Source organism: Panicum virgatum, chromosome 8K, assembly GCF_016808335.1.
Source record: "Panicum virgatum strain AP13 chromosome 8K, P.virgatum_v5, whole genome shotgun sequence".
NCBI classification, from domain to species: Eukaryota; Viridiplantae; Streptophyta; class Magnoliopsida; order Poales; family Poaceae; genus Panicum; species Panicum virgatum.
Genome location: NC_053143.1, coordinates 13,236,407 through 13,307,054, shown reverse-complemented (window position 1 = coordinate 13,307,054; position 70,648 = coordinate 13,236,407). Strand labels below are relative to the sequence as shown.

Below are 70,648 nucleotides of genomic sequence, written 5' to 3'. Positions count from 1 at the left end.
TTGGGTGTCCTACATACTAATAAAGCCACAAATATTCTTAACTGTAGCGGTTGAGTTGTCTTCTCCCTGTTGTATTGCCCAATCTATAGGCTCATATTCTTTTTAATATAATGGGTAATTCTTGCGCGTGCTTCGTTTCAAAATAGTTTGTTCTATAATTTCACAAGCTGAAATCTTACTGATAAGTTTCTTTTTTAAAAAAGAAGTGAGCAAGAACTTTGCGGGGCTTGTCTTAATAAAGATGAAACTAATAACAACAATTATGGCGATACATAAAACATAAAAAAAAACTAACAACAACAAATTACCAACACATGAACAAACCACATGATAACTGCCACACCAACATACTGTCAGCAAAACTACCACTACATATACATTGGCAACTAAGTGCTACTCTACACCCCGCATCAACAAGTGCGGGGTGCGGGAGGAAGGGTGTTCTTCATAGGGATGCTACCAAGGAGCACGTGTTCTTCATAGGTCGTCGCGTGGCCGTTACGGTTGGGGACGGACGGCATACGTGTCAAGGGATTTGCCGTGTGCCTGTATGAGGCACACGGCAAAGCCTAGTTTCACCATGTGCCACTGATTCACCGTGCGTTTTCTTCCGGGCACACGGTAATTCCGTTTTTCGCCGTGTGCCCACGGTTTTGCACACGGCGAAGTTCTTGGCACACGGTGAATTATGGGATTCCGGTAGTGGAGGGGTCACTACGGGACTGTGCGTGTTTGCCGTGTGCCAGGGGCACATGGCAAAGGCCGGTTTACACTCGGCAAAGTGTTTGCCGAGTGTAACACACGTCAAACAGCTCACGGCATACAACGGCCGGCAAAGAGCTTGTTTGCCGTGTGCTATATTTCGGGCACACGGCAAATATTTTGCCGAGTGCTTTTCTGGGCCCACGGCAAAATAAAGTACGAAGAAGGGAAATGACATCCCCACATGCCGCCAACCCCAAGCAAAGACCTGATCTAATACAAAGTTTTTCAACCAAAACACTAGGAAGGATGATGGTTCTCTATCCTCTATGGCAGTGTTGTATACAACGACCTTTTGCAGAGAGGGAAGAAAAGAAGCAAATGGGCAACCTAGGCTGGCTTCTGCATGTAGAGCATGCAGATGAACCCATGCTTATTAAATGCATCCCTTAGCTTGTTGCGTGTGACATGGCCGTGTGGCCTTGGTCACTGCCCATGCAAATAAATTTTGTTGGGTTCAAGCTTGATCTGCAAACCGCTAGTAATTTATTGGGAGAAGCCGATATATATGTTGTTTTTGTCCAGCGCATTATTCATCCACCACCGATGAAGATCAATCTGCCAAAACTGCGGTTTCCACGGACTTAGAGCATGGTTAATAATAAAGCCAAGTGCTTTGGCTATATATAGCCAAGATACAAGAACCAAATTATATAACAATATATTCTATTTGTCTACAAGATATTATTTAATTTATAACTTACATTTTCTTTTCTATTCACCATCACATCTACTCCTACTTGGACCCTCCTGGCTCTGCCTAGGAGCTCATGCTCTTGTAGCTTGCATGAGAGCCAAGCTATCCTCTATCTCCTTCCTTCTCTCCTCCATGCAGCAAAAATGATGACTGGCTTGGCTATAACCCATATTATTATATCTGCTCTTATAGCGAGGACACCAAACAACATGAACATAATTTCATAAATTTACAAAATATCAAAGAAATCCGCTAAAAGGGGTAGAGTAACAACAATAAAAGAATGAGAGAGAGAGAGAGAGTGCTGTGTGTTCAGATGTTTTAACTATATATGTCTGAAAAGAATGAGAGAGAGAGAGAGAGAGAGAGAGAGTGCTGTGTGTTCAGATGTTTTAACTATATATGTCTGAAATCTATGTAAGGATAGTGAAATATAATGTATGCATTTGAATATTTTGATAATACGTAAAGAACGTGAACTATTATTGATATGTGTGTAATTTTTGTGTTAACTATGTCGGGTATGCTTTGTGTGAGCAACTGATCATCTATGTTTCTGTATTTTTTGTATGATCAAAACACATGAATAAAGTATAACACTACTACATATAAATGTTTTGCCGGCGGCCATTTTTGATTTACCGAGGCGGTCATAACAAACGCCTCGAATTGAAGGTCACAAAAAATAAGACCTTTTTCGAGACGTTGTATGCCCGCCTCGGTTAATCATCTAAAAAAATAAAAAATCAGAACCCGTGGACAAGCCTATTGAGCCCATCCACATGCCGCCACCGCAGCTCACCGCTAACTTGCCGGACCGCCAGACTGGAGGTGGTGGAGGACGCTGCCGGCGGATCTGCCGCTCCGCGCAGCTGCCGCGCCACCGCCTCTTTGCGCCGCTGCGCCTAGCCGCCACACTGCTGCTCTGTGCAGACCCGCACCACCACCGCTCCGCTCCGCCACGCCTCGATGAGAGAGGAGTGAGGGAGGGAGAGGAGTGAGAGAGGGAGGGAGGCTGACAGGGGTTTAGAAAAGAAAGGAGATGAGTCCCAAACCCTAACTTGTTGTATATATATGGAACCTTGGTAATGGGCCTTTCTAGCCTCTTTGGGCCTCGGTATTTTTTGAGATGGATCATATACGGTGCCCGCCTCGGTTAATCGATTAACAGAGGCATTTGGTTTAGAACAATCACCTCGGTTAATCGAGGTAATCATTTTAATGGTTCCCACCTCGGTTAATCGATTTTTAGATACGATTTTTAACCGTCTCGGTTAATAAAATAATAACCACCTTAGTTAATTGATACTATTAACCGAGATGGTTGAAGCTCCTGCCCGTCTTGGTGGCATTTTAAAAAAGCCGCGGTAAATTATTTTTTTAGTAATGTAAGAACCCAAAATGATCATTAGGTGGTTTTATGGATCTATGTGAAAACCATGGAAAATTTTAATAAAGCACCATGAAGACAAAAATAAATAGCAAAAACTGACAGTTGATTACTGGCTGTATATGTTGGAGGGTAGGATTAATTGTTCGGAGGATTTCATCATGGGAAAAAAATGGGGAGAAGGTTCCTATTCAGGGTTGCCTTGAGTACCGCTAGCAGAAACATGCTGACTGCTGGTACGTAGGAACTCATTTTTGCTGGTGGCTCCTTAATACAACCACTAGTATAATCACATTTCTATTGGCGATTCCTTAAGAGAACCACAGGTAGAAATCATTTTCACTGCAGCTTTTTTCCCCATAAGAGCTAGCTATACCGTGACAGTTAGGTATAGGTACGCACCACTAGAAATAGCTTATTAACCGTCGCTAAAAATATTTTCTGCACCCATGAATCAGAACATGAAGTGCTACTGTCCAAGTGTCGATGGCATTATTAGCGCAAAAACTAACATCAAATCTGACAAGGTTTCTTCCCTAGAGGCACAGCAAGAACGATGAAATATTATAGCCATCGGCATGCATGATTACTGTCAAATAGCAGAACATGGTCGAATAATAATTAAGCCAGCTTCAGTCCCCCATGAGTCCAACAGTAATGACCAGATAATGCAGGCATTATGATTAAGAGCTTTGCTCCAGTAGCAGTACAATAATGCTCAGGGCCAGGAGACACGGCAATCTCCGTGCCTGATTCCGTGAGCTGAACCTGGACGCGTGTGTCTTGACCAGGTCGTCCTCTTCTCTTCACGTCACGGCGCAGGTGCGTGTACGAAGCAGCCGAATGGACCGTACGGGCGACGGGTCCCAGGATATCTGACACTGTCGTTAGAGAGATCAGCATCAGGGAAACTTCAGGCTCATGTTCCTCTGGCACCATTGGAAGTCCTTTATATGCAGTGATTCCTCGTTTGGTATGCACACAAGAGAATCCATTTGCTTTGTTTTATCATGCACACGCACGTCCACACAAGACGCGTCCAGCATTCTTTAGGTTTATGTTTGTTTGTTTGTTTGTTTGATTCTACCAATTGAATTTCTGATACTGTAGCTTGTTACACTGAGTTAAAATTTAGGTGTCGTCGCGAAAAAGAAATGCTTCGCTGCAGTAGTAGTTAAAACCATTGTCATCAACAAAATTCTTTATGAATGAGAGGCTTGGTACAATGGTAGGGAGGTACCGTGTGGTACCTTACGGTACTTGTTGTGCAGAACTTTTTTGGATATTGATCTGATTGTGAAAATTAAATTAATATCGGTGTCAGTCCCGCCATTATTGCAAGTACCGGTCCCACAAATTTGTTACCTTTTTAGGTACCTCTTAAATCTTGACCATTGATTTTAGCACGTTGAACAACCCTTATTTATTCAAATCAGAGTAAAATTTCTCTATGAGTAAAAAATATAGATTAATCCGGTGAGTGAAAATATGTCTGAAGATTGTTGCGTCGATGCTCACTGGAGCAACACTCATTCAGGCATGACTGATGGATTGAACTTGTATAGGTCCTGCATCTTGCTAGTGCAAAAGACAGACTTCTGCAGAGCCTCAGCTGGGCATGCAAGCGAGTTTGTTGTAAATGGAATCACATATAGAAGAGGCGAGTTTGTTGGGATGAAACGTAAAAAAGGAGTACTTGGCCTCCTCATATACTTTTGCAGTACAACAAGTTCATCTCAGTGCAAAACTAATTGCTTTTGCAATCATATGTATTATTCTGCATTGCATTGCATTGCATTTGAACTCCTCATCCATGAGAGAGAACAGAAAGAATTACACATCATAAATATTGTTTTTTTTTACCGACGTGAATCGCACGTGCCGGCTAGCTAGACCCTCGCTAACTACCAAGAAATTTCACACTGACAGGACCAGAGATGTTCACAAACAAATTCAGAAAAGGATCATCAGAACATTAATTCTTAACCATGATTATGCTCTCTAGAATACCTCATTAATCTATTTATGGTTTTGGCAAGATTAATAAGTATTTCCATCACACCTCTAAAAACCAAAGGATGTGAAGATGCATCAGCTGGGTGGGCCCGGAATCAGCAGTGCCAGACAGGTAGGTCCCAGAGATTGCCCTGGGCCCACTCGTCATTGTCCGCCGTATTGCCCTCCCATACAGGTGGGGCCATGAGCATGGCCTCGGCCAGCTCAGTCCACATCTTGGGCGACTCGGGCGCGAGCTCGTCGGTTCCGAGCAGGACGTCCCAGGCGACGTCGTCGCCGAGCAGCAGGTCCGGGCTGCCGGTGCTGCCGCAGGAGCTGTCGCTGTCGCCGGCGGCGGGCTGCATGATGAGGAGGTCGGGCCGGAACCGGACCTGCGCCGCGGCCTCGAGCGCGGCGGCGCGGACGTCGTCGGGCTCGGCGGTGGCCGGGCGGCGGAAGTGGTGGACGAGGCCCGGGAAGTTGAGCCGGGCCTCGCGGCCGCGCAGGCGCAGCGCGGCGACGTCGTGCGCCACCGCGGCCATCTCCGGGGACTCGAAGCTGCCCAGCCAGATGCGCGTCTTCTTGCCGGGCTCCCTGATCTCCGACACCCACTTGCCCCACTTCCTCTTCCTCACGCCCCGGTACTGCCCGGCCATGTCGCCGGCCGCCATGCCAGCAGCATTATCAACCACCACCTCCATTGTTCTTGCAGTGACCAACAAGCTTCTTCTTCCTTCTGTAGTTTCCTGTGAGAAGCTGATTTGAACTTGCAGTGACAAAGCTAGCAGCAACCGTGCCCAAGCAAGCTTGAGCTGTTGCAATAGGGAGCAATCTTTGCTTGCACACTATTGATGCAATGTGCTTCAGTGAGATGAGAGAGAGTTGGTGTTGGGATTGGGAGGTGCATGTGTGGATGTATATATAGGGAGAGGAAGTGAGTGTGTGTGTGTGTGTGTGTGAGAGAGAGAGAGAGAGAGAGAGAGAGAGTTGAAAGCGCAGCGCATGGGTTCATGCATGGGGGAGGAGGAGGACAAGCGAGGTGATGTTTGAGCTGGGTGGAGACAGCTGGAGCCTGCTACGTGTCCTGTCCCGAATTTCTTTAGAGATGTTGGGATATTAAAAACATTTTAGAGAGAGAAGGCGAGAGGAGAGAGAAAGATTGTGCTGATGCATTATCCACCGGCAGAAGGATATCAGTCATCAGAGATGTTGGTTTGCTTTGGTTGGGGAGGGAGCTTCCTGGATAGTGCAGACGTCTTTGGAGGCTAGGCTAGCTTGGATGTAGTGTGCTTGTCATTCTTAAGATTTGTTGCACCTTAATTTTATATATTTGGAGCTGCAGAAGTTGGGTTCTGCAATGTGGCTCTCTAAATAGTACTATCACAGAAATTTTGATTTTGAAATTTGAACTCGATCAATATTTCTGTCTGGCATCTTATATTAGTAATAACAGTCCAATAACATTATGCATGCATGTGTCTAAATATGAAATATCCATCATAATTATATCTGCCATGGATTTAAAAGATAGGGGAGAATGCTAATTGCCGAGCCCCAGTAATAACCCTTTCGCCATGTATAGGGCCTCCCTCCTCAAAGTTCAAATAAATTAAAATTAGAATAGGAAAGAGTTTAAATAATGGCAGCACCCAACAACAGTGGCAAGTGGTATCGATTTTTTTTTTTGAAGAACCTAGTGGTATCAATTTTGTAATGGTGAAAAAATTGTCAAATTTGACATACACAGTCTTCACCTGGTTGAATTGAGTGCCGACTCTCCATCAAACGAGGAGGGCAATAATACAAAATAATTGGACATTTTGACCACACGCGCACCGAACACACGCCTTTTTGTCTGTCCAAAAGAAACCCTTTGTGGCACTCTCAACACAGCTGTAAATACAGTAGTATCGGCAATTAAAAAACTCCGCCATGGCCGGTCCTAAGCCCGGGTAAAGGAGGAGAGTTGTGTTAAGGCTTAGTGAGCCAACGTAAAAACCTTGCCACTCTTATGGAGATGAAACCCAAGAATTCACGTGGCAGAACCATGAATAATGGTTTTTGTTGGGTTTCAACTCTAGCCTACCCCAACTTGTTTGGGATTAAAAGGCTTTGTTGATATTGATGTTGATGTTGGAAGATACCAACACACAAGATGTGGTTTCACTTGCCAAGCAACACTTGTCAGGCCAATGCGCCTCCACATCACCCAGCGTCATCCCCAATTCTCATCACTACCTACGATTCGCGGCCAATACCGCAAGCAAGGAAGCAGGCCACGTCGCTAGCTTTTCTCGGCCGTCGGATCGGCCGAGCGGACGGCCCAGATCGTGCTTTCCCAGTCATTTTGCAAAAAAACCCTCAAATTTAAGAGAAATCAACCCGCGGTCCAAGTTCCTCTCTTAGAAAATTTTGCAAAAAAGCCCTCAGCTTTTCTCAAAATCAACCCGCAGTCCAACAGTGCTGGTTGAAGGAAATTTACAAATAAAACCTTGAGTTTTAATAAAATCAACCCGCCGTCCTTATCCTCTCTCAGGTTTTTTTTTCAAAAAAACCCTCAGATTTTAATTGAATCAAACCACAACTTGTTTCATCCATTACTTCCACACAAGCAACATTATACGTACAATTTAAACACCAAAACGTGTTGGAATCAAAAGTTGCTCAACATAAAATTTAATCAAGAATTCAAAAACTACATTGCAATATAGTACCTCCATAATAAAATTCTATAGCTTCTCATGCTACCTCCATAATAACATGTCAACTTTAGTACAACCACCGCTCCCTTATAAAAAAAATGCGATACTAATTGCAATATAATTTCGCAAATACATTAAGTACATGACTAATTATGCTCCAACCTCCTTAATAAATTATCTAACCCTTCTTTGACCACAATTATTTCCATAATCCATTCAACATAGCATATTATATTGTTAAAAAAATATTGTACTACCGTTTTTGACGGTTCCTCATGCGATCTCCATAATAACATGATATATTTTAATATATCTACAACTTTCTTAAAAACATCACATCTATTAATTATCACATGATTTCACAAACTACATTAAGTATCCGACTAATTGTGCTCCGCGCCACCACCCTCCGTAATAAATTATTTTCCCTTTCTTTCACCATAATAAATACAGCAACAAATGTCATACCTCCATTTCGATACCCAAAATATTATATTACTTAAATATTAACGTCATGACAATTGAATGCTCAAATCATACCAATTGCAACAACGGGCTGCAAACCATGACATCTATGCGAAAATAATGGAACAGTGGATTCAACTTAACTATGTTGCTTTAAAAAAATTATACATTTGCCTGTACACAACTACATGCATGAACTAAAATCGGCATCAACTACCATACTACAACGAGGGATACAGGTCCATGCGGCAAGGTCGTGTCATTACTACAATAATAGCAATACTATACGTACAATTCGATTACCATTCTTCTATGCCTTCTCATGCTACCTCCACAATAACGCATCATATTTAAATGTAACCACTACTTCCTAAAAAAATGACACCTCTACTAATCGCAACATGTTTTCGCAAATACATTAAGTATCGGACTAATTGTGCTCCGTCGTCCCTAATAAACTATCTTATCCCTTCTTTCACCACAAAAAAAATATATTTCCATACCCAAAATAATATTCAAGGTTTCATACAATACAAATAAAAATTAAAAATCAGGTCGTTCCCAGATAGTTCCCAATAATTACATAGCCTTTTAAATTTACAAAACATAGCTTGCGCTAATACTAACACACGGCATCCACTGGACAGCTCAAACTGGCGCACCAACGGTGCGCCCCAGTTTCTAGTATGTTTGTATTTTTCACGTGTTCTTGTTTGACACACACATAGCAGAGTCAATCTCTTCATCGCATTCTAAGTTACACTACGTGATGACTAGCTAGGACAAATTACACGTATTGTCACATGGCTAAAAAAATCTTTTAAATTAATTATATATATTATTTTGCCTAACACTTGGCAAACCTAGGATCTAAGAGCAATCAGATCCTTCAGGGTCATCCCCAACATCCGTTTTTCAATCTGAGAGAAGGAGATGGCGCGGCGACTTTTATCCTGTACTTTATTACACGTTGAGCTCATATAGCGCGATCTCAGGTAGAATTATTCAATCGGGAAGAATTATTCCTCATCTTCACACGAATGGCAACCTTATAAACTTAACTGTATATAGATTTGATTTTTCAAATTGTAAGTGGTATCAATTTTGTATTGGTGATATATCGCTGATTCTCAGTGATCACTAGTCTTATCAGCGAGCTACAATAAGAAAATCATTCCTGATGTATCCCCTGTAGTTTCAGAAAAAAAATATTGTCAAATTGGATATTTTTTATTTTTACCCAATTTCAACCAAATTAAATTTATGTGGAATGTTTTCCAACTGTTGGTGAAATATCATCCTTTTTGCATTGTTGTCCAGCAGAAATAATTTTTCACAACTAATAGAGTCAATCCAGGTTTGTGACTTAGTTTCCCTTTGTTTATATACATGACATACAACAAAACGTAACCACAAATGAAAAAAAATGTTATGTCAAGGTATTTGGAGGCAACACGTGTCCACCTGCATTTGGAGCACACACAGTCTTCACCTGGTTGAATTGAGTGCCGTCTCCATCAAACGAGGAGGGCGATACTACTGTACTTATTAATTTTAATATACAGGCAACCTGGCAACGTGACATTTTGACCACGCGCACCGAAAACACATCACCTTTGTGGCACTCTCAAAAACAGCTGTAAATACAGTAGTATCAGCAAATAAAAAACTTTGGAAGATACCAACACAAGATGTGGTTTCACTTGCCAATCAACACTTGTCAGGCCAATGGCCCTCCACGTCACCCAGCATCATCCCCAATTCTCGTATGTTTGTACTTTCACGCCTTCTTGTTTGACACACACATAGCAGAGTCAATCTTCACCGGATTGATCAGTTGTTACACTGGTACTACGTGATGACTTGTTAGGACAGATCGCACGTTGTCACATGTCTAAAAAAACTTGTAAATTATATATATTTTTTTTTGCATAACACTTGGCAAATCTAGGATCTTAGAGCAACCAGATCCTTCAGGGTCATCCCCAAGATCCGTTTTTCAAACTGAGAGAGGAGATGGGGTGGCAACTTTTATCCTGTACTCTCTCCGTTCCAAACTATAGGTTGTTTGATTTTTTTAACCTAAAATTTGACCACTCATCTTATTAAAAAACTGAGCAAACATAGTCAAATTTAAGTCATTTTTGAAGAACTTATATTGATAAAGTAAACCACAACAAAACAAGTGGTAAGTGATAGTTTGCACAAATTTTTGAATAAGTGGAGTGGTCAAACTTAGGATAAAAAAGTCAAACAACCTATAATTTAGAACGGAGGGAGTACTTTGTTACTTTGATGGGAGTACCTTGAGCTCGATGTGATCTCAGGTAGAATTACTCAACCGGGAATAAGTTTTTCTCATCTTCACACGAATGGCAACCTTATAAACAGAACTGAATATAAATTTGATTTTTGAAATTAACAGACAAGAAAGGTAGCTTTCATCTTATAATTAACTTCGATCCTTGTAAGTTTATTATATCTATAAGATTACAAGCTTTTTGTATTTGCATCAGATCCTGATGATCTAGCTGGTAGAGGCCCCTTGATTTATTTTCTAGTTAGAGAGATGAACAGTGTTCATCAGAGAAAAAGGGGTGTCGCCGTCACGTCGCAGCCACACGCGTGGGAGTTGGTACTGGACCTTGGAGAGGCTGGCTTGCATTATGCAGAGGAAGGAGCAGTGGCGAGAAAATTAAATTAAGCATGGGGAGAAAGAAAGCAAGTGAAACGACAAAGGAGGAGGCTGCTGAAGGCGACACGTGGCACCACGGTTTGACCTGCCGGAGCATGGCTTTGTCCGTACGCCGACCACCGCCGGAGTGGGCCACCGGCAGCGGCCGCGGCGAATATCGCAAGCAGCAGATTCACCTCGTGTTGCTGTATCGCAAGCAGCAGATTCACGTCGTGTTGCTGTGTGTTCGTCTTGACTGTTTATCATAGATTCACATTGGGCCGGGCACCGGTAGCTTGACTGGTTTCAACTCTCAATTTTAGTTCGAAGTCTTTTTTTTTGTGTTGGGATTTTTTTTTGGTATTTTTGTGATTGTTGTCAACCATTCCATTTTCATTTCTAAATACATTTAAATTTAGCTCGAGCTAATTAATTAGTTTGTTCACGTGGTGTGGCCACGTGAACCACCGTACCAAAGACTATATCGACATACTCAGTATTTAGCCTGTCCTTATAACAATTTCTCGAGGGTAGCTACATCCGGACTTTCAAGACGACAATGATCTATCGAATAAATTGTTGGTACATTGTACTTACAGAGGACCGCAGAGTAAAAAAAAAAGAACTTTGTGTGTGGGTGGGTGGGCGGGGGGGGGGGGGGGGGGGGGGGGGGTAAATAAATGATTGCAGTAAATTCATAAGTATTTTTTAACAACATGTAATTAAAATATTTTGTGAATGTAATTAAAATATTTTGAACAACATGTAATTAAAATATTTTGAACAACATGTAATTAAAATATTTTGGCCCAATTAATTCTGCTTTTGGTTGAAATTGAGAGAAAACATGGAAATTAATGATCAGCTAATTTGGCTAATAAGAAACTTTAACAAGGTAACTATAGCAACAGTACTAAAGATGTAAGGATGTATCTAAAATTTTACTCTCGGGACATCTTGGTAAACTTTACAGGCATCTTATACCTAATTTAGAATGAACATTTCTTTAGTACCGGCTAGTGTGTTCCCGACCAGTACTAAACTGCACCATTTAGTACCGATTTTAGCGACCGACCAGGTGGTACCGGGCATGGAAGTGATACTAACCGGGTTCCAGCCCTATACTAATGCAAAGTTTTCTTGCTGTGGATCCCGTAGTCATGGTTTTATGGTTTTTATCATATGAAAAATGTATCTGTCTTTCCTTGCCTTTGTCAATAATGATGATGATTGTGATCTTCCAGCTAGTGTTGGTCTAGCGCGATATTTTGTGGGTCCAGGACCTGCAAATCTATAAGGACAGCAAGGAGTCGATCCTGCGGGCACACATAAATTGCAGGCAGGGGTCCGATCATGTCAAACAGAATAGCCTGTATGCTGCAGTTTTGCATACCCAATAATTGATATTAATAAATTCACTTATTCATGAATTAATGGGTACTCCGTAAGTAGTAGCTAGGATGGAATCATGGAAACCTCCGGACGCTGCAGAACTGTCGAAGTGATAAAAATATCGAAACGATTAAATGAGACCGCAGTACTTCTGGAACATTTCCTGTAGCATATATATCCTTTATTAGAAGTGATCTGTATTTATGGACGGCAGTCATTTTTTCCAAGCACCTTAAAAATCGTCATGTATTATTTTTTTTCTCGATAGGATAACTTCATAATTGTCCCAGAGACAACCTGGATTTTGGATCCAAAAGACTTGTGCGATTTAGTAGAAATGTATGTATAGAATTTCTTGAATTCCTTTCCAAATTGTGGAGCAAAGAAGCACATTGGCACGTATTCTAACATAGTAAACATCATGAAGCTTTCCATAGGAAACACCTCGAATCTCCAAGAAACCATGAGAAACCATGCGTATTATTAAGGATGGGAAATGGATAGCAGACATCCGTATCCGCTTTAACATCAATATAGATATACGTATTCATATTCAAATTTAATGTGTGGTAGTAAAGTGGATACATCTAAATTCGATTTTCATTGATTTTCTCTATCCGATTCCATATCTGTATTCGACAATATCTGACACTATCCGTATCGATTTTCATTAAAAAATTATTTAAAAGTTATATTCATTTCTCATAACCCATATTATTAATTTTTATAATAAAGATATAAAAAAAGTAAATTTACTTTCAATATTCTTGTTTTATATTGAGATTACTTTTATATTTTTCATTCATATATAATAAAAATTATTTATACACTTATTGCGATATATTTTAATTTTTATGCATTTATTTATTAACATATTTATTGATAAATAAACTATTTTTAACTAGCTATCTTTATTATATTGCTATACTTTTGTTTGTACATGTATAACGATTTTGTAATCTAAAACTATCAATAAAGAAAATAGCTCAACATTATCTTATATATCAAGTAAATATCTGAACTAAAATTCGAATTCGAGATATCCGTTTTGCATTTGTATCCGAGAATATCTGAATTCATATTCGTATTCAATTTAAAATGTGGTAAAAAGTGCTATTTGAATCCGATTCTATGCGAATCCGATCCGTTTCCATCCTTATTATATATCAACTCGTCATCAAAATATAAAAACCAAGTGCAGCAGCCACCAGCCAGCCAGCATTACTTTTCTCTCAAGCAAATCAGCACCACCAGCCACAGCCAGTACAACAGAGCGAGTACCGTCGGTGAGATGGACGTGTGATTCCAATGTAACAGTGGACTCTTTAATGGCCTGGCCTATGCGCGGCGGGGATGGTGGACAGGGGCGTACGGAGGAATCAGGGCATCGGCATGGCGAAGCCTGCAGGCCACACATGCGCACTGCACTGCCGGCCGCTGCCAGGGCGCGGCGCCGGCCGGCGGGCCGGCCTCAGGCGCCGCGTGGGTCCCATTGCACAGACCGGCCGGCGGGCGGCAGCAGCAGCAGCAGTGAATGCTTCGATCGAGCGAGCTACCAGCTCGTCAGCCATCAGCGACCGATCGAGGCGTCGTTATGGCTGGCCAATGAAGGGAGGAAGAGGGATCGGAGCTGTGACGCGCAGAAGCTAGCGTTAATGGCGCTGGGGGCCTAGCTCGATCAGGGCCAGCTTGGATTGGCTGCGTTCTTCATGCTCCGATGCATCGGCCATGCGCCCGTGCATGCATCTGCCGAGGTCGCTCGACCGATCGGGCTGCGGCGCGGCCTGCAGCCCTGCAGGGGGGTAGTTGAGCTCTGCATGAATCATCGGGGCTCGATCATTCGTCGGCGTCTGCCCGGCTGTGTCTGCGTATACACCGTACAGTTGGATTGGCAGCTTATTTTTGTCGTCATCGTCTTTCAGAAAGTCAGAACTGCAGGTGACATGGCGATACGACGGAGGCGTGCCGGCCCGGCCATTCCCTTTTAATTTCTTTCTAGTGTTTCTTGGCCATGGTAGGTCATCGAGGGAGATTATGAATATTACGATTTTATCGCATATATAATCTGGCAATTTTGTTGACAAAGTCTAAATTAATCTAAATAAATTTATACATAACTCTGAACAAACCTTTGTTGATTTCACTCCTTTCCCCCTTTGTACATACTGATTTCATTGTTGAATACAAATGCCATCACTGTTTGATCTTCCTACGCACCGTCACAAGATAGCAACTCAGTGGACAATCTCTTCTCTAGAAGATACTGTCGGAAGGTAACTTTGCTGGAGAAAAAAAAACTAAGTTGGAATGTAACCTTAATGTTTTTATTGAACGGAGGATATGCACAAGCGTGTACAAGATCTCGCATGATTTTGGCACCTGCTCCTCCTTTGTGTGACGAAATCAGATGGTGATAGAATGCTTTACTGCCACAAAAGCGTATCGTTCAGAGGACTGATAGCAGCTAGAGATTCGGTGTACGTCAGCATGCATCAGCAAATTTATTCTTTCATAGCAATTACTGAAGTGTTGCAGAACTAAGAAATGTTGCTGAAATCTTTGCCTTGGTTTCATAGATTGTTTCTTAAAAAAGAAAACAAAATGCGCTTGAAGCTGGATAGCAACTAAGCGTAACTTAAAAAAAAACTCTAAGCATGGAATGAGACTGGCATGCCGGACCCAGTAGTTTGCTGACTCAAGCATTACAAGACATGAAGTCAGAACTGCATCACGTTGGCATCTTTTTTTTTCTTTGTTTAATTCCATCTGGGAAGCTTCCCAGCTCGTGCACGAAATAAACTAACTAAAAGGGGCACTGATCAGAGACAAATTAATTCACCCATCGCGTTCTTGATTCACTGGACTAATGGCGACTTAGGAGGGGACAGGAGGATGCGCACTGGTTTAAGGATGCCTAGAGGCAGCAGGCTAATGTACAATTAGGGCAGAGCTTTCTGTCTAGCTGTCTGATTTAGTCAGAGATTTGGGCTGACCTTGGGCATGTGGTGCCTAACATTATATGTTTTCTTATTAATAGGTGATCATGACAGGCGCTGTCTCTGTATTCCTTCTATGGATGTAAGCGCGTAGGACAATGCCACGTGTCATCGCTCCAGACGTCAGAGACATTACCTAGTTTTCAGTGGCGGATCTAGAATCTCAATCTAGAGAGGGCTAATTTTCCCTTCTTCTTCTTCCCTTCTCACTTTTTCTTCTTCCTCACTTTTTCTTCTTCCTCCTCTTCATTCATGATTGAAAATTCTTGGGGGGCTCCACTGGATCCATGGGGGCAGGGGGGGCTCACGTTGGATCCGCCCCTGCTAGTTTTGTGTAAGCACGATGATTACACTGAAATGGTAAAATAAGTTCTCATTTGTCGCCCAACAACGCTTAAACATTTAGCCCTCAATGTAAGGAACCTGAAATTAAACATGAATTGTTGGTTATCATTGAAGTAAGCAATTTTACAGTGAAACACAACTAAGTTTGAGCACAAATGAAGTTTACACTAAAATTTCTGTAGCTGAATGGCAGCCATATGGTTTTTCCACACGAACAGCGAACACTTAACAGTAAGTTTGGCACCCTTGGACCTAAAATCAGCCAATCATGTCGGTGCCGTGGACCAGTGTACACTTCAACCAATGATTGGGTTTTTGTACATGTGTAGGATAACGCCGCGTCTCTACGAAAATTACAATGAAATGAAATTATATGATTTATTCCAAGCCTTCCTCCAAACCTTTCTTTTTTTAAAAAAAAAATAACATCCTTGTCCTCCCACCGTTGTACACTGAAATTTACAGCCAAACATAGCTAATACGCTCATGGCTGTTCTCCATGGCACAACAATAGTTAATATGGTTGGCATTTACTTAGGAACCTGAAACTACTACTAATGTCGACGCCGAGGATCAGTTTCCACTTCGGCAGATACTAGAAGCTAGAGTGGATGCATAGCCTATCGTCAGAACTGCTATGAGATGCACATCTCTGAAGTAGTAACTGGCTCAGCTGATTCAAGAACAGACTACAGGAACGAACAATCATATGGCTTTTATGATATCTATGAACAATTGGACCATACCCCTCCAAATGATTCGAGGCCTTTTCTATTTTTACTCTATCTGATCAGTCTTCAGTATGCACTAGCCCATACAGGTTAGCACTGAAGTGTTCAGTTTCACAGATCCCCAATGAGCATAATCAATTGTAAAAGACAGAATCTTGAATCAGTTACAAGGATGAATTGTAAGATGCATCTTTTCTTCAGCCTGACCAGCGCAGGCTTAGCTTTGATAGTATTAAAAAAGGGTGCTGAGGATGGACAGGCAAGTGCATTTTTTTGATCACAGAGACTAGCCCCTACGAAGTAAACGTGGTTCACAACTCAGAGCAGTCAAGTATCGGTTCCATGAAGTTTTAACTAGGAACTCTGTTCAGAGAGCACGACACAGAGGTCTGTTGATTCTCCTATTTAGCATCTGATTTCTGCACTGCCATTTAGTTTCTTTGGGTTACCAGTTACAACTATTTTATGATTCTTCATCTCAGAGGTACAAGAGAAGCAACCGTATTACAGCCCAATCCTAGGCTGTCTGCTAGATAACATAAAGAAGCTGGGAACTCTCAGAATGAGCTGTGTTTACATGAAAATGATGGTGGGGGTGAGGTGATTAGCATACATGAAACCTGCAGTTATAATCTTTTCCCCTTATATGTGAACCGCGAAGTACCTTTAATTCCTAAAGATCCAGAAATGTAGGAAAGGGGTTAACAAAAATATGAGGAGAAGCAACAAGAGAAGTGGGAGGAGGTGAGGCTCCATCTGCCACCAACGAGAACAGCATACTAGTGCTACGGATAGCAGCAGAAAAATAAGCATCATAATTTGCACCATGATGGTAATAATCAACATCATTGACGTGGCATATAACAACCTCACCATCCAACACTATTGAGAAATGTGCGATCTCCTAAACAGGTTGAAGCTTGTTTGAGAAGTTGCCATGACACTCAGCACCATTACAGCATGACCCAGAGACACAAGGAAAATTCACCAATCAACCTGTTCAACACTAGCCCTTTTTTCTTTCCTGTGACCCATTGTTATATATAACCATCCATGTTCCTGTATTGCGCAACATCCACTTTTACTTTTCCCACGATCTGTCTGTCATACGAACAACAATCAGGCTCTGGACAGTTTAGTTTATCACAATGGGTTGTGATCTGTGAGTTCGTCTTTTCATTGATTAGATTGTCTCAACATAAATAATCTAGAGTAAAATGCACCGGGGGTCCTTAAACTAGTCGACCTGTTCTGTTTAGGTCCATGAACTTCGAAAATGCATTTTTAGGTCCACGATCTATTCAAGTATGTCACTTGAGGTCTAAAACACCTCTGACCAGCGTTGACTACCTACGTGGACCACCACGTCGGATCCAACGTGGCCACAAGTCGCGGCGGTAGGTCCTGCTCCTCCCCCTTCTATTGCAGGGGCGCGGCGGCCGGGGTCCTCAAATTCTCGGTCGCGGCATTGACAGCGATGTGAAGACGGCGTGCAGGCTGGACGGCGGCCGTGCGCAGGTGAGTCGGGGGTGGCAGCGCGGGCGAGCCCGCGGCCGAGCAGCCGGCGACCGCGCGGGCGGTCACGAGAGCGCGCACAGGGGCACCAGGAGCGGCGGCGGCGGCCCAGTGGCGTGCGCACAGGGCCCGCGCAGGCAAGGCAGGGGCGACGCGAGCTGCCTCGGCCGGGTGGGTGAGGAACGGCGGCCTGACGGTGGTTGCGCCGGCGGGCAACGACGTGCGGCCGGGCGGCCAGCGGCGGCCGGCCGGCGGCGCGCACGGGGTGGCCTCGCGCGTGGTGTGCAGGGGCCGGCGGCGCTGCAGGCATGGGGGAGCTGGCGGCTGCTGCAGAGAAGGAGGCGCAGGGGGTGGAGGCATGCGTGGCGACTTGTGGCCACGTTGGATCCGAAGTGGCGGTCCATGTAGGCAGTCAATGCTGGTCAGAGGTGTTTTGGACCTCAAGTGACACACTTGAATAGATCGTGGACCTAAAAATGTATTTTCGAAGTTCATGGAGCTAAACAGAACAGGTCGACTAGTTTAAGGACCCCAGTGCATTTTACTCAATAATCTAAATAGCTACATATTAATCCAAGATATGTATATGTTTTCACCCATTTCATTTCAAATCTCTGGAAGATTAGTGAAATGCATCATTGTGGACAGAGATGCGTCAACTAGGTACTGCAAAGGTATCTCTCATATTACTGTACTGGCAAACTTAATATTCTTACATGTACAACTGCTTGTGCACTCAATTGTAGGCTGAAAAATTCTAGACTTTTAAAAGTAGTAAAGTACCTTTATAACATTCCACCATGAAAGAACTAACATATTCATCAGTTGAAAGCTCCTGATACTGCATAGATGAAGTCCAAGAAACCAGTTCCCTTGAGAAGACCCTTGCCAGTTAAAAGTTCAAAATCTATCAATAAGAGAAAGCCGATTATAGCAGCTTTTCCGTTGATAAGTTCATTGGCGCTGGTGAAACCGAATCCTCCAACATCCTCATCAACTATCATTCTCACCTGAAAATGTAAAGGGATATAAGTTGGATATAGAAGTTCAATCGAATTCTCATTTTACCGAAGAAGTAATGGGTTAGACTGAAGTTAATTAGAAATGCAGGAATCATCTGGAACTGAAGAAATCTGTCTGAAGATGGCCCTTAAAGTAAGAGTGATCAATTGGACAGGAAAAAAAACAAATACCTCTTCCACATTGACATCTGATGCAGTAACCCCAGGTTGAGCTTTCCCACTGAATATAATCTCAGCAGACCCTGTGCTGTCAGCCCCACTGATGCTGATGTAGATGTTTTCATCGTCTGTTTTCACACGGTAAGTGAATAGTTTCCTTAAAGCAGGTGTAAGAGCCCTGAGAACAGGGTTTTTGGGATACCATTCCTTTATTTCCCCAGTGCGAAGATCAAATGTACTGTCTGTTGATGGGCAAACAATGCAGCCATCCTGAAAGACAAAGAAAAACGCAAGGTCAAATCATTTAGAAAGACAATGAAATTATCTCATCTAAGTAATTTATACACAAAATATCACAAAAATTTTGTTGCCGGTCGAAGTCAAAGAAAAAAAAAACTATCATACACTTCATGGGCAGCAATGTGGACTAGATACAATGCGTGAGAAACCTTCACGAATCTCCAAAGACAGACTTAAAAGTTTAAAAGCTTTATATGGCTGAACAAAAGGCTACCTCAAACATTTCATATTTCTAATATGCGCAGAAAGGTGATGTATAGGCAAGATTCAGGAGGTTTTTAGAGCACTTCTAGCGTCACATTTGTGATCATCAATCTTAAATGAGAGTAATTTCATTAGTTGATGAAGTGGGTATGGATCAGGGAGCATGTAGATACATTGTCTCCAGACACCAAGGTACTAAAACCACTTAAAGATGCATTTATGTGCGGAGAAAGTAGGCATAAAGTTGACAGTTTGTCACACCAAGCACACAATTCTGAAGTACCTGTGCAACTTGTAACAGCTAGGGAAGTTTATAACAGGGGAATTTGCAACATGTTTGAAACTATAGTGAAGTTGATCGGTTTGGTAGTCGGCTCTTACTAACATTCCAAATTTCAACCCAACCTCAAGAGGATTCAGAATATACGAAGAATAAGCTAATAAAACTATGCGCGGCGGCGCCAGCAGGCATTCCGCCGAGCAGGCCAGGTGCGCCCGAGACGCACCTGCGTGAGCTTGGCGTTGAGGAGGCCCTCGGTGTAGGCGCCCTCGGCCGGCGAGCGGTTCTCGATGGCGAAGACCTGGTCCTTGTACCAGAGCAGCAGGATCTCCTCCCCGTCCTGCACGATCACGCGGCGCTCCCCGCGCGGCAGCGCCACCAGCGGCACGACCGGCACCCACGACGCGCCTCCCCCTCCAGGCGCCTCCGCTGCCGCGGCCGGCGCGGCGGAGGGCTCGGCCCCGGACACCTCGGCGGCGCGGCAGGCGAGCCTGTAGCGGTGGTGGCACGCACGGAGGGAGGCGGCGAGCGGGTGGTGGGCGGCGCCGGGGCGGCGCCGGAGGAAGGAGGACGAGGCGGCCGCGGCTGTGGTGGTGATGGCCGCCATCGGGAGCGGAGTGGAGGTGGAGGCAGGCGTGCGGGAGGGGTGGTGGTGGGGTTTGAGGAGGAGGAGGAGGTGGTGGAGCCGGGTGCCGTGGTGGTGGTGCTGGGTGGAGCGCCCATGGCCACAGGTTGGGGATAATGGCGCCAAATCGCAGCGTGGGGAAGAGAAGCGGACACATTTATAGGTTCGCGTCCAGTGGCAGCCTCAAACGGTCAAACCAGACCAGACTTTTGTTCGTGATGGGCCCAGAAGAAAAAGGCCGGGAGGTTTTCGATCTGGGCTGTGCTTTGTGGAAACGTACACCCAAGCTTGCCAGTGTGCTCAACCCGGAGTTGCTGGGAGGTGAATCCATGGCGAGGAACTCGCTAAGGGCTAGTTTGGGAGCCTAAATTCCCGCCGGGATCCCGGTCTTTTCCCTGGGCAGGAGGCCCACGTGGAAAGTGGACCCGGGCTAAACTTTCCTGCTGTTTGTCTCTCGAAGGAGAGCTTCGCATCTTTATATTAAGAGAGGGAAAAAAAGTTCAAATACAAACTCATCACCTTACATTGGACTAGAGCAAGGGATGTAACTGAAACAAAACCGGACTATTACATGCAAGAGATAAAGCGGGACCTGACCACAACTAGACCGCCTCTAAACTGCAGCTACAGCTCCCTCATGGCTCAGGCAGTAAGCCCTTTGGCGCTAGAGATTTGACATAGATAAAATTCATCCTTAAAGATTTGAAGAGCTCCTTGCAAATTTGGTGTTGTTCCATCGAAGACGCAGGCATTCCTGTGTTTCCAAATGATCCAAGCACCAAGAATTACCACTGAATTGAATCCCTTTCGAAGATGTTTTTGTAGTTTCTTCCAAGATTTCTTCCACCAGTCTACAAAAGAAGTAGATGTGTGCCTCAGCGTCAAATAGGATAGATTCAGGGGCTGGAGAATGTTAAACCAGAACTGTCGGGCGAATACACAGGTAGTGAGAAGGTGTTGGACTGTCTCTTCTTCTTGGTCGCACATCGGGCAACGATCAGGGTGAGGGAGCCCTCTTTTCGGTAGTCGACCAGCAGTCCAACATCGGTTACGAATAGCTAGCCAAACAAAAGTTTTACATTTGCTAGGGGCCCAAGATTTCCAGAGCCGTTTCCATGGTTCAAAACCAATTGCACCTACAAAGAAAGCTTTGTAGGCAGATCTGGATGAGAAAGTTCCTGAGGCTTCAAACTTCCATTGATGGATGTCTTATGTGTCATTTACTGCAAAATTAGGGAGCACATCCCAAAGTTCCAAGTAACCGAGAGCTCTACGAATGTCTGACACCCAGGTTAGTCCATTTAAAGCCTCATTCACTGTCCTTGATTTTCTTAATCTTGGTGGTATGCACTTGAAAACATTGGGCGCCAGATTTTCAATACTATAGCCATGCAACCAATGATCAGTCCAGAATAATGTTTTCTGCCCATTACCAACAGAAGTTACGACTGACATAGCGAACAGAGCAGCGGTGTTGGCATGAACTGGAACATCAAGACCAGCCCAAGGACGGTCCGGCTTAGTTTTCTCAATCCAAAGCTAACGCATTTGCAAAGCCTAACCCATTATTTCAAGATTATGGATTCCCAAACCTCCTAGATTGATAGGTCTCATGACCTTTTCCCATGTCACTAAACAGCTGCCACCATTGACTTCCTTCCTCCCTTTCCACAAGAAACTCCTCCTGATTTTGTCGCCAGCTCGGGTGAACCATTTAGGGGCCTTGATGGCAATCAGTAGGTAAATAGGAATGGCAGTGATGACAAATCGCACCAAAATAGCTCGACCAGCCAAGCTCATCAATGGAGCCTTCCAACCAGGGAGCTTGTTTTCAATTTTCTCAATCCAAGTTCATAAGTCACTTCTTCACAGCTTTCTGTCTGAGATTGGCAAGCCCAGATAAGTGGTGGGAAAGGAAGTTGTTGTGCACTGTAGTGTGTTGTTCACCACTTCTGCAATTTCACTATCACAACGGATCGGGATCACAGAGCGGGGGCTCAGTTGGTCAGGTAGGGGGGGCTCATGCTGCCCGCCGCGGTTCGAGCGTCGGCTCGACGGGCGCCTCATCTGCTTGTTAAATGATCTGCCAGTACTCCTGGCTTACTTCAAAAAAAGAAGTTTGTCTGCAGAAGCCCACGCCGAGGGGGGTGGGCGACCGGACCCTCGCGGTTTCCCCGGGGAGGCTCGTCCCCACCTCTTGCGTCTGGGCGCGTCGTCCCCGCCCGCTCCCGAGCGACGCGAGGCGAGCGCTCCGCCGCCGCGCCACCTGCAGCACCTGCTCCGCTTCCCTGCGCCGCCGCTCCACCTCCTCTCCTCGACTCGGCTCGGCGCTACCGCTCCGCCCCCGCCCGTCAGCCCCGTCCAGACGCTACCCCTGCAGCTCCCCGTTGGTGATGCCCCTCCGCCTCCGCACCCCTCGGCGTCCGATCTGCGACGCCGCCGCCACCTCGGCTGCCACCTCCACAGCCACCACGGTGCCTCCACTTCATCTTCCTCCTCGTCATATGTGAGTTCTTCCTCTGCTCTCCTATATTGCCAGGGTTTGATCTCCTCTCTCCTAATTCCTAGATCTTGTATAGACCTTCTTGATTTCTCATAAAGGCTATTATCTCCAAGATTATTCACAACCTTCTGATCACTTCACTCGACATTGTTGGCCCAGGTATAATCTGTTGTTCTTCTAGTTGCTGAGGATTGAGGAAAATTACTTTACATTGGCTCCTTGTATGGGTAGTACGTGTTGATAACAGATTTTTTTTAGTTTCTATTGTATCATGCTTTACAGCATCTACACTCACCCAAGGATCATATCCTGCATCAATGATCAATGATTGTGGTGAATCCAGTGAACAATTCTGTGGAAGTTTCTTTGCTTGTTAAAATAGGTTGCTGTTTCTTTTTTCTTGTTTCGATTTGTCAGAGGACAGAGCAAGGGAGACCCTGGAGAGAGAGAGAGAGAGATGTCGTAGGCGCTGCTCAAGGCATGCCGAAGACAATCAAACATGTGCGCCGTCTGCTTGGCTCAAATCAATCCAGCTCCAGCATTTATGTCCAGTCTAACAAAGCTAATTCGGTCAGTTGTCAGCTGAAAATTGCAATGTTGCTTCAGTAGTAACTCTGATACTGAATTTGACCAGACAGTTTTTTTCCAGGGAGATTTTGCCAAGCCAAGGCAAGCTATTTATCGAGAACGACGCGGTGGCAGCATTAGCAAGTGGAACTATGGGCAAGCTCCACGGGTGCATGCTGATCGCAAGGACAGGGACGATAGCTTATGGGTTCACCAGTGATGGCAGGGAAGCCCTAGTAGCAGGTGCAGGGCCGGTTCTAGATGACTGGGGCAGGTTAGTCAAGAGGACTACGTTTTCTTATGTTTATGATAGTAATACAACAGAACTAAGTTTGTGGAAGCTGATTCATATCTACTCTGTGTGGCTGCTATTGGTGAATTTATTTAACTGGTTTACATGGCATTTCATATGCAACGGGTACGGAATTTCTGCACAGGCAATGACAGTAGTGATCAGAGGTTATGATGGCAGGGGTCCTGAAATGGAGCTTACAAACAACATCCTTGATTTTTCTTAGGCTGGCATCACCAGACAAATTGATAGGGTAATCCAATTCAGCTTAGTAGTTTATGATTTATCAGTTTCACTTCATATGGAAAGAGCATACTTCACTAGCATAGTTTGTTCGGTAAATTGAAATGGGTCAACTTAAACTAAAGCTGCATGCACTAGTTTGGATAACAAACCTAAACACTGCCTGAATTACATCATCTACCTATAGGGTATTTTCAAAAGATGAATTAATAGGTTAATTTATTTTGACTACTTATTGGACTTTACGTAAAGGAGTATATTCATGAACAAGTGAGGTGATTCAATGGCTTAGGTTTGGGCAAGTCAATAAGAACTTGTACTTACCTGTTCATTCTTCCAATGACAGATGGACATACGAAGACCAATCGTGGACTCGCATTGCTGACCTTCAGTTGTGATAGTAGGAATCTACTGAGAGGTGATGAGGTGGCAAACAAGATCCTACACAATTCAGTTGCTGAACTAGCTTCCAGTGTCAAAGCTGTAGTGCAAAGGCTTGAGATGCATTAACATTTGGTTGAATGCAAGTACTGAATGAACTAAGATGAGTTTTTCTGTAAAAAATATCTACAAACTGAGCGACGTGAGGTTGACATTTGTGTTTATTGGTGTAAGTATGGATATACGGATGATCCTGCAATAAATTATCTTGCATATTTTATTATTGGGTAATGAAATTCTCATTTTATTATTTTTATTGAATTATCCATGATTTTTCTGATTTTTTAAGACCATTTTTGACATTATGGGTTTCCACCCGTCTTCTGCAACCAGAGCCATCTCAATCTTAGGGCCCAACCTAAAAACTGAAGGTGAGAAATTCCCAGGCCGCCCAGGTAGTATGGTCTAGTGGCTTTAGGCCAAGCAATCAAGCAGTGTCCTCCTCTCACATCTTTTCTTCCCCTCCACAAGAAACCCTTCTAATCTTATCAATAGCTTTCAGAGCTTGAGGAGGGAGGTCCAAAGTCAGCAGCAGATAAACCAACAAGGAAGTGAGGACAAATTGTACTAAAATGCATCTGCCAGCTCTTGAGAGAAGGTCAGCCTTCCAACTTGGAAGTCTGTCAGCGATTCTATCAATAATTGGCTGGACCTGAGCTCTTGTCAGTTTGTGGGGGGACAGAGGTACTCCATGGTACCTGCAAGGGAATTCTGAGATCGGGCAGGGCAGGTGATTCAGCAGGATTTCTCTATCTTCATCCAGGCATTGAATAGGATGAACACTACTTTTCTGCACATTTGTTTTAAGTCCAGAGGCTGCCCCAAAAAGATCCAGAATGTCAAGAGTGATTCTTATTGTTGTGAAGTTTTAGTGGATTGCCCACCTCTTCCCAATAGCTTAAGCTTTTGGGTTCATCTAGTTGGTGCATGAAACCTAACATGGTATACAGAGCCAAAATTTAGGGTTAGGGTTCATCTTTCTCTAATCCCTCATCTGCACGTCGCACTTGCGTGCATCTAGCTGGCTGCTTCGTTGTGCAGCCTCCATCGATCCTCTGTTCTTCTTCGTGGCTGCGTTGTTGGGATTCGTCGTTGGCTGCCTCCCATCCAAGGCCGCGCTGCCGCCTCCAGACCGGGGCCGCGCCGCCCCCCTGCTCGCCTCCAGACCAGGGCGCCGCCGCCGCCCTCCACCGCCGCTTTGTGCATGCGCCGCTGCTGTTGGAATCCGCCCGTCGGGATGCGCCGCCGCCAACGGGATCCGCTCGCCAGGACGCGCTGCCACCGCCGGCATTCGCCCGCCGTGACGTGCCACTGCCGTCGGGATGTGCCCGACCGCCCGACTAGGACGCGCCTTCGACGCCGGGCCGCGCGATGCAGGGTGCCTGGCCGCTTCCTTTGCGCCTCGAGACGAGCCGCTCGTTCCTCTGTTCTTAATTGAGCAGAACAGAGGAGCACGAGCATCGTAAAAAAAAAGAAAAGAAAAGAGGACTAGTGTTTTGCTCTGGTGGCTCCTAGCGACTCCTTTTGTCGTTTTATTTTGCTCCAGACTCATCAGTAGGGTACTCAAAAAAAAATATTGCTGCTGCTGCCGCCGCTTTCTGTTTGTGCTCTCGCCGTCGCCTGCCGCTTTTCTCTTGCGCTCTCGCCGTCGACTGTTGCTGTTTGGGATGATGTCTTCTTCCGTTCCGTCCTCCGGTGGTGTGCAGATTACGCGATGTCTGGTGCTTTTCAATGGCACCAACTGTCCGGTGCAGATCAGCAAACTGATCTTTGGAAGTTCACTACTGGTGATATACCCTGCCCACCTCCTCCTGTTGTTCCAGTCAGGCCCATTATTCCTGATAAGGCTACTGATGCTGAGAAGACAAAGATCCTTGATGATTATGATGCTAGTATGGAGTCATATGGGTCTCAGTTTGCTGCATATAGGACATGGTTGGATGAGGATGCTCGTGCTGGTGCTGTTCTTGCTGCTAGTATGGAGGAGCAGTTTTCTGCAGATATTGTTGGTTTTGAGCATGCCTATCAGATGTGGGCTTTTCTTCGTGAGCGTTATAAGCCTACTGGTCAGTCTACCTATATTGCTGCTCTACGTCAGGAACAGCTATTGCGCCAAGATGATTCTACAGTTGATGATTTTTATGCTCACATGTCTGCTGTGTGGCGTCACTACTACAAAACATAGATTCTGTAACATAATCTTGTAACACATCCATCAATGTGTTACAAAAAAAAGTTTCATAGGAACACAAAGATGTGTGTTATAAATGAAGGTTGTAACACATTATACTATTTTTATAAAATATGTTACAGATATCTGTTTTAGTAACACAAATTTTAGTGTTACAGTGAAAATGTTACAAAATGGTAGTATGTTGTAACACATACTGGAACACATAAAATGTGTCACAAATACATATGCTATAGTAACAAATAAATAATATTAAGCTAAAGTTTCTCGGCCCTCCCACTCACCCGCCGACCCCACGAGTCCCCGCCAGAGCTCGACTAGAGGTCGATTTCCGGTAGCCCAAGGTCAGCCGGAAGCAGGGTTTAATTTATCGACCGGACCGGCCAAACCGCCGGGGTCCGGTACCGGTATACCGGTCCGGTTTGGCCGGAAACCGGTCGGTACCAGTCGAATTCAAATTTGAATTCAAAAAACTCAGTTCAACCGGTTCGTACCGGTATACCGGCCGGTTAGACCGGTTTACCGGCTGGTTTGACCGGTTTGAATTCAAATCCAAATTCAAAATCGCATGTGTAACCGGTTTGGAATGGTATACCAGCCGGTTTGACCGGTTTACCAAGTGGGCCTTAATGAGCCGTCATATTTTTTCCTTTTCTTTTTTGGTTTAACTTTAAATGCCCGAAAAGTATGTTAAACAAATGAATTTTTAAGAAAATTTGACACCATTAGATTCGTCGCACCTTTAAGTATTTTTAGAAATTTTTTGGAAATTTTTTATTTTTTTGAATTCAAATTTGAATTTTGTATTTGAGCCGGTTTGGTACCGGCCCAAACCGGAACCGGACCGGACCGGTTTGACCAGTAACCGGTCAAACCGGACCGGTTCCCACCGGTTTTGTAAACCCTGGCCGGAAGTCGACTCCCAGCTGCCAGAGCTCGACCAAAGGTGGATTTGTGTCAGCAGAGCTGAGGCCTCACCCGGGAGCGAGGAGCCGAGCATAGTGGAGCTTTTTTTAGCGCAGCCAAACACGTCTTAAAAGTCCATAACTTGTTTATTATCTCCTAACGTCCTAGGGATATAGGAGAATTATTTTATAATAATTTAAGGTTAATCAAATAAGTTAAAAATAGTATATCCTCTCAAAATTCAGATTATGTGATGTGATTAAATCTATCACCTATATATATTAGTGGTTATTAGTGGACATATAATGGTGAGACATAGAAAATTATGGTATTTATATTCTTATAAGGGCATTAGTGAGGATACCTAGTCCTCATGTGGTGGGAAAGGTTAAAATAATTATTGCTTTGAGTTTTTTTTATTTTTTTTCCCTTACTTAAATTAGTAAGTGAGGATTCCCATAAAATTAATAAGTGAGGATTCCTGCACGCCCCTGCCTCCTTTGGCGCATCTTTTCAGCGCGCGTGATTGTCTCCAACAGTATCCCAGATGTTCGGAGAACAAGATAAAATATTTTGTTAAAAAATTGTTTGAGCAGGTGTTCCGAAACAAATAAAAATGTTTTATATTTTCAAATATAATTAAGTGTAATTCAGTTTTTAATTCTTTTGGACAATCATCTTTTGAACTACTGACTTTCTTTGTTAACATACTATTTTGCACGGAAATGAATATGACACCATGGCATCTGTTTTGGAGGACACTAGTTTGCCAGTGAATAAAAAATGTAAGAAAGAAAATCCGGCAAATGAAAAAAAGGCTAATAAACTTTCAAAAAAAAGGCTAATCCTAATGGGCCGTGCCCATGCAGATTAGGCCTGCGTGCGTGGCTCATCTGCTCTCTCCTGCGCTGCGGCAGCTCGCTTTCCCTGCCCGACGGTTCCTGCGCCGTTGCCTCCACCTCTCCCCCCGTGCCCCCTTCGCCACGACCTGATCCCGGCGCCCACCCCCGCCGTCGCTGCGGTGCAAGGGGCCGCCGCCGTCTTGCTGAGCCTTCTCCCACGACCCGGCCCCGGCGCCCATGTAGTCCTCGCTGCGGTCCAGGACCCGACGCCGCTGGTGTAGGGGGCCGCCGCCGGGGTGCGAGTGCAGAGGGCCGCCGCCGTCGCAGGTCCAGGTCCCCCAACCGTAGGTTCACGGTGTGCCGCAGCAGGTTCAGGGGCTGTCCCGCCGTCGCAACAGATCCGCGGTATGAGTAGTGGTGATTGCAGTCTTTTTTATTTAGATTCAGATCTTGGTAATTTGTGGGACACAAGGTTTGTGGTCATGAATTGTAGTGAATGGTCCAGCATCTGTACTTGGTTAAAACGTAGAGTAAGGATTGCTTAGATGACATGAATGAATGTGGTGCAGTGTTGATTAAGACAAATAAATACAGTGATCTGAAAAATAACACTTGTTTGTATTGTAACATATTTAGGCTTTTGCACATGCTCTTGAGAACATTTATCCAAGCACCAAGAGCACATGGACTTGGACTCTGCTAAATCCACTGAGGAGAACGACAAGATCATGTAACAGGACTACAAAACTTGGCCAGGTCATTATCTGCAAAGCAATTTGGTCAGTTTTCTACAAGAGAAATTGTGCTTGATTTAGTTTTTTATCAAGAGACATAAATGCAGAGAAATCAAAATTGATTTAGTGTTTGAAATCTACTTGTGTCTTTTCCCCAAATGCATTCTGTTGTAGCGAGGCAGCAGTGGCAGAGGACCTGCAGCCGCAGGTGGTGATCAGGGAGAAGAAGGTGATTTAAGGAAGTTGTGAATAGATGGTTTCAAGTTTAGATTTCAAACAAGTATGCTAGTCCTATGAATGATAAACCCTTGAGTTAGGAGCATCAGCTTTTTAAGCTGAGAAGCCAACTAAATACCGGAAGTGACAAATAGGAATTATTTCTTAGTTTGATATTCCCAAAAATTCTTCCACGGATTAGTTTCCCCTGCCATGATTGATAGACTAGATAATAATGTTTTTAGCTCTATTTAAGACTGCTACTTTCTTTAGTAGGGACAACTCATGATTATACATTCCTTTCTTTGATTTCAGACTTATTTTATGGTTAATATCTGTAAATAATATATTTTTATTGGCTGACTTCTGCTAACCCTTTGTTCATTGATATCACCGCAAGTTTGCATCATTATGAAGTATAAACTATTGAAATAGTTAACCTCTGTAAATCATGTATTTCATTGGCTAACTTCTACTAACCCTTTACTCATCAATGTTTACTGCAGGTTTGCATCATTATGAACTATTGAAAATTTGGAAACTTTCTGCTATCAAGGAAACCACCATCCATTTTTCACCTTTCTATCTCGTACAGTGAAATAGGTACAAGTTCCCTCTTATTTGACATTACCTTGCAAGCAGTTCCAGATTATTTTATTTTATGTGCTAGCTTCTCGACACATAACAGCACCAATATAGAACTTCATCAGGGGCATCTTTTAGGTGCCTCTAAAAAAAGGTTACCAAGAATTTCATCAGCCTTCCTTCGAACTCTGCATATATGAATAATGAAAATAGCATGGTCGATGAGATGTTATATTAAGTTTGATATTGTTTCAAAGTTCTTTAGTGCTAACATAGGTTAATCTTTATTCATGCCAAAGGAGTACTGGTTGCTTGGCCTTCCAATTGTGTATACTATAGTTGATTTTTTTTGAATATATGATATTATAACAAGCATAATTTATTTGTCTATGCAGGTTGATATGATCAATGGCCGAATTCTTATTTGGATGCATTTGTGAATGGATGAAGAAATAATGAATTTCAAGATTTCACAATACTTATATAATAGAATTTTTCTTTCCAAGTACAGATTGTGTACTCTTTGCTACAATGTATATTTACTCTCTACAATTATTCTTATATATACACATTATCACAGTATGTATACTTTGTACATTTGTTCCCCTTCTGCATTCTAGTGATTGTTGAAAATTGTGGTTTGTGTGATTGAGTCATGTATGATGTTCACTCGAAAGAAACGTAATGCACCATTATTTGGCATAGGCAATGCGTAACAATTTTTTTTTGAAAAATTTATAAATGTGTTACAATAGATAAAATATGTGTTACGAACCAAATGTTCCATTTTTCCAACTATGTTTTCTATAACAATGGGGAAGTGTTCTAGAACTAAAAAATATGTTACAAAAGATACCTATTGTAACACTTTAGAAATGTTCCACTAGATCACTAATTGTGTTACAATGTAGTAACACTTTTTGGGATCTAAAGGAACACATCAGTTTTGTTCCAATAGAAAAGGCTATAGTAACATCGCATATAGGAACACTAACAATATGTGTTAAGTCTTCTAGTAACACATTTATTGAGCTATAGTAACACAAGTTGATGTTACTAAAACCCTGTTCTATAGTAGTGCGTCAGCTTGATTCTATTGGTCCTCCACTATCACCCAGTACTTATGACTCGTGTAAGGCTCAGAAGGTTGCTCTGGAGACTAGGCGCACTCATGACTTCTTGACCCGTCTTCGTGATGAGTTTGAGCAGCTTCGAGCTCGGTCTCTCGTGTGTCTTGTGTTTCTCTGATGGAGGCTCTTGCTGCTGTTCGTAATGAGGAGCTGCGTCTTCAGCATGCCGGCCTACTGCAGTCTCCTTCTCCTTCGTCTTCAGTATTGGCTGCTCGGTCTTCTTCGTCTCCAGCCATCGCCCCTCCATCTAAGGCGCCTCTTTCAGCAGTGTCTTCTTCTGAGGGAGGAGGGGGTGGTCATCTTAATTGTAACTATTGTGGTAAGAAGACTCATGTGGAGGCATTTTGCTTCAAGAAGAGGAAGGATCAGTCTCGCCGAGGTGGTAGTGGTCGTTCTTCACAGAATATAGGTGGTGCTAGTGGTTCTGGTACTGGAGGCTCTCAGCGGAGTTCTGCTGGTTCTGAGACACAGGAGATGCTCATGTTGCTTCATCGCCTAACTGCCTCTGCACCTCCAGGAGCTGCTGGTTCTGTTACTCAGTCCTCTGCACAGTCAGATGCTGCTACTGCTTCTCAGTCTTCTTCAGGTACTTTACCATGGATTCTTGATTCTGGTGCTTCTTTCCATATGACTCCTGATTGTACCAGCCTTTCTTCTATTAGTCCATCATCTCTTCCTATCACTGTTCACACTGCGGATGGATTGTCTCTCTCTATTGCAGGGCAGCGAACTCTTTTGTCTCCCTCTTTTCATGTGCCTGCTGTTTCTTATGTTCCCAAACTAACCATGCAGCTTATCTCTGCTAGCCAGCTCACTGATCATGGTTGTCGTGTGATTCTTGATTCTGACTCTTGTTGTATTCAGGATCGCATCACGGGTCTCCTGGTTGGTACTGGCCCTTGTCAACGTGATTCTCAGCGTCTTTGGGAGCTTGACTAGCTTCGTCTTCCTTCCGCTGCTTCTGCCAGTCTTGTTGGTTCTGCTGCGTCCACGTCATCCACATCGTCTTTTGCTCAGTGGCATCATCGTTTGGGACATCTCTGTGGCTCGCGTCTGTCTACGCTCATTCGTTGTGGTCTTTTAGAGTCAGTCTATGGTGATGTATCTCTAGAACAGTGTCAGAGTTGTCGTCTAGAGAAACAGCTCCAGCTTCCTTACTATTCTAGTGACTCGGTGTCGAAACATCCTTTTGATCTTGTTCATTCTGATGTATGGGGTCCGGCTCCCTTTGTCTCGAAAGGAGGCCATAGATATTATATCATTTTTATAGATGATTTTTCTCGCCACACATGGGTTTATTTTATAAAAAATCGTAGTGAGGCTTTGTCTATCTATAAAATTTTTGCCACTATGATCCGTACTCAGTTTGGTATCTCTATTAGGGTCTTTCGTGCTGATTCTGCAAGGGAGTATTTATCTGGAGCCTTTCGTCAGTTCCTTTCTGAGCAAGGCACTCTTACCCAATTCTCATGTCCTGGTGCTTATGCTTAGAATGGTGTTGCTGAACGTAAGCATCATCATTTGCTTGAGACTGCTCGTTCTCTTATGATCGGTTCTTCTATTCCTCCACATTTTTGGGCTTGTTTCCACTGCCACTTATCTTATTAATATTTAGCCCTCATCCTCTCTTCGTGGTGGGATTCCGTATGAGCGTCTTTGTGGCAAGCTTCCTGACTATTTTGTCTTCGCCTTTTTGGGTGTGTCTGCTATGTGCTTCTTGCACCTCGGGACGTACTAAGATGACCGCTCAATCTGTTGAGTGTGTTTTTCTGGGATACAGTGCTGAGCATAAGGGGTATCGTTGTTGGGATCCTATTGGCCGTCAGATGAGGATTTCACGGGATGTTACTTTCGATGAGTCTCGTCCTTTTTATCCTCGTCCTTCTCCTGATGCTTCTCAAGCGTCTGTTAGTTGAGAACCCCAAAGTTGCACAATTTCCTGCTCCAAACAGCAGAAACTGCAGCCATAACATACTTAATTATTGGCCAACACACCTTATAAAACTTCCCAGTGAATCCATCCGGTCCTGGAGCTTTGTTTGAGGGGAGAGAACAGATTGTTTTCCAAACTTCTTCCTCAGAGAAAGGGCTCTCTAGCTCAGACAAGTCAAAACTTGGCATATTAAGCTCTTCCAAATTTACTGTTACCTCTCAGTCAGGGCTTCCCCCCAGAAGAGAATTATAGAAACTGAAAACATTATTTTCCTTTTCCTCGTGCTTGGTGAGCAAAAGGCCATCATCTGTCAGGAGCTTACTGATGACGTTTTTCCTCTTCCGATGTCTAGCGAAGGAATGGAAAAGGGCCGAGTTAGCGTCCCCCTCACTAAGCCAAGTAATACGTGACCTGCAACGGGCAATAGTGCGCTGTAGCGATGAGAGGGCTAGGGAGTAGGGTTTGAGTTTGTTTCTCAGCCATAGCTCCATGGTAGAGAGATTCTGATTGTCTTGTGCAATCTCCAACTGATGTAAGATCTCCCTAGCAAGTTCCAGCTGCGAGTTGACATGCCCTACTTTCTTCTGGCTCCAACTTTGGAGACTTCTGACGGTTGCTTGGAACTTTTTTGCCAGGGTGTCAAACGGGCAGGAAGTTGCTTGAACAGAGGACCAGGCAGTCTCGACTGCCTCTTGAAAACCGTCAAGAGTTGGCCAAAATTCTTCAAAATGAAATCTAGCTTTGGCAGGTTGCACATCATTCAACCCCAAAAGTAGTGGACAGTGGTCAGAGCCATCAGATGCACTGCTTTGCATTTGGGAAAAGTTGTTCCCACTCAGCTGAGTAAAAGACCCTATCGAGCTTGACAAGTGTAGGAGTGTCCTGCTGATTGGACCAGGTAATAAATTTTCGCCCTTGCAAAGGTAATTCTTTCAGTTTCAGTTCATTGATCAAACGACGAAATCTGCCCATCATTGCTCTATTGAGATTTCCATTATTTTTATCTTCAGCACTTGTGATGAGATTAAAGTCCCCAAGAACTGTCCATGGTCCCTGGCAAGTAGACCGCACACAACGCAGTTCCTGCATGAAGAGGAGCTTGTTATCATCGCCTTGGGGCCCATACACACACGTGAGCCACCAGGGTTGCATGTTGTTAGGGGAGAACTGAATGGAAACAGAATTTATAGTTTTGTGGTAAGTTTTTGGTAGTGGCAAACAGAAGGAGTAGACTTCGATTTGGGTGGCAAATTTGCAAATTCTATTTGTTTGAGGACAAATTTTTGTCAAGAGATCAGAGTAGTGATCAAAGAATAAAAAGGGAGAACCATCCAATGGCATCCCATGCTGATCTATTAAGGGAACAATAGGATCTTGTGCTGCTTTCCAGCTCGGAAGCGGATAGGGCCCTAAATTTAGCTCTCGACAATTCCTTCCCTCCTCTGTGTTTTTTCCTGTTTTGTTGTTGCAATAATTCTGTAGATAATCCATTTTCCTTCTTGGAACTTTCTTTACTTTTCTCTGATAGCTTAGGAAGGGAAAGAAAAAGAAATCTTGAAAAAGAAATATCATGGAGCAGTTAACTGTAATCCAATTTCTTTTTTTCATATTTTTACCACCTTTCTCTCCTCCATCTGAGGATTAGAATGGAGAGAGGGAAAGGTGGGGGATAGCGTTCAATTTCGTTGTCAATATATTTTCTTGAAATGGAAAGAAGACCAAGGAATCAAGTTCTGTGGTAAAACGTCAATTCTTTTTGTTTGAAATTTGCTGCTTTAATTGATCATTGTATGCTGATTTCCCTTTGTTGCATCTTTAGTTGAGATTCAGTTTCATGCCTTGGCATATCAATCTGTTTCGATTTTGGTTATCAACGACTTGTGTTATGTGTTTTTCCCTGAAGAATTGCAGATAGAGGTTCAATTGTATTGACATTGGTCGTGGTGAAGAGGATTGTTCTCTCCTTTACAGAAATCCAATGAAACATTTAAACAAATAATTAGAATCACAAGAATTATTTGTCCAGGACACAGGCCTCAAAGGTGAGATTTATGTCTTAATCATTGCCTGTATTTCGAAGAATCTTATATTAATTCTGGGTTGCATACATAGAACTGTAATAAATTGGCTGGTGGCAGATAGCCATTGCATTCACCGTCAACTTTCAACCTCCAAATCCAACTTTCAGTCACTTCTCTGAATTACAACTTGATTTTGTGATTGGAGTTTCATGTAATTAGGCTTTTACGCTCTGAAATCCAAGGAAATACTAGTCTGGACTCCATAGAATTCCCTAAACTCATTCATGATTACTAGTTTGGAATTTTGATTAAGAATTTCAGCAAGGCTATTGTTGGACCGAGAAGTACCTGGCTTCTTGCACTAATTTTCTGGTAATGAAGATATTCGCCAGGAATCCTGTGCAAAGCTTACTACAGTTTCGATGCGTTCAATCAAGTGGAAGGGCATTAAATGTTCTTCTAGGTCACCTCTGTCCAAAGTGTTCTAGAAAACATGAGGGCACAACTTCAGGAAGCAATACCACTACCACTGGATGCACATGTCTGCGATGGTTCTTCACACCATCAAGTAATGATTCTGCAACTGTACCAACCGCCAATGGTGGAAATACTGAAGTTCTCACCGCCCAGCCACGAGAAAATGGTTTTGATCCTAGTTACCAGTTGGACGATGCGGATAAGTCAGTTTCAGCTGTTGGCCACCGTCAGAAATCAAGCATGCACCATAGACTGAAAATATGGATCAGCAGTGGCCATAGTGGCATAATGGGAAGGTATGGAAATAAGTTGGACTCGGGTGTCGCCAATGTGGCTAAGCCGTCATCAGATGAGCCTGTTGATCCTGGATGGCCAGATTGGCTCATGAATGTGGCACCAGAGGCAGTACAAGGATGGTTCCCTCGGCGACTGGATTCATTCGAGAAATTAGGCAAGGTAAAAATTGTTAACATGGTGATACAAGTCACCTAATCTGGTAGTTTTTGATGTTGTTACTTGTTGCAAACTGTTTCAGTTGACTTTTTGTTCGAACAACTTCTTTCATATTGCAGATTGGACAAGGAACTTATAGTAGTGTCTACAAAGCCCGAGATCTTAAAATCGGCAAGCTTGTCGCTCTGAAAAAAGTGCGCTTTGTTAATGTGGATCCTGAAAGCGTACGCTTCATGGCTAGAGAAATTCTTGTTCTAAGGAAACTCAATCATCCAAATATCATAAATTTGGAAGGGATAATTACATCTTCTGTTTCACGAAGCCTGTATCTTGTATTTGGGTACATGGAACATGACCTTGCTGGCCTTTCTGCAACTCCAGGCCTCAAGTTCACTGAGCCACAGGTGATCATCTTACTGTCCTGGTTCATCTGAAATGTTGGCACATGAACTAACATGTTTCACACGAATCCAGGTCAAGTGCATACTGCAGCAGTTACTTAGTGGCCTCGATCACTGCCACAGCCATGGAGTCTTGCATCGGGACATGAAGAGTTCCAACATCTTGATTGATAGCAACGGTATTCTGAAGATCGCAGACTTTGGCCTAGCAACATCTTTTGATCCAGACAACCAGCAGCCGCTGACAAGCCGTGTAGCGACATTGTGGTACAGACCACCTGAACTTCTTCTCGGTGCCACCAAGTATGGTCCTTCTGTGGATATATGGAGTACAGGGTGCATTCTTGCAGAATTGCTTGCTGGCAAACCAATCTTGCCTGGAAGAACTGAGGTACAACCACTATTAAATTTTTGAGGATACAGGATAGGACATTCTGGTATCTCAACTGACACACAATTTTACCATACCTTTATTTGGTATGTATCATCATTTCGTCAAACAATACAATGCTAGGTGGAGCAACTTCACAAAATTTTCAAGCTCTGCGGATCACCTTCTGAGGAGTATTGGGATAAATTGGAAGTGCCCCAAACAGGGATGTTCAAGCCTGGTAGGCAGTACAAGGGATGTATTGCTGAAATTTTTAAGGATTTTCCTCACTCAGCTCTGATTCTTCTAGATAGTTTGCTTGCCTTAGAACCAGAAGCTCGTGGAACAGCTGCCACCACTCTGCACAGTGATGTAAGTTTTCATTGTTTTCTTTGTCAAGTTATTCCTAATCACAGTGATTTTGGGTAGTTCTTTTTGTGAGTTCAAATAACTTCGGCTAAAACAACAAACTTGATGCATTAATTAGCTACTATTTGAAAAGTAGCCAAATGGAATAAAACAAATTAATATCAAATAACGTGCTAGCCATGGACTGAATGGACCTGTGCTGGGTTACCAATCAAAACATTGAACCCTGTGAACTATTGATTCATGAGCTCTGATACAATGATTTTAAAGTAGGAAAAAGTCTAAATTAATCCCCTCAACTATAGCCAAAGTCTTGATAACCCCCTAAACGCAAAGAACGATCAGGTCATTGTGACAAGATTAGCAAATAAATCATTTAAATATTTATGCACAAAGATTCAGGTGTTATCACCATGTAACCCACAGATAAAAACCTTGTTATATTTATTTAAAGAGATTTCACCTATTCTGTTGATTCATATGAAAGTTAGGTCCTATTCTAGCTTGTTACAAGCAAATTTGTAATTACGGTCTTCTTTAATTTCCTAATTTGTTCAGAAATATATATTTTTTTGAAACTGAATCATGCAATAATATCTTAACCTAGTGAAACGATCAAGTTATTACTTTACAGATTGATAAGCTGCCTGATATCTGAAAGCAGCGTTTTGGAGATCTTTGCATTGCAGCATTTAACAAGTGCATTCAAATCTTTAGTTTTTCAGAACAAGCCCACTTGCCTGCAGCCCCTCGGGCTTACCGAAGTGTCCACCAAGCAAAGAGTATGATGCCAGACTCCGAAGGGAGGAAGATAGGAGGTACCATTTTCCCAATATTCTTGCAATAATGTTTAATTATTCGTTGTTAATTTTGACATTCTATTTTTCTATTTCAATAGGCAAAGAAAGGCAGCTCAGGGTGAAAATTTGAATCCTAAACTAAACCATGCTGATGATGGCAATGGCAAACCAAAGGTTTGTATGATGGCTAAACAAACAAAACCCCATTCTTGCACTGCTTTACCGTGCACCCATCAAATTTGTCAATACATTTGGGTTTCAGACCAACTTCGAACATATTCCACAGCTATGCTGAGTGTGAGACTGTACAACCTGATTTTGTTTTTCTTGCAGAATTCTAGGTTATAGTAAATTTAATAGTAAATAGACGCCAAAATTACAACAACAAAAGCAGAAAAGTAGCTCAAAATTAAATAAATGACATTCACCAGGAGCTACAGTACTCCTCGTACCTGCTGATATGTCTGGTCCAGGCTATGACAGTAGCTAGGGGTTTTGTGGTATAGTCGGTTGCCGACAGTATTTGGAACATGAACCCACAAACATCTCAGTATTAGCAGCTCTGTTTGCATTAGTTAACCCTGACTTGCTTTGTCATCGTACAGAAAGACAAAGATACTGCAACAGATATCAATATTGCAAATCTCAACTCACAGTATGAAACACGGACATTAGCTACTGGGGTGCAATCTCAAGAATTTGACTCCACATGGAACATGAGGGGAGATTCCAGTGACCATTCTGAGGTACCTGGACGCAAATACAATTCTGTTCGGGTGGCGAACTCAACTGCCATGCAGAAAAACAGATCAAATATGTGTCAACCTGAATCTGCTGATGCAACGAATGAAGAGTTCACTTCTTATAACAATGGCTCAGGGAAGAAGCGCCCAATTGTGGTAAGAAGAACAATTGTGAAAGACTAGCTTTACATTCTGTTTACTCAATAAAGAATTGGTGTGGTCAAAAGAATTATAGTAATTACAATATATACTGCCAACTTACATATATTTATGCTTCACCGTTTGTTGCATCATACAAAGTTTTGGAATGTTTGGGATTTGTTACTTGTTAGTTCCAGGATCAATAGACACAAAGTTTTGATGCTACAATTAATGATGTGTAGTCCTAAGCTACCGAGTGCCGAGTGTTTGTTTATGTAATAATTTGCAGTTGATAGTAGTTGATATCCACATTTTTGTTAGAATAGTTGTTGGCATCCAAACGCTTCTGTGGTACATTGTCTGGACACATCAGTTCTCCATTGCGTCACACACATTGTTTTGTTTCTCCATTAGTCTATTGTACTAACCTAGATGCTTTGACATCAATATCAGAGTATTTTAGAGACTTGTTATGTGTACTTTTGTTTGACCAGAGCTACAAGGGCAGGAGCAGAAGATTTCAGCACTATGAATCAATGATAGCCGAAAATGAAAGCATGGAACGGATGCTCAAGCAGCATGAAAAGAACATCCAAGAAGGGGTGCGCAAAGCGCGCATTAACAAGAGCAAAGAGTTGTGAAACAGATGACTGAGGCTACACAGATGACTCATGCTGCTTGGAAAATGAAATATGTTTTCTTTCATACTGCTTCGAAATCAGCACAAAATCTGCAGTTGTTGCTGCATTTCAATCTCAGAATTTTCCAGAGACTTGTGACCTCCTTGGATGGATCGACCTTGAGAACTCTACTTTCTGCCCAGGGGTTTCTGAATCACCCTCCAACTAATAAATTTGTGGTCTTCCCCTCCAGGAAGAAGGATCGGAGTGTGATCCCTCAGTGAGGCAAACCCCGGCTTTGTAACAGCCAGAAAATTCACATTAAAAAATCAACCGAATTCAAAAACTATTTTCAAAACCTATTGCAAAATTTATCTTTTGATCTCAACTCCTTTGTCATCTAATCTCCATCTTTTGCCTAATCACAATCAATTCACCCCTCACTTCTTTAGTACAACACATCAATTACCTCTCTCATCTTTACTCTCTCTAGCTCCATGCCGAGCAAGCTAATTCAAACACAACATGTACACATGCATGCTCACGTACTGACTAGCTTGCTTGCTCTCTCCTTCCTATCTTGCTGTTTACCTCGTGCCGCCAGGGTGGCAGCCGGTGGTCCGGACGTCCGGTGGCTCGGGAGAAGCGGCAACTTGCTCACTTCACCGGCGACAGCGACCAGTAGTGGCGTGATCTCGATCAGACGGGTCCGTGACTCCATGGGCGTGCTGCATCCGCTCAGGGTTCCGTCAAGGTTCGTCCCGGACTCCCGGTGCCGCGCACTGGATCGGACGCTGTTAGGAATAATCTTGACTTATATGTGCATGTTTGTTTCTTGCATATAGCTAGGATAGTTGTGTTAGTCATGTTATCTTTGACATTGTTGCATGAGCATGTGGCCGGAACCGTGTGCTGAGTTCACGTTGTGGCCAGGGTTAGTTTTTGTGCATTAGTGCATGGCCTTGCGGTAGTCACGTACACGTAGAGTTAGCACGTTAGTTTGTGCTAATGGGCGGCGTGTTTAGCTGATGGCCGGGTCATCATTGAATAATAAGTCTAGAGCGGCCGAGTTGTAATTAGCTGCATGCAACGGTGAAGGGATCGTGGACCTAGAAGGGGGTTGAATTGGTACTTTTTCAAATTTCGATCTAGTCCTTAACCTAGACTAGTATTGCCCAATCTACAAATTTGAAACCTAGTCACTAGAGCACGCTAGCAACAGGTCCTTAGGTAGGTAATCACACTATCATGATCATTTTTGTCTAGATGTTTGCACACTAGCAAGAATAACAACAAATGGATTTAATTGCTTGAAATAAAAGTAAGGGACACGAGACAACCAGATTTTTTTCCATGGTATCGAGGAGTTGACGCTCCCCCCTAATCCACGTTGGAGCACCCACACAACGGTATAGCTCCCTTGCTTCACCAAGAAGCAAGTGATCACTAAGAATGCTCCTTCTCCATCTCCGAAACAGCGAGCTTCACACCGTGTACAATATTCTTGTCTTGGGGCTCCCACAAACTCCAAGAGCTCACCAAGAACCTCCCGATCACCAAGACCGGCTAGGTGCCATCAAACACCAAGAGTAATAAGCTCCTAAGCCTTCACTTGACCTACACTCAGTTGGCCCTAACTCAATCTCACTCGCTACACTTGCAAATGTTGAATTCTTCAAGGTTGAAGCACAAACAATGTACTAGATCTTCTCTCTTTTGCTCAAAGCACTTTCTCTTCTTCTCAAGGGGGCCTAAGGTATTCAAGGTGTCAAAGGCACTTCAAATGAGTCAGGGGGCGCCCTTATATAGAGTGGAGAGGGTTACATAGCCGTTGGAAGTCCACTGCAGAAAAATCGAGACCACCGGAAGAACCGACGGGTGACAAATTTGAGGCGTCGGTTCAACTGGTCTCTCTGTGTCCAATTAGTAGCCGTTGGGGTTTCTGACACAATATCCAGGCTTGCGTCATTGCACCGGTGTATGCTCCGTAGAGGCATCGGTTCAACTGGTGCTGAAGAGGTTCACTGATCAACTCAAACAAGCTCTCTGGAACATAGTACATCAAATGCTCCGGTGGTTGATTCTTAGGCGTCGGTTCAACCGGTGCTAAAAACAAGTTGAGATCCACCAAAACATGCTCTCTGGAACAAAGTACATCTAATGCACCGGTGCTTTGCTTGGGACCATCGGTTCAACCGGTGCTATAGAGATTGTTGATTTGAATTCTGCTTGCATCCAGAGAGAGAGAGAGAGACCGACAGGGGCGTCGGAACTTCCGCTAAACTTCGGATGCACCAATGCTAAGGCATCGGTTAAACCGGTGCTGCTGTTTTTCTTTGTTTTCAACTGAATTGTCTTGGATTTGAATGTAACTTCGATTGTTTCTTCTTCCAAGTGTTGTGTTAACTTCTATTGACCATCTTAGGCTATTTTTGAGCGAGTGTGCAAGATTTCTAAGGCCAACTCAGTTTTGGTCAAACTACTAACTCATGAACCCCTCTTAATAGTACGGTCAAGAACTAAAAACTATAAACCCTAGCTAAATCAAGTGTCCTTCATCTCCTTGTGACACTTGAGACTAGAAATGTCCTTAATCTTTAAGATTGAGTCCTTGGCACGCATGGTTGTTCCGAATTTAGGGGTCTCCTTTCACATTTCATATGAGACTAGACTAATCATTAATTTTTCCTTCAAAACACACGTTAGTCGCATACGGTTGTCATTAATCACCGAAACTTACCATTAGCATCTATCGGCCTAGATACGCTTCAATCTCCCTCTTTTTTGTGATCGATGACAACACAAAGTAGAGATACAAAGATATGAAATTGAAACACGATAAACAGGCATGCATTACTAGAAATTAAGCACATGTAGGGACATGTCAACACAGAGCATACACAATATCCAAATAACATGTCCATACACAAAATCCATGAAGGTCCAAACACGCCACAAAACACCAAGCTCCCCCTATCTATCTCCCCCTTTGGCAACAAAGCACCAAAAAGAAAGGCGATCTAGTCCTGAGCTGGAGAAGGCGGGGTCTTCAGGCTCGGTCCGGTGGAGAATTGAGCGGCGGAGTCGTCGGCGTCGTCGACCGAAGAGGACTTCTGCTCGACCGGAGTCGTCGGAGCAGCAGAAGTAGCTGGAGTAGCGGTAGTAACTGGCTCGGTGATGACCGTGGAGTCCGTTGGAGGAGCAGACGTGACGGGAGTCAGGTCTGGCTGAGTAGGGCGCACAACGGACGGACGGAGCACCTCAGGCTGTGAGGGTGACTCGAACGTGAGGGACTGAGCTGAGGGGTGCTGTAGCTGATGCAGAACCTGCTGCTGCCTGAGGAACTCTGCACGCTGCTCGGCAGTCCAGACACTTGGCTGTGGAGCATGATCCAGAGCAGTAGTGGAAGTAGGAGCAGGGCTGGCAAACAACCCAGTCTGAAGAAGATGTGACACCGGGAAGGACGCCAAGGGTGTCTGCACAAAACCGCCAACAGGTGGAGCAGGAGCAGTGGGGTCGAACTGGAGCTGCTGGGGTGTAGGGAGCTGAGGCTCAGACAGTCCAGTGTGACGGTACAGCTGACCGAAGCATCCCGAGAAGAAAGTGAACATCTGCTGCTGAATCTCGGACTGCTGCTGAAGCTGTAACCTCATGGCCTCCTGCTGCTGCCTGATCCCCTCAAGTACTAGTGTCTGGGCCTCCTGCTGGCAAGCCTGCTCGGCTTGCATGCTTAGCTGAGCTGCAGCAAATCGGTCCTACTAGTCAGAGAGCCTTTGTAGAATAGCAGCAAGAGAATCAGGCTGAGTGACCTGAGCAGTAGTAACTGGAGGAGCAGGGACTCGGGCTGCACCAGAGGATCCTGCCTCATCATCATGAACACCTCGAGGGACGGTAACAGTGGGTATGAAGTCCTCGTCATCCTCCGAGTCCTCTGAGTCTGTGACCAGGTAGTGTGGGAGCTGGGCCTCTGCTGCTGCGAGTGAAGCGTCCTCAGCTGCAGTGGGATCATCCACAACTCTACCCTCAACCAAAACACGCTCATCCAGAATCCGCTGTGCCCTGCGCTGGCCTCTTGGGCCACGACGACCGTCTCGAGGAGTATTAGGTGAGTAAAAACTGAAGTGCGTCCTCGACTGCTCCAGCTCGTCCATATGAGCATTCTGACTGAGCTGAGCGAGTATCCAGCAGATCCAATGAGCAAAAGGATGGCAACGGTGAACTGTCATCCCATCTAAGATCACGTCCTCTAGCTCGCAGATAAAGAAGTCTTCGAGGTCAAAGTCTCGTCCTGTCATGATATACAGTAGTAGCCACTGCTGCAGAGCTGTGATCCCCTCGTTGTATCCAATCTGGAACAACAGACTCTTCCTCAAAGCTAGGTGTACGGAGTGAGCTACGGGAGTCAGTCTATCCGTGGTCCTCGGTGTGCCAGGCAGAAAGGGCTGCTGAAAGAGAACGCTGATCTCCTCGTCAGACGGGACGTGAGACTCATGAGGACGACGACGAGGCACCGTGTTGCCCTAAGACTGATAGTGCAAGAAGTGTGGCTCCTCGGCAATCTGAACTCCTAGCAGGGTAGCCAAACGTACTCGTGTCAACCTATAATGCCTCTGCTGGAACATGAAGTCAATGAACTGCCGGTCCTCCTCAACAAATAGGGTGGCGTAGAAAACGCGAACCCACTCTCTGATGTACCGAGACCTCTCATTAAGCAGAGCTGGTAGACCCTCATATCTCTCAAACAAAGGGAGTATAGGAAGGCCTCCTGCTGCCACGCGCATAGCCACCCAGTGAAGCATTTTGTGCTCACTGATCTTGATGTCCATCTGGCAATAAGCGTGGTAGAAAGATTCCTGGAGCAGAGTGTGAAAGCGACGGTCAACTCCAACGTCCCTCTGCTAGGGAAACCACTGCTCCTGGGTGACATATCTCAATCTCTCGACCCTAGGTCCTGGAATGCCCCGAAGATCAAGCAGCTCAACCTGTGGAGGCTCCTCCTCTGCATCACTATCCTGACCAGCTGCCTCTCTCTCACTTTCACGGCGTACTGCCCTGTGAGTACCACCACCTCGAGTCCGTGGACGAGAGCGGGACTCAGGTGTGGTCTGAGCTGTCTCTGGCAGACGAGTACGTCCTGAGCGACGTAACTGCTGCTGTGGCTCCCCCTGAGCCTGAGGATCTCTGATCCTAAGTGAACCCTGCCTGTCTGCTGCATATGCAACTGCCTCTGCTCTCTCTCGCTCTCGGTCCTCACGAGTGCGCTTCTTATTCTGCACAACCTGCTTGCCCTTGCCCTTCTTGTCTCCTACCATCTGTCATAGAGAATCGATAGAAGATAATGGAATTAAGACAGGGAATTATGCATATACGAGATATCAACTAAAGGAAAAGAGTGTCCTTAAGCAAAGCATGGAACGATATGAGCCTATCATGGTGAGATCTAGTGGATAACAACTCACTTAACACACTAAAAGAGATTTCGTCAAGTCAAGAGCCAAGGTGTGTGTGTGAGAGGCAAGGATCATATGTGGTCATGTGTAAAAGATATGAAAAAGAAAATATGACACATGCCAAGGAAGTGTGAAGATCATACCCTTGTGGATCAGAGAAGAAACCACAAAGAAATTGATGAGAATTTCTTTGAGGCAAAACATCGAACGCCTTGAGGGCACACGAGCAAAGGGTGGAAGGAACTCAAAACAGGCTCGAATGCACGTGTGTGGGAGAAGGAGTAGAGCAGGAGGAGCTGCACGCGAGGAGAGGTTGCGTCGGTGGCGGTGGTGAGCGGCGGCGCGGCAGAACAGAGGCGGCGCGCGGGTGGCACAGGCGCGGCGCAAGCGTGGCGCGGGTGCGGGGGTGCTGCGCGTGAGTGGCGGCGGAGCAGGGCGGCGGCGGAGGCGCGTGCGGGCAGCAGTGCAGTGGGGCAGCGGCGGCAGAGCTGTGCGCGACCGGCGGCGGAGCGAAGGCGCGGGGCGCAGCTGCTCGCGAGGAAGAAAGAAAGAAGATGATTGTGACGCTGACGTGTGGGGCCCGCAAGAAAAACAAGAGAAAAGGTGCGTGCGGGCCCGCAAACCCTAGGCATCGGAAAGACCGATGGGTTAGAGAATTAAGCATCGGTGTAATTGCCGGTTTGAGTTTGACCAGATCTGAGAGAGTTGAAAACGTGGTCAATAGAGGGCACCGGAAGAACCGCTAATGAGCCATCGGAGCATCCGACGGGCGTCGGTGCAACTGCAGGAGGAAGGTCCAGAGACGCTGCAAGGGCCAAGAACTCCACGCAATAGCACCGGTTGAACCGATGCTTTGGCGTCGGTTCATCCGCCAACCATCGGATGCACCGGTGGCCGTCGGTGTAACGGTCGGAGGTTGTTCCAGAGACGATGCACAAACCTTGCCTCAAGGAGTTAAGCACCGGTTGAACCGATGCAGGGAAAACAAGGTGTCGGTTTAACCGGTGGTTAAGGAAATTTTCTGCTGAACTACAAACTCTACTTCTGATCCAAATTTTTAAAAACAAAGCCAAAAACGCTTAATTTGGACCATTTTCGAGAGACAACCTCACCCCTCAAACACTCATACTTATAGTGCTCGCAAGCTTTTACATAAACATAGGCAAAAAAGATCCATGCGAGGTTTTAAACATAAAAACCAAATGTATGAGCCACTTTGCCTATGAACTTAGAGATTGAAACTTTAAGTTCGATAGGACGTGGCTCAATAGGCATGAAAGCGCAATATTGATCTTATCACTCTTGTAGAGATGATATATCATATTTAGCATGAATATCTTTCTTGAAGTGTGATTTGCTCCCTTGTGATGCTACTAACGAGATGCAATGACAATGCAAAGCTAGAAATTAAACATGGATGCATTCTATATGACAAGCACATGCCATGAGCGAAACCAAGACCACCGGCTCATGCAAGACCCATGTTCATCACTATCTTGACAAGGTTAGATAAGCCCCTAACATTTGTACATATGAAATGCATCTATATGTCAAGGAAATTACATGACGTTAGAAGCATATAGAATGTTAAGCTCACTTCGCAACCTACAAAAGGTGGTCTCATCTAGAGGTTTTGTGAAGATATCCACCAATTGATCTTCGGAACGAACACCACAAAGTAGTATATCATTCCTTGCCACATGATCTCTTAGAAAGTGATGGCGAATATCTATGTGCTTGATGCGAGAGTGTTGAACTGGGTTATTAGCAATTTTAACGGCACTCTCATTATCACAAAGGAGCAGGATTCTATCTAATACTACACCATAGTCCAAGAGGCTTTGCTTCATGTAGAGGATTTGAGCACAACAAGCCCTGGCGGCAATATATTCCGCCTCCGCGGTTGACAAGGCCGCGGAATTTTGTTTCTTTGACGACCAAGAGACTAAGGAACGCCCTAGCAAGTGGCACCCACCCGATGTACTCTTGCGATCCACACGGCATCCGGCAAAGTCCGAATCTGAGTATCCCAAGAGTGTAAAACTAGCGCCTTTGGTGTACCACAAGCCTATGCTAGGCGTATGCTAGAGATATCTAAGGATCCTTTTAACGGCACTAATGTGTGATTCCTTAGGATTAGCTTGAAAGCGGGCACACATGCATACGCTAAACATGATATCGGGCCTAGATGCGGTTAGGTAAAGGAGTGACCCAATCATGGAACGATAGAGAGTTTGGTCAACCGATTTACCTCCCTCATCCAAGTCAAGATGTCCATTTGTTGGCATTGGAGTCTTGATCGGCTTGCAATCATCCATCTTGAATTTCTTGAGAATATCCTTTGTATACTTTTCTTGATGGATGAAAGTCCCTTCCTTCAATTGCTTGATTTGAAACCCAAGGAAGAAATTGAGCTCACCGATCATGGACATCTCGAATTCCCTAGCCATCATTTCTCCAAATTCTTTGCAAAGAGTGGGGTTAGTTGAACCAAAAATGATATCATCAACATAAATTTGACATACGAATAGCTCTTCATTGATGATTCTTGTGAAAAGAGTTGTATCCACCCTCCCGATCTTGAAGCCCTTGTTGAGAAAGAAGTCACGAAGGCGTTCATACCAAGCCCTTGGCGCTTGCTTGAGCCCGTAGAGCGTCTTGTGCAATCGATAAACATGATTAGGATATCTAGGGTCCTCAAACCCGGGAGGTTGTTCAACAAACACCAACTCATTAATAAAGCTATTTAAGAATGCACTCTTCACATCCATTTGAAAGAGTTTCATATTATGATGTGAAGCGTACGCTAAAAGGATACGGATGGCTTCAAGTCTTGCAATGGGGGCAAATGTTTCACCAAAATCCAACCCTTCAACTTGTGCAAAGCCCTTTGCCACAAGTCTTGCCTTGTTGCGATCCACTACACCATGCTCATCTTGTTTGTTGCGGAAGACCCACTTAGTACCAATGATATTCTTGTCTTGAGGACGCTCTTCAAGAACCCAAACTTCATTGCGGGTGAAGTTGTTGAGCTCTTCTTGCATGGCCATCACCCAATCCGGGTCCTCAAGAGCTTTATCTATATTTGTGGGTTCCAAGCAAGAAACAAACGAGTAATGTTCACAAAAAGAGGCATATTGACGCCTACGAGTTTTTACTCCACCGGATGGGTCACCCATGACCAAGTCAATGGGATGATTTCTTAAAGTTCTTGTAAGCCTCTCTTGTGCTTGAGACGTTGATTCTTCTAGTGGTTCGCCATCTTGATGTTGAGCTTGGGCTTGTTCACTTGTGATGTGCGTGTCATCAAATGGAAGTTGTTCTTCAACCACTTGTTCATCTTGGGCATCATGGAAAGGAGGTAAGGCATCATCTTCTTCATCGGATGACTCATCATGGTGATGTGGTGGTGTAGACTTGTCTTCATCCATTGAGCCATCCTTGGAAGTGACTTCAAGTTGAGTGGATGAGACTTGTAGCTCTTCTACCTCCTCCTTTGGCTTGACTTGCCCAATAGTAATGTTCTTCATGACTTCTCAAAGTGGTTCATCACCTACATCATCACAAGAGAAAACTTCCCCTTGGGAGCCATTAGTCTCATCAAACTCCACATCAAAAGTTTCTTCAATCTTGCTAGTAGCACTATTGAATACTCGATATGCTTTGGAGTTTGATGAATAACCAACAAGAAAACCAACATCACATCTACTTTCAAACTTACCTAGGTGCTTCCTTTTCTTGAATATGTAGCATTTGCAACCAAACACCCAGAAGTAGGAGATGTTGGGCTTCCTCCCAATGAGAAGCTTATAGGGTGTCTTTCCCAAGAAGCGGTGGAGATAAACTCGGTTGGATGCATGTCATGCGGTGTTGATGGCTTCCGCCCAAAATCTTTGTGAGATGCCATAGTCATCCAACATTGCTTTTGCAAGAGTGATTAATGTCTTGTTCTTTCTTTCCACCACTCCATTTTGTTGGGGTGTGTATGTTGATGAAAACTCATGCTTGATCCCCATGTCGTTGCAAAGCTCTTCTACTTGAGTGTTCCTAAACTCTGTGCCATTGTCACTCCGGACCTTCACAACACTAGACTCAAATTCATTTTGAGCTTGCTTGACAAAAATCTTGAAGATCCCCATAGTCTTGCTCTTGTCCTCTAAAATGAAAATCCAAGTATATCTAGAGTAATCATCAACAATTACAAGACAATAGAGATTACCGCCAAGACATTTGTAGGTGGTTGGCCCAAAAAGATCCATGTGTAGTAGCTCCAAGCTTCTTGATGTTGACAAATAAGCCTTCATGGGATGTGATGATGTAAATTGCTTCCCGGCTTGATAAGCACTACACAATTTGTTTTTGTCAAAAGAAACATCTTTGACACCAACCACCATACCTCGTTTGAAGGCCTTCTTGAGTTGGCTCATGCCAATATGAGCAATGCGGCGATGCCAAAGCCAACCCATGGAGTTCTTGGAGAAGAGACATGTCGCCAAGCTTGCATCATTAGATGAGAAATCAACAAGGTAGATGTTACCATGTCGAAATCCTTTGAATATTAAGCTCTTGTCCTCCTTGCTTGTCACTACAACCTCACTATCACTAAAGATGCATATTAGTCCTAAATCACAAAGTTGAGCAATGGATAACAAATTGAAACTAACAGACTCAACAAGCAACACATTAGAGATAGAAAGATCCTTGGTGATGGCTACCTTACCCAAACCTACCACTTTTCCTTTTGAGTTATCACCAAAGGTGACATGTTCATAATCGCCCACATCTTCATCTAGTGAGGTGAACATCTTTACATAGCCGGTCATGTGTTGTGTATATCCGCTATCAAGCACCCAATACTTGCCACCGGCTTTGTAGTTTACCTACAGACAAATGAATCACTTTTGAGGTTTGGGAATCTAAGCAAGTTTGGGTCCTTTGACATGAGTTACTAAAGCTTTAGGAACCCATAGTTGTCGTGGTAGCTTTCCCTTCATATGAGTGCCAATAAACTTTGCCTTAACCTTGCCACTTTTAAGCTTGCTTAACAAGAAATGATGTTCATTGAATTGAGACTTGTAATTAGGAGGCAAGGTAGGAGGTGGACGAGTAGGAATTGGACACTCCCTTGTGTGATACCCGGTGATTTGACAATGTTGACAATATGAGCCAACTTTCTTGTTGAAGCATGCCTTGAGCTCCGGCGACTTGGGACAATTTTCCGGAGGCTTGGGAAATGATCCAAGTCCATTTGTCCCAAAGTGCCTTGCATTGTGGAAGAGAATCTCCTTATGCAAGTATTCTCCCCTTGTCACATTGAACATGCATTTGGTCATGCTTTCAAGTTCCTCCTCAAGTTGTTTCTCCCTATCATGGTTAGTCTTTGAACAAGAAGGAGAAGTATGATGACAAGTAGTAGGGTGAGGCAACTCCACAAGATCATCACAAGAAGTAGCTATATTGACTTTTGAGTTTCTTTTAGTTCTTCATCCAAAGCATCAAAGGCAAGGTCAAGTTCTTGATACATCATACTTAAGTTAGCATAATCAAGCTTAAGCTTCTTATTGCATGATGTAAATGACTTGTTAAGCACAACTACTTCCTCATATTTAACATTCAATTCATCATTCTTAGTAAGTAGCTTGTCATGCTCCTCTCTAAGTTGCTTGCTAGGAACAATACATGTATCATGAGTTTCTATTGCCTCATTGTGCCTAACAATCAACTCATCATTTGAGGCCTTAAACTTGGCATATTCAATTTCAAGAACTTTACATTTTGATTTGTACTTCTTGATCACTTATTGGTACTCATCTAGGATGTTTTGCACTTCATTAGGAGACAAGCAATGTTCACTTTCATCACTAGAGGAGTTGTCATCATCACTCACCTTGGAGTTACCTCTTGCCATGAAGCACATGGGTGGTGGAGGTAGAGGTGCCTCATCACCATCATCTTCATCATCATGAATGGCAATCCCCACAATCTTTTTCTTGGATTCTTCATCACTTGAGTCATCACTTGAGGATTCACCATCCGTGATCCATTTTCCAAGGAAAGCCTTGACCTTCTCTTTTCTTGTGAAAGACTCTTTCTTCTTGTGGTCCTTCTTCTCATGACTTTTCTTTGATGTCTTGTGTTGATTGTCATCATCATCTTGTTTCTTGTTGAGCTTTGAAGGCTCCGGACAATCATATGAGAGGTGGCCATATTTGCCACAATTGTAACAAATTTTCTTGACATTGTCCTTACTTTTCCGGGTACGAAACTTGTTTTTCTTGGGGTCATAGTTGTACCCTCTCTTGTTCAACTTTGACATCATCTTGGAGGTTTTTCTCATGAGAAGTGCTAGCTCAACATCACCATCTTCATCACTTGAATCTTCGTTAGCTTCATCTTCGCTTGAGCTTGGTTATGGAACTTTGCACTTGTTCTTTTTCTTGGACTTATGATCACTCTTAGCTTTGAGTGCAAGATCTCTCTTGTCTTGCGGTGGATCAACTTCTCCCAAGAGGAACATCTCATGAGACCGAATCTTCCCGACAACATCACACACTTCAAGTGTTTTAAGATCCTTCTCATAGAGCAATGAGGTGACGATGTTGTACTTGGCCTTGTGTAGACAATGAAGGATCTTCCGTATGATGTCACTAGTAGACAAAGGAGAAATTTCAAGAGCATTAATGTCCTCAATAAGAACATTCAATCGAGCATACATTTGTTCAACTAACTCATTTGGAAGCATTTTGAATTCATTAAGTTTTTTCTTAAGCACTTGATATTTTTTTTCACGAAGCTTTTTAGAACCAACATAGATAGCTTCAAGTGCTTCCCAAATTTCATGAGAGCTCTTTTTGCTGTGAACACGAGCAAAAATCTCCTCACTAAGAGCATCAAACAAAGCATTCTTCGCTCTAGCACCATATTTGACTTGATCCTCATTCCAAGGACCGACAATAGGTTTTTCTGTGACCGCCCAAGCGATGGGATTAATAGCCTCAAGGTAACCCGCCATACGAGCTTTCCAATAAGCATAGTTTCTCCCATCCAGCTTGGGTGGACCACCACTTCCCCCGGCCATTCTCTAGGATTTTAAGCCTAACAAGAGAGCCCTTACTCTGATACCAATTGAAAGGATCGTGGCCCAAGAAGGGGGGGGGGGTTGAATTGGGACTTTTTCAAATTTCTACCTAGTCCTTAACATAGACTAGTATTGCCCAATCTACAAATTTGAAACCTAGTCACTAGAGCACGCTAGCAACAGGTCCTTAGGTAGGTAATCACACTTTCGTGATCATTTTTGTCTAGATGTTTGCACACTAGCAAGAATAACAACAAATGAATTTAATTGCTTAAAATAAAAGTAAGGGACACGAGACAACCGGATTTTTTTCCGTGGTATCAAGGAGTTGACGCTCCCCCTAATCCACGTTGGAGCAACCACACAAGGGTATAGCTCCCTCGCTTCACCAAGGAGCAAGTGATCACTAAGAATGCTCCTTCTCCATCTCCGGAACGGCGAGCTTCACACCGTGTACAATCTTCTTGTCTTGGGGCTCCCACAAACTCCAAGAGCTCACCAAGAACCTCCCGATCACCAAGACCGGCTAGGTGCCATCAAACACCGAGAGTAACAAGCTCCTAAGCCTTCACTTGACCTACACTCAGTTGGCCCTAGCTCAAGCTCACTTGCTACACTTGCAAAGGTTGAATTCTTCAAGGTTGAAGCACAAACAATGTACTAGATCTTCTCTCTTTTGCTCAAAGCACTTTCTCTTCTTCTCAAGGGTGGCCTCAGCCTAGCCTCAGGTATTCAAAGTGTCAAAGGCACTTCAATTGAGCCAGGGAGTGCCCTTATATAGAGTGGAGAGGGTTACATAGCCGTTGGAAGTCCACTGCAGAAAAATCGATACCACCGGAAGAACCGACGGGAGACAAATTTGAGGCGTCGGTTCAACCGGTCTCTCTGTGTCCAATTAGTAGCCGTTGGGGTTTCTGACACAGTATCCAGGCTTGCGTCATTGCACCGGTGTATGCTCCGTAGAGGCATCGGTTCAACCGGTGCTGAAGAGGTTCACTGATCAACTCAAACAAGCTATCTGGAACATAGTACATCCAATGCACCGGTGGTTGATTCTGAGGCATCGGTTCAACCGGTGCTGAAAACAAGTTGAGGTCCACCAAAACATGCTCTCTGGAACAAAGTACATCTAATGCACCGGTGCTTTGCTTGGGACCATCGGTTCAACCGGTGCTATAGAGATTGTTGATTTGAATTCTGCTTGCATCCAGAGAGATAGACCGACAGGGGCGTTGGAATTTCTGCTAAGCTTCGGATGCACCGATGCTAAGGCATCGGTTAAACCGATGCTACTGTTTTTCTTTGTTTTCAACTGAATTGTCTTGGATTTGAATGTAACTTCGATTGTTTCTTCTTCCAAGTGTTGTGTTAACTTCTATTGACCATCTTGGGCTGTTTTTGAGCGAGTGTGCAAGATTTCTAAGGCCAACTCAATTTTGGTCAAGCTACTAACTCATGAACCCCTCTTAATAGTACAATCAAGAACTAAAAACTATAAACCCTAGCTAAATCAAGTGTCCTTCATCTCCTTGTGACACTTGAGACTAGAAAGGTCCTTAATCTTTAAGATTGAGTCCTTGGCACGTATGGTTGTTCCGAATTTAGGGGTCTCCTTTCACATTTCATATGAGACTAGACTAATCATTAATTTTTCCTTCAAAACACACGTTAGTCGCATACGGTTGTCATTAATCACCGAAACTTACCATTAGCATCTATCGGCCTAGATGCGCTTCAAACGGTTAGTTGGGCATGCATGTTCGTGGCGTGGCCCGAGAGTATCTCCAAGAGATTAACCAAATCATTTTGTAAAGATAAATTTAGCTATTATTAAATAAAAAACATTTCCAACAGACTCTGTAAATGACTCTTCAAATTTAATGATTCTTCATCCCACCTCATTCGCTCTCTATTTTTAGATAGCCTACCTCACTAGCCATCCATACAGAGTCTGTTGGAGTACTCTATTATTTGTTTGTTAAATTATTTTTGAGAGTAGCTAAATCAGTAAATTTGACTTGTCCTTTTGATTAATCACTTGGAGATGCTCTGAGGTTAGCTGAGTAGACCGTTTTATGCGGCGGGTGGATATGTGTGCAGCATGCGTACATGCGGGTGGATATACATTTGGTATGTGACCATACATAGAATATATACACTACTACAGAACACCCTATTGCAAACGCCCTATCACTGCCAGTTCGAACAGAACCGACGGTGATAGTAGGCATCACCGCCGGTTCGTGTTATGACCCGGCGGTGATAGGTTTGAAAAGCATCACCGCCAGATTGTAACACAGCCCGGCGGTGATGCCCACTATCACCGTCGGTTCGTAAAATGGTCCAGCGGTGATTTTTCCCGACGAGTCTCCCCTCCCGCGCCGCCCCTCCCACATTGCCCTTCCCCTCCGGATGGATCTGAGAAGGAGTGGAGGACGAGCGACGACGGCCAGATCTGCGGTGTGCGGGTGGCGGGCCAGGAGCGGCGACAGACCGATGCTCGTGCCATTGTGCGGAGCAGCGGCGGCGTGCGGCTCGGAGTAGGGGCGGCGGCGTGCGGTGCAGTGCGTGCAGACGTGAGGTGGAGCGGTGGCGGCGGCGGCGTGCGGTGCAAGGGTGTAGTGGAGAAGCGGGGCCGGTGGGCGGTGCGGGCATGAGGCAGAGCAGTGGCGATGGCGTGCGATGGAGCAGCGGCAGCGGCATGCGGTGGGGGCGTGCGGGGGAGCGGCGGCATCGTCTGGTGTGGGCATGCGGGGGAGCAGCGGCGGCGTGCAGTGCGGGCATGCGACGGAGCAGCGGCGGCGTTCGGTGTGGGCGTGCGGGGGAGCAGCGATGGCGTGTGGTGGGGGCGTGCGACGGAGCAGCGGCGACAGGCGTGTAGGTGGTGATTTTTTTTGTTTTTTAACGAGGCATCACCACTGGTTCTATACCCGGCGGTGATAGCATGCCTCATCACCGTCGATCCTAATCCAATAGGAACCAAAACCGGTGGTGATGAGGTTTTAGAAGCGGTAGTGATGACCCTGATTGGAGTAGATATACTTATTTTTATGTACTAGTACTAAGGTATAATTATAATATATTTAAAAAAATAGGGATGCTTTCAATTTTCATATATATCCCTTTGAAGTATCTTAGAATTAGTATATAAACATACTCAAAGTGATAAATAAGTATTCGGATATGCACACACTACTTTTATTTTGGTAGTTTTTCTATCTGAGGTCATTTACGAAATTTAAATTTAACTTTGCTGTGTGCTAGATCTAGGGCACACGGCAAAGTTTGGTTGTTTGCCGTGTGTTTTTGATCTGGCACACGACAAAGCATTCGAAACACTTTATTTTAACTTCAATTTTTGTACCATTCAATTTGTTCTAATATTTTATGTTTGCATAACTTTGTCACAATTTTTACCTTGCCAAAGTGACTCAACAATTCGTATTTGATGATTCTATGAGAAAAAATATATAATCTAATGTGTTTCAAGCTCAAATTCAAATTAATTATTTAATTGCAAAAATAAAATATAATTATTAAACGGCTTCGAAAAATAACCGAAATTTTACGTGATGTAATTTAAATTGTATATTGGTAATAGAAATTTTTTTGAAGTCAAATCCAAATTTGATCGTAACTTTCACTTCAAAACTTATTGCATCCTTCTCAACTCTCTTATTCTTCTTCGCAGATATTTCCATTTGTAAGCATCGTACATGATAAAATTTTGAAATCCACTCAAATTTTTACCATAGCCTCCACACATGATATCATGAGATATTGCCAAATCTCATAATTTTTAGACTTCATTTGCTTTTTTTAGAATTTTAAAATCATTCGGACACACGTTCATGGTCATGTTTGCTGCACAAGATGTTCAAAATTTCTTTTCATTTAATGGGTAAGGCCTCAAACTAGGTTAAATAACATGAGTATCATTTTTCACTCATTTTATTCTATTATTTAAATCACTTGCGGCTCAAATTTGACTTGATTCAAAAATTACTTGAAATGCAATTAATTAGTTAAATATAACAAATAAATACAAAAATGTATCAAATTTTAACATGGAGTGCCACATGTTGTATGTGAAGAGTAGAAAAAGTTTCAAAGTGAGAAGACAAAAATTTTTTTATTGCTTTGCCGTGTGCCAAAAAAAAGCACACGACAAACCATGACTTTGCCGTGTGTCACAAAAAGCACACGGCAAAGTATTTTTTTGCCGTGTGCTAAAAAAAAGCACACGGCAAACCATGACTTTGCCGTATGCTTTGGTTTTGCCGTGTGTTTATTTGAGCACACTCGGCAAAAATCATGTTTGCTGTGTGCCCGTGAATTTGCACACGGCAAACTATGGTGCACACGGCAAAATCGAAGTTTCTGATAGTGACAGTGGTACACCCTGCTGAAGTAGCTTCTGCTGGCTGCCCTCGACCATCTGTTGTTGACCTTGAATATCGCTATTGATCTTGTTAAGCTTTTCGTCAATCTTCATCTTTTTGATACTCTTTTTGACTTTACTAAGCTCTTTCTTTTTCTCAAGGTAAATATAAATTTTGTTGAAGTGATCTTGCCAACGATCAAAAAGCCCCTTCCCCTCCTCACCTTCGTCTTGATCTATGTCCTGTTCCTGGGATGGGGATTTGGCACGCTAGCTTGAGCTCCCGCAGGATGTAGTAGAGAACCTCCTTGGGTCGTAGCGGTAGATCACTGAGGTGCACTGCCGGAATGTTGACCAAAATATCGCGATGGTAGCCGGCACGATTGTAGGTGGGTTGCAAAACCAAAGTATCACGTGCAAGAGCGAGGGCTTCCTGATATGTGTCAGGTTCCACAATAATGGCCACGGAAAACGTCTTGCCGGCGCCTGGAGGAATTTCATCGAACCACTTCAATAGCTTCGCCTTCACGTGATCGTCAAGAGTGCGGGTTGTCGTTGCCACCACGAGGTGATCATGATCTTCGCTGTCTTCTTCATCGTCTCTAGTAAACCCACCAGAGGTAGCGCCGGAGCCTGCCCTTGGCGCGGTGGATGTCCGGGTTCCCGCTGTACATCCGTACAGGTAGAGGCCGGTGCAGTTGCAGTCCTGGGCGAGCAGCCCGGCCTGGTTCATCGTGCGCACCTGCTGCTTGTCGTGCTCGCCGCTCCGGGCCAGGTGCGCCAGGAAGCTCTCCATCTCTTCCTGGATGAACTGCACGTCGTCCTGGACGCCGCCGATCGAGCAGCAGCTTCTCGTTGCGGATCACGAGCAGCAGCGAGCTCATGGCGCCATCAGCCGCGAGCTCAGTCATGATGGTTCACACACGACGGCTCCTTCCCTTCCCGCTGGCTTGGCTGGTGGTTGGGCTACCGGCGGAAGCAAGCTAGCTGGCGGAGTGGCGATGCATTGGGTGATGAGACCTGGGCTGGGTGGTGGCTACGCACACATTCTTCTCCGCATGGGAGGGGAGAAATGGATGATGCATTCTGCCAAATACAGATCAGCTTTTGTCTGTTTTGTGCCACTCATTGCCTTGACATGACGCCTTGACGGACTGTGGTCTATAGGGGGCGTTCACACGCTGTGCACTCTGCAGTACTGTCCTGGCTGCATTCATCATTCACTGCCTCAGCTGCCCAATGTACCCAAGGTGCAGACGCGGCAAATTAAGGGTTATTTTGGTAGGGCTCCAGCCCCGGCTCCTTCAGCAGCTTCTGCTGGAATCTTGCCAAATGGGGAAAAAAAGGTGAAGTGGCTCCACCGAAATACGTGAGAACCGTTCGTGTGGCTTTGGCTACAGGATGGTGGAGCACGCGAAGCCAGAAAAACTAGCTCTGACTGCTCTAGCTCCGGCTCCACCCCTTAGCAAGGAGCCGGAGCCCTCCCAAAGGGGCCTAAGAGCTCGTTTGGGACGGCTCCACCGGCTCCTCCCTGCGCAGTTAGCCGTAGCACATCGGGTTCATCTTAGTTATGCGCTACAGTACAGCACAGTTCCACACAGTACTGGTTACTGTAAGCGCGGAGCTGAAGCCCCCTCGCAGCGACAGCCAATGTACCCGAAGCAGTACGGATGTGGCAAACCCTGTTGGTAAGTAAACAAATTGATGTGGATGTGCTATGATGAAGGACCCAGGTTTATGGTGATCCTTGCTATGGAGCGCTATTGCCTATTGAGATGCAGAGACAGCAGTGACACCAGAAGCACCTAGCAAAACAAACACAAAAGAAAGAAAGAAAGCCACTGACGGCTTGGAGTCCCACCATTTTTTTTGAGACAAGTATCCACAGCAGCTAGCAAGTGAACGCTACTAGTTTTTTTTTTGTTTTTTTTGATAGGTGAACGCTACTAGTTACCTCGTCAAATCTTGCAAGCTGGTTGACACACCCACGGAGCCAGCCCAGCCATGCATATCAAACCACTGATTTGTGGCCTTTGGAGCTCAAGGCCATGTTCGTGTTTTCAGCCCTCGGCAGCCCATGACGGTCTTTACTGTACCATCGTTTGTTTACATCATAAACATTGCTGACTGGTGGGTTGGGGCCCAATAAAGAATTATGCCAGTATATTATCAAAATGCTCTACACTACTACAAAAAATAATTTACCGCAACCTTTTTTTAGCACCTCCGAGGCGGGCACAAAAAATAACCGCCTCGGAAAATATATTAACCGGGGCGGGTGTTGTAACTCAACCGCCTCGGTTAATCAGGTCCAGCCCGCTGGCCCAAAAAGCACAACTGCAGGCGCATATATATATAAACACACACACGCACACACACAACTTAGGTTTCTCATCTTTGTTCATCTCCTCCCTCTCCCTCGGCCCGTCAGCCGCCTCTCCCTCTCCCTCTTCTCTTCTTTTCCCTTCTCTCTCCCCAGGCCGCCGCCGGCGCGCCCTCCAGCCTCCCTCGCCGGCGCGCCCCTCCCCGAAGCGCAGCGCCCTCCTCTGCTCCATGCGCGGCTCCCTCCTCTGCTCCATGCGCGGCGGCGGGGCGAGCACGGCGTGGCGGGGCGAGCACGGCGTAGCACTACTACATATATGATCATTGCAAACGGCTCATCACCGCCGGTTTGAAACAACCCGGCGGTGATGCCAATTTTTTTTTCATATCTGGTTTCTCTCCGTCTCCTGTCTGTCTCCCCCTTCCACATCTTCCATCTCCCTCCCTCTCCCGTCTCCTGTCTTCCTTCCCCTCCCCTGCATTCCCCCTCCCCGTCTCTTCCTTCTTACTCCACAGGCCCCTCCTCTCCCCGCGTCTCCTCCAGTGCCGCGCAGCTCACGGATCCCCTCCCCTCCATGACTCTCCTCCCATGCTGCATGGGGGTGCGGACATGGCGGCGCTGCGCAGCTAGCGCGGCGGCGGCGGGGAGCAGCGGCCGGCCAGGCGCGGCGCTGCACGCAGTGGTGGCGCTGCATGCGGTTCAAAAATGAGAAGGTCACGCTAGCTTGTTCCCCACCCTTCTCTTAGAGTTTTTTGTTTGATGCTGCAGGTTGCTAGCTGCAAATGCATTTGTGTAATTGAGGGGTTGGGCGTTGGGTATTTTGCTCGAAATGCCCCGCTGAACGATAATTGAGGAGCTGCGTGGTGCTGAATTGCTGATTGGTAGTCACTAGTCAGTTCGGGATGGTAGTTCCGCGGTGTAGTTTAGAGCCGTCCTAGTTTCAGACTGTTCAACGTCTGATAGAATTATACTTTGTCTAGCTACATCTTTTGGTCGCATGGGCATTGTTGTCTATTGTCTCAAGTCTCAACTGTGACTGATTGCAACAGTCTGTCAAGGAGACCTACCATTTTGAATGATTTAGGGGTATCAATCTCATCAGCTCATGCAGACTGCCGCAGCTTTTAAGGCTTTTACTTTACTTTCCTACACAATTAGCACTATTTAGTGTCCATTATGTGTTATATCTTTTACTAAAATATTTTTCAGGTAGGTAACATTGGTGGGAAAGAATTTTCTGAGTCACTAGCCCCAGATGTCCAGAAACTTCTTGTGAGTGAATATTCTATTGCTTATGTTTCCCTTTCATTGTTTTGTGAATGATTCTGTTAATGAAACATCTTATGTTGTCACAGATTTCAAGTAGCGGCCATCCTGTTGTAGAAAGAAGGCTGCTCTATGCCTTCTGTGGCTTTATAGGAAGAATCCTGATGTTGTGAATATTGATGTCTGGTAGTAATATTATAGAATATAGAAGTACTACATAATACTCTACCAAATATAATATGCTAATTGGATTCTGCATATCAGGGCTGATCGAATGGCACAACTTCTAGATGAGCGCTACCTAGGTGTGCTGACTTCTGTCATGACTCATGACCCTTTTTGTTTCATTAGTATCCCACAATGCGGAAGCATATTGGAATTGCCTTCCAGAATGTGTAAGAATTAATACTGGAGAGGCTAGCAAGAAATCAAGATATTCCACAGGAATACACTTACTACGGAATCCCATCTCCTTGGCTTCAGGTACTTTCCTTTCTCATGCCATCATTCCTTCATCTAGTTTGATTTATCAGTAAAGTTAGGCCAAATCTATTTTTAATTAAACTGTTACATTCTATTATGCTTGACCAATAAAGTGTTACATTCTATTATGCGGTGGCTAATTTGAAGAACCTTGGAGTAATGTAATAATAAAGACTATTTGTTCTGGTTATCTTTTTCTGAAATTTATTGGGTTGTACTGCTGTCTTTTTTTTAAGATGTCTTTGTGTATGTTAGAGTCATTCTTTTTAATGAGCCCTTGTTTGCAAGACATGACCTGTTGATTTTTAAAACAAGTTTTTTCTATGGTCAGTAATTTTGAGTACTATTATAACCTAAAAACTTGTTTTCTATTTTCTTGCCCCATCTGCCTTTCTTCCATAAGTTTATCTGCACATTTCTCAGCTAATTTAACAATCTGGCATTGTTTTGATTTGGTTTCACAACCTGACAGATAGCACATGATGTGAATTCTTCTACTTATGGTATAAACGGTATCATGCTAATGGTGTTTCAGTTACAATTAACAGGGATGATGTGGCTCTAGAAATCCTCCAACATGATCCCTTCGCAGTAAAATAGTTGCAGTTCTCTCAGACTTGCATTTTATTCTCCGGCTAAGGTTGTTGTGCATGTATTTCCATCTTTTTACAAATCTGATTGTCTCATGTCTTGTTGACATTTTGCATGCTCTTCCGAATTTTGAAGTCATGTATGTTCCGTCCAATTTCCATGTAATAAGTCACATTGTTAATATCTAGGATCATATCAAGTGCCCAGCCAGAGAGTAATGGGCAGCTTGTTAAGTTTGCTACAGAGAGAGGCTAAAAAATTAGGCTTGATGTATGAACTCTTTGTTTTAATCTTGATGTATGAACCCTTTCGTTTAATCTCGATGTATGAGCTCATGTGATTGAATTCTGCTGCTATAATGATATATTATATAAGCTGTACAAATGGTGCAATATTATTATATGAATATATTTTTTTATGGTTAAATGGCCTTCACCGCCGGTTCCATCCACAAACCGGCGGTGGTGAGCACTCATCACCAACGGTGGGTGCACTCATCACCAACGGTTTATAAACCGGCGGTGATGAGCCCTCTTATCACCGCCGGTTTTGAAACCGGCGGTGATGACCCCTCCTATCACCAATGACTTAAATCCAACGCCTCCCAAACCGGCGGTGATGCTCATTTCGAACCGGCGGTGATGGGGGATGTTGTAGTAGTGTAGGCTGAGGCGTGGCGGGGCGAGCCCTGCTCCTCCTCGTCATCCTCGTCGGCCTCCGGGATCGTGTTGAAGCTAGCAAGCAGCGGGATCCGGTGGCGCCGGGGCCGGATCCTGCGAGGATGGGGCCGGATCTGGTGGCGCCGGGGCCGGATCCGGTGAGGACGCGGCGGGACGCGGCCGAACACGGCGGGCAGCGGCCGTGGAGGGCAAGGACGCGGCGGCAGAGGTCGTGGATCGCCAGATCCGGCGTGCAGCGGTGGTGGGTGGGCGGATGCGATGGGCAGTGGTGTGCCGCGGCGGCGGGGCGAGGCCGGCGGGACCCGGCGACCGCAGGAGGCGGCGGCGGCCGATGGGCTCGGCGGGTTTTTTCCTTTTCTTTATTTTTTTTCCATTTACCCGCCTTTGTTAATGTCATGATTAACCATGACATTGGCTCCGAGGCGGTTGCAAAAACCCCATCGGTTAATGATTTTTTCCCGCCTTAGTAAAGATTTGTGTAGTAGTGCTATACAATTATACTTCATTATGTTTGCGTACGTGTGTTCATAGGGGTGAGTGTGCGTGCAGTCGGGTACCGTGATTAGGGGCACCGTAATCAGGGGACTAAAATTGCCCTAAAAATGCAAACACATGATGGGCAACCGGGCCCACGAAGCCCTACAGCCTCCTTCCAGGCTGGGAGAAAAGAAAGGACTCAAAGAAGCCCAACACGCGGCCCACGTACTCAGTGCGGCACGTCCGCACCCCCCTCGAACCCGCAGGGTGATCTCCGCCTCGCTCGAGGGTAGCGAGCCAGCCCTCATGAAGTCGGATCGTTTCCGCCTCGCTCGAGGGAACCGAGCCTGCCTTAGAGAAAGCGGATCGTCTACGCCCTAAGGAGCTGAGCAGCTGGACCCCTGGGGTCCGACTCCATCTCACCGGACCAACGGTCCCGGACCCGCTTCCCGCTCGGGGACGGGTCCGGTGTCACCACGAGTCCTAGAGGTGGAAATGCTCAGCACCTATGGCCACGGACCCGGACCCCCGCAAATTGGTCCGGGACCTCCACATGCCATCCAGACTCCCGCAGATGGGTCCGGGACCTCCACGAGCCTATCCGGACCCCCGTGAGCTCTCGGCTCAGCTAGCTGCTCGGGAGGGGTCCGGAACCACCATGTGTCACGCGGACGCGGGCGTGGGCACAAGCCTTCTGCTAAAAGCTCCCTCACCCACCCGTATTAAGTGCGAGTGGTGGAGGCATGCTCTTCTGCCTCTGGGCAGGGCCGCCCCTCGACAGAAAGGACAAACGGCCCTTCCGCTCACCCGCCCGCTGTACGGAGGCATTAATGCCAACCACTCCTCCACAGCGCCCGGGTCAGGCGACGTCAGGCCACCATTCCCCACAGTGGCTGTGACCGGAGTCCCGTCCGCCAACTCTGGTCACTGCTCCCCGGCGCTGTGGCGACACTATGGGAATCTGCGACGCAGTGCAAGACGTGCTCGGCACTGCTCCAGCCACTATACTGCCAACTCCCCATACCCCCTTCGTACTTTCCCTTCCGCGGAGCCCTCGAACGGCATGGGCACGACCCTCGGAAGCGGCTCCGGCCTTGACCAGGACAAGACCCTGGCCTGTAGGATCCTCGGAACGCCGCCACGCCGCATGCTGGGGTCGCCAGGACGCCGGCGCGATCTCCGCAAGACCAAGGACGATGCCCAGGATGACTGCCACGCCCGGCGCCATACCCCACAGTGTACTTCCCACAGTGCTCGACCACTACACCCCCGTGATTCGGGGAGAAGAAGACGACTTCCATGATCCCCTGTGCATGTACACCATCCCTCCTTGCGTCTATAAAAGGGGGGTCGGCTCATTCGGTAGAAGACAACGCTCAACACAACGTTTCGCATTACTAGCAGAGCACATACGCTCCTCTGAACCCCGATATTGGCACTCGCCTCAATCAACTCCCCTTCTAGCAGAGACTTGGGAGCTTTCCTCCCTCTCTCGCCTCGCTTGTACCCCCTACTACAGGCACCCCCGGTGCAGGACAGTACAGTGCTCTCGCACACCCCTTTGCTGGATGTACGGCCCCACGGCCGGAACCAGAATAAACCCGTGCGTTACTGTGTTGCCTCTTGCATCAATATCTGGGATGAGGAACACGCAGCTTCATTACTGGTTGGGTCCGAACCGCCTGGTCAGGACATCGATAGTTGGCGCGCCAGGTAGGGGAGCGCTGCGTGACATTTTCTCTTTTGTTCCTATTTGATCTCCAGGGATGGCGAGCAGATCCAACCCATTCCCCATGGGCGTCTCGAAACTGCTCCCAGCGGGATATGTGATTTGGTTCGGGAGTCTTGAGTTCAGAGCAACCGGCAACAGTTACCTCATGGAGCTCCTCTCGCCCAGACGCAACCCTGACACTCCGACTTCACCAGACCAGCGCAACAGGCGCTCGGGCCAGCACTCGCGACAAGCGCGCGTGGAGCGGCGCCGGGCGGCCTTAGCTCCCCCAAGTGGGTTGAGGTTGCCAAGTCGCAGTGACTGCAGCCCCAGTTCCTCCCAGGGGGCGCGACTGTGCCGTCGCCCTTTCCCTTCGGGATGCGCAACGCTGCCACCTACGCATCTTCGACCAGCACCAACTTCGCCGAGTACGAGGATCTGCCGGGTCATCACCTCCTGTCGATCCGCAACCTCGTCGCATCGTGTCCTGACGACTCCTACCCCGAGACGGCGAGCTCGATCGCCGACGACATCAGCTTCTTCATGGACAACTTCACGGCCGAGGAGGCCGAGGACTACTCCGGGGTCCGCGACCCCGACGCTTTCCACTCGTTCCAGCTCGCGGTGGCTTACTGCCTCACCTGCTCCGAGGACTCCAGCGAGGGGGATTATGATCCCACTCGGGAGTGCTTCATGGTCCAGCTCGCGGATGGGCAAGAGGACAACGCTCCGGGCGATGACGGGAACGACGGGGCAGACACGCAGGCAAACCAACTGGTGGTGCCGGCTGCGACCTCTTCTTCTTCGTCAAGCTCGGCGGCGCGGCAGGCACAGCTGGCGCAGCTCTAGGAGCTTCAAGCCAAGCTCGATGAGCAGCATCGGTAGACTCAGGAGCTGCGCACCGCACTCGAGTAGCAGCGCACCACATGTGGAGCACATGCCCAGGCGGCGGCACGCGTCGCTCAGGAGTGGATCCTAGCCGATGACAACGTCGACAAACCTCCAGAGCTGAAAACGGCCGGCGAAAAACTCGTCGCTGCGGCCTACCTACTCCAAGCAATGCCCGAGCCGTCGACGACTTCGGGTCACAACCTGCGTCGTGAGGCACAGGCGCTCATCGAGCAAGCTGCTGTGCAGCAGGCCGAGAGCTCTGCGTCTTGTATGCGCTCGATAGACCCGAAGCAGCCCGGTGGGACTGCACGGCAGGACCACGAGGTTTCGGTGCACACTCCACCAGGAGGGAAGGGAAAGGCAGCCGCAGCGCATGATGCGAAGGCACCCTCGGTGCACGACCGTATCGGAAAGACTCCCGCAAGGGAGCGACTCCTCGACACGCGCGGACATGCCGGCGACGGCGACGCCCGCTACATCATCAACGACAGGAAGTACACCCCTCGATGGGGTGGACGCTTCGACCCCGAGCACAACAGGGGCGAGTCACCGGAGCCTCCGGGCACCCGTGTGTTCAACCGGGAGATTCGTACCGCTCCTTTTCCCCCGCGCTTTCGACAGCCAACCACCCTCATCAAATATTCGGGCGAGACTAATCCCGCAGTCTGGCTCAACGACTACCGCCTAGCATGTCAGCTGGGCGGTGCGACAGACGACGCGGTCATCATCCGCAACCTTCCTCTTCACCTTGCTGACGCCACACGAACGTGGCTCGAGCACTTGCCCGCGGACCAGATCCACAACTGGGTCGAGTTAGTCCAGATCTTTGTGGGCAACTTCCAGGGCACGTACGTGCACCCTAGGAACTCCTGGGACCTCAAAGGGTGTCGGCAGAAGCCCAATGAGTCCCTGCACGACTACGTGCGGCGCTTCTCCAAGCAATGCACTGAGCTCCCCAGCGTCACCCACGTAGAGGTCATCAACGCCTTCCTCGAGGGCACGACGTGCAGGAACCTGGTGCACGAGCTTGCGCGAAGCTGTCCCGCCAACACCAATGAGTTGTTCGATGCTGCCACCAACTACGCCGCCGGCGAGGAGGCCGTTGATGCCATTTTCGACGACAAGCCAAACAAGCGCAAGGAAGATGCGCCCGCAGAGGGCAGCAACGGCAAGACCAATGCCCCCGCCAAGAAACAGAAGCGGGGGAGGAAAGGGAAGAAGCCGGCCCCACCAAACCAGCGTGGACCGGGGCAGGCGGAAGACTCCGACGAGGCCTTCGTCGCTGCCCCGGACCGTAAAGGACCTCGAGGCCCCCCTCGAGGTGGTGGCGGCCTGTTCAACGACATGCTCAAGAAGCCGTGCCCTTACCACAAGGGCTCGGTCAACCACACCCTCGAGCAGTGCGAGATGCTCCGGAAGTACTACAACCGCGTCGCGCATCGCGACGAGGACAAGAAGAAGGATGCTGGCGACAAAGGTGGAGACGACGAGTTCCCCCTGGTGGAGAACACCTTCTTCATCTTTGGAGGGCCGGCGACGAACATGACCTCTCGGCAGCGCAAGCGTGAGCGCCAGGAAGTCTTCTCCATCAGCAAGGCCACGCCATCCTAGCTCGACTGGTCAGAGGATACCATTTCCTTCGGCCGCGAGGACCACCCCGACTACGTCCCACACCCGGGACGGTACCTGCTCGTTGTCGACCCCATTATCGGCAACACCCGCTTCTCTAAGGTGCTCATGGACGGAGGTAGCAGCCTCAACATCATGTACGCCCACACATTGGAGCTCATGGGGATCGGATTGAACAAGCTCCACCCCACCAAGTCGCCATTCCATGGCGTTGCGCCTGGGAAGCGAGTCCAACCCCTCGGCCAGATCGACCTACCCGTCTTTTTCGGCACGGCAGCCAACTTTCGCAAGGAAGTGCTCACCTTCGAGGTGGTGGGGTTTCGGGGAGCCTACCATGCCATCCTTGGCCGTCCCTACTACGCCAAGTTCATGGCCATCCCCAACTACACCTACCTCAAGCTGAAGATACCGGGTCCAAAGGGTGTCATCACCGTCAGCTCCTCGTTCGAGCACGCCTACGAGTGCGACGTCGGGTGCGTCGAGCACGCGGAGGCTCAAGCGGAGGACGAGGCCCTCACAGCAACTCTCGACAAGATGGCAAGCGAGGCCTTGGACTCCATGCACCGGCACGCGGGCAGCTTCAAAGCCGCCGAAGGTATCAAGAAGGTGCCCCTCGACCCGAATCACCCCAACGACAAGGCGTTGCAGGTCAGCGCCACCCTCGACAGCAAATAGGAAGTGGTGCTCGTCGACTTTCTCCATGCCAACACAGACATCTTTGCGTGGAGCCCCTCTGACATGCCTGGCATACCGAGGGAGGTCGCCGAGCACTCCCTTGATATCCGACCCAACTCCAAGCCGGTGAAGCAGCGCCTGCGACGCTTTGACGAGCTCAAGCGCCGGACGATCGGCGAGGAGCTGCAGAAACTTCTGGCGGCCGGATTCATCAAGGAGGTATTCCATCCCGAGTGGCTAGCTAATCCTGTATTAGTGAAGAAAAAGAATGGGACTTGGAGGATGTGCATAGATTACACTAGTTTAAATAAAGCATGTCCGAAGGTTCCTTTTCCTTTGCCGCTTATTGATCAAATCGTAGATTCAACTGCAGGATGTGAACTTTTATCCTTTCTTGATGCTTATTCCGGTTACCACCAAATCAAGATGAAAAAGTCCGACCATCTCGCGACCTCTTTTATCACACCTTTCGGCATGTACTGCTACATCACGATGCCATTTGGCCTCAGAAACACCGAAGCTACATATCAGCGATGTATGCTCCACGTATTTGGGGACCATCTCGGGCGGAACGTAGAAGCATATGTCGACGACATCGTTGTAAAATCCAGGAAGGCGGACGACCTGGTAGCCGATCTCAGGATCGCATTCGATTGCCTAAGGGCCAAAGGGGTAAAACTCAACCCCGAGAAGTGTATATTCGGAGTCCCTCAAGGCATGCTTTTGGGCTTCATTGTCTCCCAGCGAGGCATCAAACCCAACCCTGAGAAAGTCTCGGACATCACTCGGATACATCACTCGGATGGGACCGATCGGAGACCTAAAGGGGTACAGCGGTTCATGGGATGCTTAGCGTCCCTCAGCCGATTCATCTCGCATCTCGGCGAGAAAGGCTTGCCCCTGTATCGACTCTTGAGGAAAACTGAGTGCTTCATGTGGACCTCCCAAGCTCAAGAAGCCCTCGACAGGCTAAAGGCATCACTCACACACGCCCCCATTCTCACACCACCCATAGACGGCGAGCCCCTCTATCTGTACGTAGCCGCGACGACCCAAGTGGTCAACGCGGTAATCGTTGTCGAAAAACAAGAGGAGGGCCATGCTCTACCTGTCCAACGGCCGGTGTACTACATCAGCGAAGTGTTGTCCGAAACCAAGACACGCTACCCGCAGATCCAGAAGCTGCTATATGCAGTGGTTTTGGCTTGGCGCAAGCTGCGCCACTACTTCGAGGCCCATCTCGTTACCGTGGTCTCGTCTTTCCCTCTGGGAGAGATAGTCCGCAACAGGGAAGCCGAGGGTAGAATTGCCAAGTGGTCTGTGGAGCTAATGGGAGAAACTCTCACCTACGCCCCTCGCAGGGCGATCAAGTCCCAAGTCTTGGCCGACTTTGTAGCTGAGTGGACGGACACTCAGCTACCCCCTCCACAGATCCAACCTGAATGCTGGACCATGTACTTCGACGTGTCGGTGATGAAAACTGGCCCCGGCGCCGGCCTCCTCTTCATCTCACCCCTCGGAGATCACATGCGCTACGTAATACGCCTGGACTTCCCTGCGTCTAACAACATGGAGGAGTACGAGGCCCTCCTCAGTGGCCTCCGCATCGCCGTCGATCTTGGCGTCAAGCGCCTCGACGTACGCGGTGACTCTCAGCTCGTCATCGACCAAGTGATGAAGGAGTCTAACTATCATGACCCGAAGATGGAGGCATACTGCAATGCATTACGCCACCTCGAAGACAAGTTTGATGGCCTAGAACTCAATCATGTCCCACGTAAGTACAACAAGGATGCCGACAAACTAGCCAAGATCGCATCAGGGCGGACCACCATCCCCCCGAACATCTTCGCTCACGACATCACCATGCCCTCCGTCGAATTCAAGGATCCGGCGGAACCGGGCCCCTCGAACGCCGGGCCCTCTGGCGGGATCCCCCCGGCGGACGAGGTCGAGCCCATGGACATTGACTTCGAGACCTCCTCCATGGACGAGGCTGAAGCAATGGAGATCGACGAGGCCCCAACTTCGCAAGATTGGCGCACCCAGTACCTCGACTGGATGATTCGAGGGATCCTACCCTCAGACCGCGCTCAGGCGCGGCGCCTCGCTAGGCGTGCCAAGTCCTTTGTCCTAATCGACGATGAGCTGTACAAACACAGTCCCTCGGGCGTCTTGCATTGATGCATCCCCATCCCCGAAGGCAAGGAGCTGATCCGTGACATCCACGCTGGCACCTGCGGTCATCACGCCGCGCCGCGCACCCTCGTGGGTAACGCGTTTCGACAAGGCTTTTACTGGCCCACCGCGATCGCCGACGCCACCGACGTCGTGCGGACCTGCGAGGGTTGCCAGTTCTACGCTCGAAAGACGCACCTCCCGGCCCACGCTCTACAGACCATCCCCATCACGTGGCCGTTTGCCGTGTGGGGGCTGGACCTCGTTGGCCCGCTGCAGAAGGCACCCGGGGGTTACACCCACTTGTTGGTGGCAATCGACAAATTCTCCAAGTGGATTGAGGTTCGACCCATCGACAAGATTAGATCCGAGCAAGCTGTTCTATTCTTTACTGACATTATCTTCAGGTTCGGGGTCCCGAACTCAATCATCGCCGACAACGGTACCTAGTTCACAGGCAAGAAATTCTTGACATTCTACAACAGCTACCACATACGCGTGGACTGGTCGGCTGTGGCGCACCCACAGACGAACGGGCAAGTGGAGCGTGCCAATAGCATGATCCTCCAAGGACTGAAGCCAAGGATCTTCAACAAGTTGAACAAGTTTGGCCGGAGGTGGCTCACAGAGCTACCCTCAGTTATTTGGAGCCTGAGGACGACCCAAGCAAAGCCACGGGCTTTACCCCATTCTTCCTCGTCTATGGCACCGAGGCCATGCTCCCCACGGACCTGGAGTACGGGTCACCGAGGCTCAAGGCCTATCAAGAGCAGCAGAACCAGCAAACCCGCGAGGACTCACTGGATCAAGTGGACGAGGCTCGAGACGTGGTGCTCCTACACTCTGCGCGTTATCAGCAGTCCCTACGAAGATATCAAGCGTAGAGTGTTCGGCGCCGAGACCTCAACAAAGGGGATTTGGTGCTGAGGCTTCGACAGGACAACAGGGGCAGCAACAAGCTCTCACCACCGTGGGAAGGCCCATACATCATCACCGAGGTGATCAAGCTCGGCACGTACAAGCTGGCGAATGAAAACGGCGAAGTCCTCCCCAATGCTTGGAACATACAGCAGCTACGTCGCTTCTATCCTTAGAGTTCCAAGCTATTTATACATCATTTGTACTCGCATTTACGATTTCCTGAAACAATAAAGGAGTTTGCTCTACTTGTTTATTTTTTGGGAATTTTCTGGACCCTCGGGGGCTCGGAGGTGCACGAACACTGAGGTACGCCTAGCTTTACTCTCGGCGAAGCCAAGCCTCCTTAGGGGGCTACTAGGGGGGAACCCCCAAACGTCCCCAAAAAATCACCAACATTTTTTCGAAAAATTTCCGTATCTAAGTTTGTCGTATACTTGGGAAAAGAGGACACGAGGCATAAGCAACTATGGTACGAGGCCGGCCGAGTCGTGGGGCCGCCTACGCCTCCGGGATATGGCACCCCCTCACCACCTCACGCCTAAGTCGCTTATGAATGTGAAATTCCTCACAGAAGTTTACCAAAGTCGCATACGAGAACACGGAAAAAGATTAAAGAAAACGAGGGCTCGAATGCATAAGGCCTCGATGGGCCACACTGTCGATTTACAATTACCAATGTCTT

The 70,648-nt window shown here is 46.1% G+C and overlaps 5 protein-coding genes and 1 long non-coding RNA gene across 8 annotated transcripts; 3 read left to right on the top strand and 3 right to left on the bottom strand.

Moving 5' to 3' along the window:
• Positions 1-4,663: 4,663 nt before the first annotated feature.
• Positions 4,664-5,760, bottom strand: LOC120646176 (ethylene-responsive transcription factor ERF039-like). The gene has a single exon (XM_039922867.1). It carries the CDS (start codon positions 5,543-5,545, stop codon positions 4,961-4,963), a length of 585 nt encoding a protein of 194 aa, XP_039778801.1. The 5' UTR covers positions 5,546-5,760; the 3' UTR covers positions 4,664-4,960.
• A 10,891-nt stretch (positions 5,761-16,651) lies between these two features.
• LOC120643982 lies at positions 16,652-20,359 on the bottom strand. Of its 2 annotated transcripts, none has more exons than XM_039920493.1 (4): positions 19,856-20,359; positions 18,858-19,115; positions 18,448-18,674; positions 16,652-17,309 (listed from the first exon to the last, which is right to left on the bottom strand). In XM_039920493.1, the coding sequence occupies exons 1-3, from the start codon at positions 20,234-20,236 to the stop codon at positions 18,486-18,488; spliced, it is 828 nt and encodes a 275-aa protein (XP_039776427.1). In that variant the 5' UTR covers positions 20,237-20,359; the 3' UTR covers positions 16,652-17,309; positions 18,448-18,485. The 2 variants fall into 2 exon arrangements, with proteins under 2 accessions (XP_039776427.1, XP_039776426.1); XM_039920492.1 differs by having other exon boundaries at positions 16,654-17,250.
• On the bottom strand, positions 17,569-18,024 carry LOC120645468 (POU domain, class 5, transcription factor 3-like). The gene has a single exon (XM_039922249.1). It carries the CDS (start codon positions 18,022-18,024, stop codon positions 17,569-17,571), a length of 456 nt encoding a protein of 151 aa, XP_039778183.1.
• LOC120645467 lies at positions 20,351-24,550 on the top strand. The gene is made up of 5 exons (XM_039922248.1): positions 20,351-20,360; positions 22,243-22,760; positions 23,175-23,327; positions 23,396-23,598; positions 24,206-24,550. The coding sequence occupies exons 1-5, from the start codon at positions 20,351-20,353 to the stop codon at positions 24,255-24,257; spliced, it is 936 nt and encodes a 311-aa protein (XP_039778182.1). The 3' UTR covers positions 24,258-24,550.
• Positions 24,551-28,300: 3,750 nt separating this feature from the next.
• Positions 28,301-30,415, top strand: LOC120643981. 2 transcript variants are annotated; one of them, XR_005663272.1, is made up of 4 exons: positions 28,301-28,644; positions 28,876-28,995; positions 29,696-29,792; positions 30,170-30,415. It is a non-coding gene; the product is annotated as an uncharacterized LOC120643981 (long non-coding RNA). The 2 variants fall into 2 exon arrangements; XR_005663271.1 differs by having other exon boundaries at positions 28,302-28,644; positions 28,876-29,018.
• Positions 30,416-35,233: 4,818 nt separating this feature from the next.
• LOC120645466 (probable serine/threonine-protein kinase At1g54610) lies at positions 35,234-39,253 on the top strand. The gene is made up of 8 exons (XM_039922247.1): positions 35,234-35,791; positions 35,908-36,192; positions 36,263-36,580; positions 36,704-36,931; positions 37,646-37,746; positions 37,827-37,902; positions 38,334-38,627; positions 39,107-39,253. The coding sequence occupies exons 1-8, from the start codon at positions 35,234-35,236 to the stop codon at positions 39,251-39,253; spliced, it is 2,007 nt and encodes a 668-aa protein (XP_039778181.1).
• The last annotated feature ends 31,395 nt before the right edge of the window (positions 39,254-70,648 follow it).

Excerpts from the sequence above, each read along its gene's own strand:
- LOC120645468 (XM_039922249.1), bottom strand. The coding sequence starts at position 18,024 with ATGCCTCCACCCCCTGCGCCTCCTTCTCTGCAGCAGCCGCCAGCTCCC.
- LOC120646176 (XM_039922867.1), bottom strand. The coding sequence starts at position 5,545 with ATGGAGGTGGTGGTTGATAATGCTGCTGGCATGGCGGCCGGCGACATG.
- LOC120645466 (XM_039922247.1), top strand. The coding sequence starts at position 35,234 with ATGAAGATATTCGCCAGGAATCCTGTGCAAAGCTTACTACAGTTTCGA. Across the intron at positions 35,792-35,907 it reads CATTCGAGAAATTAGGCAAG|ATTGGACAAGGAACTTATAG; the intron begins GTAAAAATTGTT and ends TTCATATTGCAG. Across the intron at positions 36,581-36,703 it reads TCTTGCCTGGAAGAACTGAG|GTGGAGCAACTTCACAAAAT; the intron begins GTACAACCACTA and ends ATACAATGCTAG.
- LOC120643982 (XM_039920493.1), bottom strand. The coding sequence starts at position 20,236 with ATGGCGGCCATCACCACCACAGCCGCGGCCGCCTCGTCCTCCTTCCTC. Across the intron at positions 19,116-19,855 it reads TCAACGCCAAGCTCACGCAG|GATGGCTGCATTGTTTGCCC; the intron begins GTGCGTCTCGGG and ends TTTGTCTTTCAG. Across the intron at positions 18,675-18,857 it reads CAGATGTCAATGTGGAAGAG|GTGAGAATGATAGTTGATGA; the intron begins GTATTTGTTTTT and ends TTACATTTTCAG.
- LOC120645467 (XM_039922248.1), top strand. Across the intron at positions 22,761-23,174 it reads CATCTTCCTCCTCGTCATAT|AGGACAGAGCAAGGGAGACC; the intron begins GTGAGTTCTTCC and ends TCGATTTGTCAG. Across the intron at positions 23,328-23,395 it reads AGTCTAACAAAGCTAATTCG|TTTTTTTCCAGGGAGATTTT; the intron begins GTCAGTTGTCAG and ends TTGACCAGACAG.